Below are 71,039 nucleotides of genomic sequence, written 5' to 3'. Positions count from 1 at the left end.
GCCACGGAGACCCACTGGAGCTGGCCCCAAACACTGAGAAGGCCTTGCCAAGCCCTGTACCTGGATCCCATCACAGCGGTCTCAGGAGGTATACAGCAGTGAGAAACCCAGAGACAGCACGTGACTCCCCCAACATCACACAGCTACAGGAAACCAGCGGAAATAAACCCAGCTGGCAAATTCAAGGACACTCCATAGACCAGGGGCCCCTAGAATCTGTCTTGCCTCCCTCCCTCCCTCCCCTTTCTCCTTCCTTCCTACTCAAGAAACAAATTATGTGAACATCACTACAAGGCCGGCTGTGCCCTCAGAAATTCCTAACCCCTGAGCGTCTCCTCCTAGAGCCGGAGGCCCTCCGCCTTCAGAAGGCTCGTGGGTAGACTTGTGAGGAGCTATTTCTAAGGTAGGAAAAGAGAAAGTAGATCACAGAGCCCTGGGGAAGGACTGTGGTTGGCACAGAAAATAAGTGATACAGTCAGCAGGCAGGCGGGCTGGGGGCTCCTCCCCATGACTGGGATGGGGGCATTTCTGGGGCTCCAGGGAGGCAAGGCTTGTCCTGGGAATGCACTTCCTGAGTGCATGAGCTCAGACAGGCGCTACAGAGGGCCCAGGGTCTGCCTGTGGCCCGGGGACCACGCACACTAATCGAAATGGGCTATCTGTCTGTCTGTGGAGCCTTACTCATCCGGACCCTGAGTCACCTAATTTCAAAATGCTGCCCTTGTTCCCGGAACGGAGTCGAGCATCAGTGGGTGGGCCTGAGTCATTTCTGCCACTGGGACCTGCCTGCATCTTGAACCTGGTGAGGCACCAGGGGCCCAAATGGGTCAGCCTCAAGGGCTCGGAGAAGCCCTGGTGATTCAAGGGCTGTTTCAGCCTCTACAGAGGCCGAGTGTGGGTGATGCGGGTTGCAGAGGGAGGGGAGGGGGTGGAGTGCGAGGACATCCAGGGTGGGCACCAGAGGAGACACTCTGTTTCTGCTGGGTAGTGGCTGGATGAGCATGAGGGAGGAAGAGGAGAAGAAGCAGGTGAAGGAGGGGTGGGGCAGGGAAGGGGTGAATGGAGTGGATTGCCTGGCACTGGAGGGCCCAGCATAGTATGTACAGTTGTGGGGTCCTAAAGCTGCTGCCTGAAGGATCCCATCTCCGCCATTGCCCAAGACTGTGAGTTTGGGCAAGAGATGTGCCTCTTTGAGCCTCAGTTTCCACACCTGTGAAATGGGGTAATAATAGTCATATTGGCCTCATCAGGTTATGGTGAGAACCCAGTAAGATAATGCTGGTAAAGTGTGCAGCACAGAATCAATGCCCAGAAAGAGTTGTAGTTCTCATCAGCATTATCGTGTCACTGACATTGTAACCAGAAGACAAGGACGTGGGCCTGAGAAGCTCTCAGGAGAGAGCTCTGGGGTATGTGTGTAGGGAGTTGGTTGCCCTCACCCTGGGGACACACACACAGCAGGAGCTGGGAGGAGCTGGGGCTGCCTGAAATGAGTGTGGGAGGAAGGAGCAGGAGGGTTGAGGAGGGGATTCTGTTACCATTTTAGGCTCAGATAGATTGAAAAGACACCTGGGCAGGTTTCCTGCCCACCACCCCCAGCTCCAGGGCCATCCCTGGAGGGAGTCCAGAGCTGTTTGTTTTTTAAATTGTAAGAGCATTATGGAGGGGAAATTCACATACCATACATGTCACCTACTTAAAGTGAAGAAGACCTAGGGTTTCAGAGGTCCATCCTCTGAGTCAGTGGTTTTATTTTGATTTTTTTTCCTCTGTAAACTTATAACCTACTTTCCCCCATTTTAATTCCTGTGAGCTATGCCAATAAATTTTGCCATTATTTTTAAAAGGGTATGAAATCCAATGGTTTTTAGTAAACTCTTGGAGTTGTGTAGCCATCACCACCATTGATTTTAGGACATTTTCATCACCCCCAATCCTGTTCCAGTTATTCCTCTTTTCCCCCTACCCCCACCCCCAGCCCTGAGGCAACCACTAACCTCCTTTCTGTCTCTGGATTTACCTATCATGGACTGTTCACATAAATGAACGTGTGCAATATGTGGCCTTTTGCCGCTGACTTCTTTTGTTGAGCATAATGTTTTCAAGTTGCATCTATGTTGTAGTCTATATTACATCTATATTGTCAGAACTTCATTTTCTTTCTATAGCTGAATAACATTCATGGTGGGGATAAACCACATCTCCATCCATTAATTGGTTGATAGACACTTGGATCGTTTCCACTTTTTGACTCTCATGAAGAATGATGCTGTGAATATTTGTGTAGAAGCTTTTATGTGGACACATGTTTTCAGTTTTCTTAAGTGTATCCCCAGGAGTAAAGTTGCTAGGTCATATGGTAACTCTATGTTCAACTTTTTGAGGCCCTGCCAAACTGTTTTTGAAAATGGCCGCACCACTTACATGCCTACCAGCAAATCAGGATTCAATTTCTCTACCTCCTTGTCAATATGTGTTATTGTCTCTCTTTTTGATCACAGTTACACAGATGGACATGAAGTGGTACCTCACTGTGGTTCTGATTCGCATTTTCCTGATGGTTAGTAATGTTGAGCATCTTTTTAAAAAAATGTTTATTATTTTGTCTTATGTTTTGATTGCACTGGGTCTTTGAGCTGCGCTCTGGCTTTTTCTAGCTGCGATGAGCCAGGGCCACGTTCTCGTTGTGGGGCCTGCGGCTTCTCATGATGGGGGCTCAGGCTCTGGGTACGTGGGCTTCTGGGGTTGCAGCACATGGTCTCAGTAGTTGTGGCTTGAGGGCTGAGTTGTTCCAGCACATGTGGAATCGTCCCAGACCAGGAATCAAACCCATCTCCCCTGCAGGCAGATTCTTCTCCACTGTACCACCAGAGACATCCCGAAGTTGAGCATCTTTTCGAGTGTTTATTGATCATTTGTATATCTTCTTTGGAGACGTGTCAATTCTGATTCTTTGCCCTTTTTAAACTTGGATTATTTGTCTTTTTTATTATTGAAGTGTAAGGGTCTTTTATATATTCTGGGTGTAAGTTCCTTATAAGACCTGCTTTGCAAATATTTTCTCCCATTCTGTCCCCCTCCTGCCACTTTATTGATGGTGTTCTTGAAAGATGAAAGTTTTAAATTTGGATGAAATCCAATCTGTGTATTCTCTTGTTACTTGTGCTTTTACTATCATATCTAAGAATCCATTGCCTAGTTCAAGATTTATACTTACATTTTCCTTATCAGAGTTTTATAGCTTTAACTATAACATTTAGGTCTTTGGGTTGATTTTTGTATGTGATATAGGACAGGGGCCCAAGTTCATTCTTTTGCATATAGATAGCCAGACAATTAGCTCCAATGGTTGAAAGACTCTTCTCGAATTGAATTGTCTCAGCACCCTTTTCGAAAATCAGCTGTCCAGAATATAAGGATTTATTTCTGGACTGCCAGCTCTCTCTCTTTCTCTGCTGTATATGTTTATTCCTGCTCGAGAAACAAACTGTCTTGTTTATTGTTGCTTTGTGATAAGTTCTGAAATCCAGAAATGTTAAGTCCTCTAACTTTGTTTTGGTTTTTCTGATATCTATATGAATTTTAGGATCAACCTGTCATTTTCTGTAAAGAAGCCAGCTGGAATTTTGACGGGGACTGCATTGTATCTGTGGATCAATTTGGGGAGTGCTGTCAACTTAACAAAATATTAAGTCTTCTAATCCATGAATGTTGGATGTCTTTCTATTTGTTTAGATTGTCTCTTACTTCTTTTAATACATTTTTATAGTTTTCAGAGCATAAATTTTTTATTTCTTTTGCTACTTATTTACTTAAAATTACTTAAATAATTAATAATTAATTAATTAATTGTAAGTATTTTATTTTTTGATACTCTATTGTAAATCAAACTGGATTTTTATTTAAAATTTTTCTTAATTGCAACTGTTTATGTTATTTTTGGGTTGTTCCTCCCTTAGGATTTTCTATATAAAAGAGCATGTCATCTTCATATAGAGATAGCTTTATTTTTTCCTTCAAAGTTGGTGGCCTTTTATTTCATTCTTTTGCCCAAGTACCTTGGCTAGGCCCTTCAGGAGATCTGCTTTTGCCCAGAAAGAGGGTCCACCTGGGCCCACACACCCTCTGTCCCCACAGATCTGGGCTGCCCCAACCAGCCCCTAGGGTCCCCGGGGAGCTCCAGCTCTTCACCCTTCCCCTTTCCCTGGTCTCTGACATCATACTTCCCCTGCCCTCACCCCATTCCTTTGCATTTATTTTTTTGGTTGCACCACACAGAATGCAGGATCTTAGTTCCCCAACCAGGAATTGAGCCCACACGCCCACAATGGGATCATGGAGTCTTAAGCACTGGACCATGAGGGGAAAAAAAGTCCCTATTTTTTTTTAAACTTCAGGGCATGTACTAGCTCAGTGCTGACCTGCTATGTAAATATCCTGAAAGTCTCCAGGACCTCCCAAGCCTGGGTCATCCTGGGTTAAGGGAAGTTAGTAAGTTTCTTCCCTGCAGGACTTGTCAGAGCCTTCGTTGTATTATGTCCTCTGGGTGCTTTCAAGACGGGACTGATGCACTGTGTTTCTCCACTCAGCTGGACTAGGGGACCGTGTTCTTGTGGAGTCTCCACGGCCCAGAGATGCCCATGTCTCACCTTGGGAAACGCCAGCCTTATGGCAGGTCTCTGGGCTCAACGCTTACCTTCTAGCCTGGGAGAAGCTGTACCGGGGCGAGGATCAGCTCTGTCATCAGGAGATCTAACGGCTTGGAAAAGAGCAAGGAGTCAATAAAGTTTCCAACCAGGCATCAACCCTGGGGAAAGGCCAGTTTATTGGGGAAAAAGCGGAAAGGGCAGAAGGATGTGCTTGTGAGAGGGTGTAGCACGCACGCACACACGTGCACACACACGGAGTTCTGTGCTTCCTGTGGACACATGTTCACATATAAAAAGAATAATGATAACCAGCAAGGACCTACCGTGTAGCACAGGGAGCTCTATCCAATATCTTATACTAACCTATGTGGGAAATGGATCTGAAAAGCACACATATGTGCTTATAACTGAATCACTTTGCTGTACACCTAAAACTAACACAGCGTCGTAAATTAACTGTATTTCAGGAAAACTTTTTAAAAATACAAAGAAAGATTTAAAAAAAGAGTGAAAGAAGTCTGAATGGCTCCACTTCCAATGCCTACAGTTCTATCTGGGGCCGGAAGCTGAAGGGGCTCAGATGGGCTTGCTGTCTGAGGGGGTTATCTATGTCTAGTATGTTATCACAAGGAATGGACTCATAAATTTACTTGCAAAACATATAATTACCATGCAAAAGAATATTAAAGGAAAAGGAAAGTTTCCAGAGTCTGACAGGCAGAACCACTGCAATGACACATCAACCCCCGCCTTTAGGTTTAGAGCATCCAAACCCTTCCTGGGATCTGGTCCCTGCTGAGCCTGTGCTTGGCTAAGCCTGCATAGTCCCAGGGCAGCAGAGGAGTTCTTCATGGAAATAGAGACTTTCCCTTTGATATGGGGGGGAAAACTGGCTGCCCAGGGCAAGGGGGTGGCCAAGCCTGTTGGGGTGGGGGAAGCGTGGTTAAGGCTGGGAGGGAGAGTATCTAGTAACATTCGGCTTTAGAGGAGACATGTTGGGCCAGGTCCTGAAAGGTGAGCTGGAGTTATCTGGGTGAAGGAACAAAATTCTGAGTAGAGAGAACAGCAGAGAGAAAGGCTCAGTAATGTTAATAATGATAATAGCAAGTACATGTAGAGCTTACCAAGTGTCAGTCTCTGCTCCAAACTCTTTAAATACACTTCAGAGCAATACGATGTGGTAGGTCCTTTAGCGTCCCCGTTCACATACGAGAAAGCTGAAGCACAGAGCTTAAGCATTTTGCTGAAGGTCACACAGCAGGCAGTGAGCCCTGAGCTCTTATCACTGTGCTTCTTGCACAGCGGGGCTTGTGTGAGGAGGTCTGAGAGAGGTGCCGTTAGAATAGTGACAGGGGGCCCCAGATGGGACCAGAGGAGCGGACAGCCCCTCTGGGCCTGGAGGGGAGCTGTCGCTTCTCTGTGGGGGCTGCGTGTGCCCTGTCTACACGTACACTGTCCCCAGCTCAAAGTAGCTGGCTGGGGAGAGGGCCAGAAGTGAGGGAGGTGTCAGAGGGGTGGGGGGAAGTAAGGCCGCCTCACAAAGTGGCATGTGAAGCGGCAGGAAGCAGAGTCCCCGGGGGACACCTGTGGGTCCGGGGGCCACGTGGGACCATGGCGTGGAGAAAGGCCAGACTTGCCCAGTCAGAGCCCCTGGAAGGGGGAGCAGCCTCCCGCACAGAGCCTACGGCAGTCTCGTGACTCTGTGTCCCACTGGGCTGGCATCACTGCGCAGGGCCAGGGTGTCAGAGCAGAAGGCCCAGGGTCCTTCAGGGCCCCCGGGGGCCTGCTGGGAGAAGGAGGCAAACCCGGGCGGGCCCAGGCCTGTTTGCTCCTCTGTGAAATGGGAAGGAAAACCTCCAGCAAATCCTCGTGCAGGGCTGCTGCATGAGGCGTGCCAGGGCCGTGACCACACCTAGGAGCCCAGGAGAGCCGGGAGCCCCTAGAAGCTCAGAGGCTGGGGTCTGGGGCAGACAGGCCCTCGGGCCCCCGCAGGATGGGCAGTGGGGAGGCCCCTGCTTAGAAATCCTGTGCGGCTCTTCCACCGAAGTGAGGAGACAGCCAGCCCCGCACACTCGTCTCTGTCCCACTGAATCCCCACAGCAACCCTGCCAAGGTGGTCTTCTTGTCCGAAGCACTGAGGGGGGCAGTGACTCGCCTGTGGTCATCAGGCTTGGCGACCGGGCTTGGGTCCTGGAGCTGGGAGACCCCAGTGCTCCACAGGGGACCTTCCCTGGCCTCCCCGGGAGGGACGGGGAGGTCTTGGGGACACCCCACTCCTATCCAGGAGCTTCCTGGCAGGAGCTCCCACTCCCATGGGACAATCCTGAGGCTGAGGATGGGCTTGGGCTGATGGCCCTGTATTTTGGATGGCATCGTTCTCTTTGGCTGAGAGCTGGTTCCCCACCTAAGACACCCGCCCTCCAGGACCAACTGTGGCAAGCCGAGAATTTGGACGGTGCAAATGCCTGGGCCACTACTTCAGGAGCATCTTCTCCTAAAGGGGATGTCCCTCAGTGGTCCCCTCCCTGACTCAGCTCCCCGAGGAGAAATCACCCCCAAGTCCCTGGGCCCCTTGGGGAGCTGGCAAGGTGCCTGAGGAAGAGGCTGCCCTGGCTGCCTGCCCTCCCAGCCCTATCGCCTCCACAGATAACCCCTTATCGCTGTTGTGTCTTGCTGTTGACCAGGGGCTTCTCCGCCTCCCACTGCTGCTGGGTGCTGGCCAGGGCCGGCAATAGCTACCCTTTGCTCCAGCTCCTCATCGGGTTCCTCCACCCCCTCACCATCCTGCCCAACCCCAAGGCCTGGAGAACTTGCTCATACATCTCCTCGAGCACTGCCAAAGAGCCTGACACCACCTGGTCCCAGACCCCAGACTCGGTTGCTGCCTGGTAGAGAGGCCGGGGCAGGCTGGGTGTCCCTATGCATTGCCATTGGAAGCGTGGGCATTGGGGTTCTTCCCGTCAGGGTTGACGCGAAGGAATGAGTAGGTCCCCCAGCCCTGCCACTTCCCTCGTGGCTGGGCGGTTTTGGATGGCTTCAATGCCGGTTCCCACCCCTGCCCATCAGGGCCCCGTGAGCTCCAGACCCTTCCTGCAGCTCACAGAGATGATCGCGGTCAACAGACCCGGTACCTGGCTGGGTACCGCCTCTCTCTGGCCAGCCCTGTGTGGGGCAGTTCAGCCACTGCCCTGCTGTGTGATCTCAGGCAGAACCTCTACCCTTCAGGTGGCCCCTGCCTTACTGGCTTCAGTGGATTTTGAGAAATGAGTCCATCAGAGTAGGTGGCTTTTGGAGCCTCTTCTATGAGTTACGCGCCTGGCAATGACCATGACCCCTCCTCCCTGGAGGCCCGCCTCCCAGCTACACCTCCCTCCGTACCCACCCCTCACCCCACACTGTAGGCTGCAGGCCCCAGGGGGAAGGGCTGAGCTTCAGGCTCCCATCCAGAGAAACCAGGATGACAGAATCTCCAGGCTCAGGGACAGTCCTCCAGGTGGGCCTTTAAGGTGGGAGGGTTTTGCCTGGAGGGGTTGATGGAGCAGTGACTGAGCTCTGGACACTGGGCCCAGGTGACCCAAGTTTGGATCCAGGCTCAGCCTCTGGAGGGCTTATCCCCTCAAGGTGGAGCTGAGACACGTGCCAGATGGATAGAACCACAGAGGAGATGCTTTCCTGATGGGTGGGGGTCTCTGGTGCCGCTCCCACCAGGGTACCACAAAGGTGTCTCAGCCCTGGAAGGCCAGGTCTCGGTCTGGGTCTCAGTGACCGAGTCAGCCTCATCCTGGTGACCTTGGCGTTCCTCTGTCCTCTAACCTGCTCCACAGTGCTGCGACCCACCACCGCTCAGTCACCTGGTGGAGATGCCCTCCCTTCCTCCCCTGCCTCCAGGGCCTCTGCCCACCTGCCCTTCTCCCTTCACTGGCTTTACTAACTTAAAACATAAGCCAGCACCAAGAAATGGTCTGCTAGAGAGACTCATCCCACAGGTGGAGGTGCTCAGCCCAGAATGAGCAGTAAACGTGGGCCCCACTCTCACAGCCCCTGGTCTGGGGCTGCCTCCGGCATCTCGGGATTGACCTTGACCGCCAGCAAGCTCTTGCTGAGTGCCTGGCGCATACAGGGGGCTTGAGCTGCGTGTGGCCTGGCTCTTGTGAGCACACAGCAGCCTGAGCATGGAGGACTGTCACTGGTTTTACTTCCCAGCTAGGGAAATCGAGGCACTTTGTCTTAGATCACAGGTGGGTAGAGCCCGGATTGAAACGCAAGTCCTCTGGCCCCAGAGTCCAAGCTTTGAAGGAAGCTGATGCATCCTTGAGCCTCCCTGAGCCTCAGTTCCTTCATCTGTAAGATGGGGGCATGATGTGATGATGTCCCAATTACAGAAGGTCTGGCACAGTGCCTGGGCTGTGTGTTCCTTTCTCTTTCTGGTGTCTTTACCGCGTGTCACCTGCACAGGGGGCTTTCCAGGTGGTCCTTGTGGTCAAGAACCTGCCCGCCAATGCAGGAGACATGAGAGATGCAAGTTCTATCCCTGGATTGGGAAGATCCCCTGGAGGAGGACGTGGCAACCCATTCCAGTATTCTTGCCTGGAGGATCCCATGGACAGAGGAGCTTGGCAGGCTACAGTCGGTAGCGTGGCAAAGAGTCGGACAGGACTAAGGCGGTTTAGCACACACCTGCACCAGACCCTACGAAGGCTGGCTCACTGGTTGGGCCAGAGGTGTGAGGGGGCGGGCAGGCCCCACAGGATGCTCCGCCCCCTCCCTGCCCCCCTCGACCCCCCTCACCCCCCGTCAGGAGAGTCTGGCAGCTGCAGCCCCGCTCACACCCTCAGCAGCACCTCCTGAGTATGCTGGGTGGATGTGCTGCTCTGCAGGCTCCTCCCACCCCCGCCTCCCTCCCCCATCCTGCCCGTGTGGTCCGTGACCCTCTGCACCTACATCCCTGCCCAGCCCGGCCCCTGGCCCCCAGAGTGGAGAACACCTTGGTGTTTGGCTCCAGCTGCTTTGAGAATGGATGGGAAGAGCCAAGGGCGGGGTCGGGGAGTGGGGGAGAGATGAGGGGGCAGGAGTCCTTCACTCACCCTTCCCAAAGCCCACTTCATACCCCTCCATCTGTCTCCTCTCCTGCTGCAAGTGGGGAAGGGTCCCTCCTCTCCCAGGTCAACCCCTCCTCTTGGATGCCAGACCCCAGCTCCTCCTGCCTTTCAGGGAGCTTCATGCTTACATGGTCCCTCTTCTGGCCTATCCATCCCAGGACGTGATCTAGAAACCTCTAGCCAAGGATCCCCTCACTTTGTGCCACACCAAGGCCAAACTTTTCCAAATGGACCCACGTCCTCTCAAAGCTGACTTTTGACCCCAGTTCCCCCACCCCCTCCATTAAGTCAGACGTCCCGCTGCAGGGCTGCCAATTCCAGCGGCGTCTTCTTTGTCCTCATCTTGCTACATGTCCCTCCTCTGTAGCTCCTGTTTCCTTTTTCTAGCCTCCTCCAGGCAGGGTGGGCCCTGACCCTTGGCATATAGGCACGGGGAGGTGAGCCCCCCTGGCTCAGTGCCCCAGAGCCTAGCCTCCCACAGCCCCAGACAACCCCTCCCCGCTGTCCCCCAGGCACCAAAACGCAACAGGAACTACACAGATTTCTCCTTTGCCCCTCGACCCAGTCTTCCCTATCAGCATTCCCCACCCCCTGCCTCCGCCGCACGGGTGCCAGGAACCTGTGCCTCTCCTTGGCTCCCGGTGCCACCTGCCCCACACTTGGCCCACCAGCCGGGTCTGTGGTTTCTGCCTCCAGTCCCTGTCGTGTCTGTGCTCGCCCGCTTCCCGTGGCTCCAGCTGGCCCCTCGTTACAGGCCGCTGTCCTTGGGCCCCGGGGTCCCCTCGCTGGGCGCCCTCGTTTCCTGGTCCCCTGCAGCCAGCGCTCCTCCCTGGGGACAGAGGGACGCTGTAAACTGACGGCTGAATCACAGCACTCAGCCTTCAGAGGCTCCCATCCAACCAGATGCTGCCCTCCAGTCCTCCTCTGGTCACCCCAGATGTCTGATGCCACACGCTCGCTTCCTTCCAGCCCCAGGACCTTTGCCCAGCCAGTGCCTACCACGCCACACTCTCCACAGGGCACCTGGGGTTCTCCTGGCTGGCCTAACCCCACGTTTACTCTCTCACATCTTAGAGTAGGGGTCCTCAAACTCTGGGATCTAATGCCTGATGATCTGAGGTGGAGCTGATGTAAAAACAACAGAAGTAAAGTGCACAATAATGCCCTTGCATCATCCCCAAACCATCCCCCCTACCCGCCCTGCCCCGTGGAAAAACTGTCTTCTGTGAAACCAGTCCCTGGTGCCAAAAAGATTGAGGATCATTGACTTACAGGGTGAGCTTCACCCCATTTATAGGCAGGACACCGCAGCCTGTTCTTGTGTCCCCGGGGGGCTCCAGAGGCTGGGACAGCCCGGGGTCATTCCACCGGGCAGAGCCAGAGGGCTCTGCGCTGCGCTGGGTGATTTCCTTCAACCTGTTCTCCTCACGGTCTCACTCTGCAGGGAGAATACCAGGACCACCCTCCTTTGCTTTGGTTTGCCTCTGACCCTGCTGTGTCTGGTTGGGGACTCTTGTCCACTTACTCAAGCTCTCTGAGCCTCAGTTTCCTGGTCTGTAGGATGGGCTCATAACTACTCACACGTAGGACTGTTAAGGGTTAAGCGAGTCAGTTTTGTAAAGTGCCTGACTCACGGTAGGCAGCAATAAGCGACTGTTTTCATTATGACTGTGGAGCCGTACATCTGAGGAAACCAAGGCTCAGAAAGCGTAAGCGCCTTGCCCTAGGTCACACAGCTGCCCGCAGTTGTAGACTCCAGATTAGACTCTGGAAAGCAACAGAAATGTGAGCAGATTTTCCAGCTGGGGAAGGGCATGGAAAAGCAGCCAGAGGAGGGCAGGGGTGAGGGGGAAGATGGGCCGCAGGGGGCGTTTGGAGAGCCTGCATGGGCTAAAGGGAAGGGACGGATGGAGCATGTGGGGGTGGGGGAGAAACCTGGCCTCTGCACCCCCTGAGGGTCAGGTAACTGACTGCTTGGCTTTTGGCACCGCCAGCCCCAACGGGAACTCTGCTATTCCCTCCCTGCTCCCCTGCTCCCCACTTGAAGCTGGGAGGTGCTGGGCTGCGCCTCGGGGCCCCAGGCTGCCTTCTGGCCCAGACCCAGGGAATAAGGCCCGGGGCTGTGTACTGGCCTCCAGGCCTCCCATTTCTCAGCCTTTCTGGGGTGTGCGTGTGTGTGTGTGTGTGTCCTGCCATGGGCTGCACGCAGCTACATCCCCACCACGGGGCCCCAGAAGCCATCCATGTCTCAGGCAGTCCCCAAGTTCTCCGCCAAGCTTGTCCCAGGGGTGACTTCTGCCCTAGGCAGACCTGTGGTTTATTGAGCTTCGCCCAGGAGCTGGTTTGTAAACAGCATGGCCAGGCAGGACTGGTGGCTGCCCTGCCCCACCCAGATACAGCACTGAATCCTCAAAACACACGGGCACAAGGATGATGGGGTGTGTACACCAGGAGGGAGGCCAGCACTTCAGAGCAGAGGCCAGGCCCAGGATCCCCGCTGGCGTGGCAGCCCTGGGCATGGGGCGGCAAGGAACCAGGAAGGGCAGGTACCCTCAGGTCTCTGCCAGCGGAGCCATCCTCTGCAGGGATGCGTCCAGCCCTGAGCCGGAGCCTCCCTGAGAAGCTACTAGGGACGCACGTGGACACTTAGACACCAAGGTTAGGAGAGGGAGGCACCCAAGGAGACATCTGTGGGAAGAACCTGCCGCCCGATATGTTCGTATTTGCTACAGATGCTCACTGCGGGAAGCAGCCGTTCATTCATTCCAGGAACTTTTACTGAGCACTGACTATATACCAGTGCACGCCCAGCACGAGTGTTTCAGAAATAAAAAGTTGGAAGGAAAAAGCTCATGTCTTGATCTTCCTGCTCTGCACAGAACACGGGCCTTTATTACTGCTCCTCAGCAGCCCCTGTGCACTCATCCCTGTGGCTTGGCTCTGACTTTCCAGCCCGGAGGCCTCACCTCTGGGCAGCTTCCTTGCACGCCGCACTGAGGATTAAGTGTCTTGTTCCACATTCAGTCCCCAGGCCGGGGCCAGTCACAGGGAAGACCACTCAGGAGCTGATAAGGAAACAGGTTCAGAGAGGTTGTGTAACTTGCCCAGGGAAACTGACAGGTAAGTGGCCGAGCCTGGATTTATTCCTGGCCTGGGGAGATGCTGAAGACCCGGCAAACCAGAGCCCCACCCAGCTGACTCTCCATCTATTGGCCTGTTTGGCCAAGCAGGCTGGCATGACTTTTGGGGGGCTGCGCCCTGCAGCACCCCTGGGTTGACCCACCTCAGGTCCCCGCAGGCTTCCCAGGGTGCACTGACCCTGGCTGGGTGTGGGTCCCTCCTGTCTTGGCGCCAGGAGCACCCTCCAGAGCTCACGCAGGGAGAGCCATCCCATCTGCCTTCCCGTCGCACCCTGGTTTGCCCCCGTGGCTGGCAGCTGGGTTTAACGGTAATGTTTGTTTTGAACTTGACTGTGTTTGTTACAGGAAAACGCTTCAAGGAGAAGGGCAGGTGAGGCAGCGAGGCAGGGAATGGGTAGCCCGCCCAGCCCCACCTGCTTGCTCAGCAGCCCCTGCAGGGCTTTCTCAGCCTGGTGAGCCCCCCACACCCCCACCCTAGCCACGCACAGATCCCCGGCTGCAGGCACGGGAACAGGTGTCAGGAGCGCCTGGCAGGTGAACAAGCCCCGGAGGCAGGGAAGACTATCGGGGTATCAGCCAATTTCACTCTTGACTTGCTGGGCAGTCTTCGGGGTGAATCGCTTCGTCTCTAGTCCTCAGCCTTAAAAGCTAAAACAGGTGTCAAGTGCTTGTCATAGAGATTGGCCAACAGCCCCTTTTTGCCTAGGACGAGCTCAGGTTTAGTCCTGAAAGTCCTGGACCCCCCCTCCCCCGCCACCAGCACCCCCAAACTCCTCATTCCTGGGCAAACCGGGACAGTCGAGTGCATTACAAGTCTCCCTGCGTGTTATCCCCGAGGGCCCCAGGGTGCCATCAGGTGGATGAAGGCATGACTTCACAGGTGTGGAAGGCAAGGTGGGCAGAACCTCAGTTTTAGCGGGCGAGATGTCCTGGTGCTGCTGCCCTAAGAGCACAGACACCCACGCGGAAGCCAGGCCGGGCGCTGTGCTGCTCCCATCCTGGGGCCGCCTGAGGCAGGAGCAGGGACCCAGGAATGAGAGCGGGCCCCAGGCCGGCTGTGAGGGCAGACTCCGGGGACTTGCCTCCAGCACCTGGGGCCTGGCTGAGTCAGCAAGTCTCTGAGGATGAGAGACAGCTTCCATTCCGGCTCTGGGAGGCGGGGGCGGGGGTGCCGAGGAGTGCACTTGGACTGAGATCCGGAGGATGAGCAGGGGGCTGCCGGAAGCCCTGTGGGGTGGGGCCCACGCTGGTCGCTTATTATCTGTGTCCTCGCGTAAATCTCTTGGCCTCTCTGAGCCCTGGGTGCTGTCCCTGGAGATGGCACACATCTCCCAGGCTTCAGTGCGTCCTGGAGAAGCAGCTGGCTGAGGCAGGCTCTTCCTTGGAGGAGCAGCCACATTGAACTGACTTGTGTGCCTGGCTTAGGAAGCAGGGTGGGAGGGATCTGGTTGGGACACTCCCAACCCAGGATTCTGCCCGAGTGACTTCCACCCGAGAAGAGGCACCTGGCATCACTCCAGCCAACAACTGGGGCCTGGGGACAATTGCATTCCAGAGAGATAACCCTCAACAATTAACACACAATTATTAGAGCACAGCAATTAGGGAATCGTAGGGACTTAATTGTGTCCTCCTGCTCGGGGCCCACGGGGAACTCCCCAAAGCCATCCCCTCTGAGCCCTAGAGCCCAGGTTTTCCTCCTGCCAATGGGGCTCTGTGTGAATTTTTAAGTTTCAAGCTCTGCACAGAACACTGTGATTCTCAAAGTGTAGACCCCAGGTCAGCAGCATCACCTACATGGGGACTTTCACGAAAGCAGATCCTTGTGCAGTGGGGGTGCGGAGCCGTCCAGGTGATGTTGATGCCTGTGTAGGTTTGAGAACCACGGGGCTATAAGGCCTCAGACTTTCAAAGCTCCATTCCATCTTTATTACCAGTAATAGTCATAGTAATAGCAGGAGTCTGTGTGTAGAGTCTCCCATGTGCCACCTGGTTCTAAGCGCCCGACACGCACTGTCTCATAACAGCTCATGAGACTGACATGGTCATTACCCATTTCACAAATGACCATACTGGAATTTGGCAGGTCACACAGCTGGCAGAGTTGGACCCAGCCATTGGGGTCTGGGTTCACGGCTTGAACCTCCAGGCTACCCTGAGGCCAGAGTCATAGCTTGACCATCGGGACTTGGAGGTCACCATTCACCTCACATTTCAGCCAAGGGAAAATGACTTCACTGGCCTCAGTTTTCCCATCTGTAGAATGGGGCAAGAGCATCCCCTCCATGATAATGTGAGGGTTCCATGGAGGTGACCAAGGAAACAGCTGGTATTCAGGAGGTATACACGGAACTAGGGACTCCTCTTGCCTGGAGCTTGCAGAGGAAGAGGTAACTAGTCCACGCCTCAGTTTACCCATTCGCACCAAGGGCAGGAAGCCCTCTAAACCAGGGGCTCTCTCCCCACAGGATGGGTGAAGTGGGCGTTCTTGACCTGGTGATGCAGTGGGGTGTGGTGGAGTGTGCAGGTCTTGAGGCCAAGAGACTGGGCTTGTACGTGACTCTGCTAGTCACGCTGTGTAGCCCTTCGCAGGCCACTCAACCTCTCTGGCCTCAGTGTCCACATCAGTCTAAAAGGGCTGAGCCTAGGTCTCCCCACAAGGCCTGAGAGCCAGCAGGCATGTGGGCCAGCTAGACAGGCTTCAAGCCTCACCTGTGTCACCTGCCCCCACCCTCCCCCACACTCCCCATCCAACCGCCAAGAATCTTCCAGGCATGAAACAATCTCTCGACTTCTGCCTCCTCATCCAAAAAATGAGCATTATCATTGGATCTGGAATGTAGGCGAGCCTTGTGCAACGCCAGCCTCTGTCATGTCCTCAGCCTGAGGGGTCAGGAGGGCAGTCCGCTGGGACTTTCCAGGGCTGTCTCCGGAAATGGTGCCTCGTTCCCAGAACGGTTCCAGGGCCTTCACCAGCCCCGACTGGAAGATGACAAGATAGCCCGTAGCGATGACTCTCCCCTCGAAGACACAACAGGGGGCCCAGGAAGCCTGGGCTGAGGTGAGGGTTGAGGAAGCCACACTGACCTCACCATGTCTGCTGACCGATAAGGTGGCCGAGGCTCAGCAAGAATGTCTCTGCCTGCCCCGCGCTCCCCGCAGAGCAGCCGGCCTTGGCGCGGGGCAGTGGGAGGGATCCTCCGATAGGAACTGGGTCTGTGCCTCTCCTTCTCTTGGGGCCCTGGGGTCGGGCAGGGCTGGGGGCTCTCCTGACCTGTGTTCAAGTCCAGGCTGTCGCCTCCCAGTTGAGGACTGCGTCAGCCCTCTGCCCGGGGATTTTTCATGTGTAAAGTGGGGATGGGCCTGGAGGACCGCTGCCCCGCGGGATACCCTGCAGGGACGGACACTCAGCCACGGCAGGGTTGCAGGGGTTGGACCAGCGGGACTCATCCTCGGACTCCGTCCCTGCCCTGGGCCATCGGCTGTCCCACAGCCAGCCACTCTAGGGCACTGTTTTGAGGTGGCCAGCCCGTTTATGCTCCTGTAGGCTTCCTGGATGTCTGGGTTCTGCTGTCTGTCCACTCTGGGGGTCTGGGGCCTGTTCCCTGGGGGTTGCCAGGCCTCCCGATGGGGAGTGTGGCCTTGTAGGTCCCCCCCCCCAACCCTGCCGACTCCTAGCCCTGGGAAAAAGACTGAGGCCAGGAGGGCTCAGACCAGGGGAGGAGGCCACAGAGTCAAGGCCTCAGCCTCCTAGGCCTCCGCCAAATTGCGTGCAGGGGCTTGCGGTCCCTGGGCCTGGCCACGGAGGGAGTGTCTGGTTGGACTCCAGCAGACCCACCTTCTCACCTGGGGACAAGCCCTGCCAATGGCCAGGGGTCAGCAAACCTGACTTGGTACTTTGGGGTTTGGGGCTGTGTAGAGAGGGTGTGACCTTCTACAGGGGGATGAGGCTTAGAACCTGGTGCGTGGGAAGTAAGTGCAGGTTTTGGAAGGAGGCCTGAACCACGGTTTTCCAAGGAAGTCCCCCTCTCCCCGCCCAAATCGTTTTGCCAAGGTCCACAGGGCCAGGAACCACTCTGAGATTTGTGAAGCATTTCCGGCTCTGGGATGGGGCTTCCAGAGCCACTGGGAAATGTCAACTGGGAACCGCAGATGCTCGATCTGGGAGGAGCGGCTGGGCTGGGCTGGGGGCGGTGGGGGAAGAGAGTGGAGTCCTGGCAGAGAGAATGCAAATCAGTGTCATGAATTATGCATCAGCCCGGGCTTCTCACACATTGGGGCTGAATGAAATCATGTTTGCCTGGAGAAGGGGGAGGGGAAGATAGGACAAAGATGAGCAGGGCCTGGCCCCGAGCAGTTATCTTACTAGGCTTCAGGAAGGGCCTTGAAAAGGTGCCTGACCGGGGGTTGGGGGCATCTACCTGAGGTCTATGTTTTCGCTGTGTGACCTCAGGCCAATGTCTCACCCTTTCTGATCAGTGCGTTTCCTCTTGGACATAATCTGGTTGAGAACCTCAGCTCTGTCTCACCGTGAGTGTGAAACCCAGTTCATTTGTACAATTGAGAGTGATCTAGGGGAGAATTGTTATTATTTTACAAAAGTAACAATGATGATCGCTATGTGATTATTATTTACTTATTATTATTTATAGATGGCTTTGCACTTATTTTTCACATGATCCTCACAACCATCTTTATACCCAGGGGCTATTATCCTCCACATTTTACAAATGAGAGGCATGGGGCTCAGAGAAGTGAAATCGTTGCCTAAGGTCACACAGCTGGGTAAGGGGCAGGGCCAGCATTGGATTCCGTCCTCCTGGCTGCTGGGTTGGTCTGTCGTGGTCCAGGGCAGGGAGTGGCTTTCCTGGCCTGCATCAGGTCAGTCTGGCTTCAGAGGAGAAGTGGCCTCTCTGCTCCTGAGTGGTGAGAATCGGGTGGCTGGCTGGGGCCTTGTTGGGGCTGATCAGTGTTGTCCCCAGAATGCCTATAATGACCCTAAGCCTAGGAAAACCGCTGAGTTAGCACTCCCTGAAACGTGTGCTGATTTCAACCAAACAGAAAAGAAACCAGTGTTCATTGAGCAACTATTATATTCTGGGCCCTGTTTCAGGTGCTCCACAAGGGCTAATAGACCAGAATACTCTGGTGGTGGGGCAGAGGAGTGCGTGACCCTTCTCTAAGATGCAAAAGTCGTTTTCCTCCTCTCCACTTCTTGTAGAAGAGACAACTCTGCTCTGTTATTTCAAGTCGAGGTCCTGGACGTAATAAAAGGAAACAGGGCTTCCCTGAGAGCTCATTTGGTAAAGAATCTGCTTGCAATGCAGGAGACCCTGATTCAGTTTCTGGGTTGGGAAGATCCGCTGGAGAAGGGATAGGCTACCCGCTGCGGTATTCTTGGGCTTCTCTTGTGGCTCAGTTGATAAAGAATCTGCCTGCACTGCTGGAGACCCCGGGTTGATTCTGGGTTGGGAGGATTTCCCTGGAGAAGGGAAAGGCAACCCACTCCAGTATTCTGGCCTGGAGAATTCCACGGATAGTCCATGGGGTCGCAAAGAGTCAGACACGACTGAGAGACTTTTACATTTACTTTCATTGGTAGGATGCAGCGGAACCCTCTTTTCAGTAGTTACTAAACTGCTACAAGCTAGTCTGGGATTTTGAAAAAGTTCAATTTCCTTTTATCATTAGGATTCCATCCATCCATCCATGCACCTATCTGGGATGCATGCCCCGTCTGTCTTCCCAGGGGTCCATAGGAATTTATGACAACAAAATCAGAGCAAGTGATCCCTCAAGCCCCGGAGGACCAGCACTCTGAAGTGATGCCCTCGTGACTGGAAAGACAAAACCTGTGTGTCCTTGGAAGTGCCGGTCCTGCCTTTGCCAGGCTGCGAAGTCCTCAAGGGGTGGGGCCGGGGGCTGGGCCCAGCTGCGTGCCTGAGAACCGGAGGGCCTGCTCCGCTGCCGAGGCCTTATCGCTTCTGTTTGGTGTCCCTACTTATCTCCTCCGTGGGAGGCCCTTCTCGCCCTGCCAGCCTCCACTCCCTTCGCGCCTGCCTCTTGCCCTCCCGCTGCCCTCACGGCCACTGCCAAGGTCACTGATGACCTCCTAATTGCCAGATCTGACAGGCACTTGGAGGCTCTTATCGCGGTTGCCCTCTCCGCGGCATTTGATGGGGCTGACCCCGCCCGCCCGCCTCCTCCGTGCTGGCTCCCGCTGCCGTCTGCGCTCCTGACCTGTTCTGCTCCCGTCCCGGCGCCTCGCCTCCGCAGGCATCCGCGATGTTCCTGGGACTCTGACTGCAGGCTTTCCTGGGGGTGCACAGGCCCACGGCCCCTCCCCACCCTGCAGCCGGTTTCACTAGTTCCATTTTACACTAAGTGAGGTTCTGAGAATTAAAATACTTGCCTAAAGCCACTTAGGAAGAAAGGGGTCCAGTGGCGATGCAGACTCAGGCCTGTGGACTCGGGACCCACCCAAGTCCCGAGACTGCCTCCCTGAGGGAGAAAGGGCAAGGGACGCCGTATAAACACAGAAAATCTGCAAAGTCCTGGTACTCAGGTGGCTGGCTGGCAATGAGGATTTTATGTCTCCGTTTCACACTTGAGGACATAGAGGCAGGGTGAGTTAAAGGACTTGCCCAAGGTGATGTGACAGTCAGGATTCGGAGCAGAAGGCTTCGGAGTCTGGGCTCTGGGGCCAGGGACTTTACTGGATATCCTGGCTCTGACACTTCCGAGCTGTGTGACGGTGGGTAAGTTAATCACCCTCTCTGCTTCAGCTCCCTCTTGGGGATAAGGCTGACTTAATCCTCAAATGAGGATCAGGTTTGCGTGTCCTCATAGGTCATTGTGAGGATTAAATGATCTTAATCACTTGGAAGAGCCCCGACCCGTGGTGATATTCCGTGTCAACTATTACCCTTCCGGACTTCCTGCCACCCTGAAGGAGTTATGCTTTTTACCTTGTTTTGTTCTTCCTCATGCTGTTCTCTTGACCTGGAATGTTCTTCCTGCCTTATTCTTCTGGCAAATTCATGCTCATCTTTGAAAACTCTGCCCAAATATCTTTTCCCCCAGGCAGAAAAGTGGTCCTTTGATGATAACCCCATCAGACCACATCAGGGGGGTGTCTGCAGCTGCAAAGCACAGAAGCCCCCCCTCCCTTGGTGGGCTTACGCAGTGGGGTGCTCTGGGCCTCCCAGAATGACAGGTCTGGGAGCATAGGGCTCTGCAGGAGACTCAGAACCTGGTCTCCACAGTTCCCTCAACTTTGCCTCCTCGTGTGCTGGCAGCCCCTCTGGGCAAGAGTGAGACTTCCAAGTGGCTCTGGGCTTCCTTCTCTGCAGGACAGTGGCTGGAAGAGGATGAGAAGGTCCCTTATTTCTGGAAGAGAGAGGAGAAAGCGAAAGAAGCCAAGTGAACCCTTCCCTGAAACCTCCGTTCCAGCCTTCTCATGCCACATCTGGACTGATAACCAGCCAGGAATGGGGTGCTAGCACTCTTGGGGCATCAGTCAGCTGCCGCCCATCCCTGCCAGGCTGCTTGCAAGAAGGAAGACGGAGTGGCTGATGGGTGGTGGAATGTGGGTGCAGAGTCAGGGCAATGGTGGAAGGGAGGATGGGACCAGTGACAGGTGAGGAACGGGTGCAGGGTCTGCTATTGAATCGCTTTCTAATTTCTGCTGGGTGTGTCTTCCTCTCTCATTGAACCCTTGAACCCTTTGCCCAGGGACAGTGGGCAAGGCTGGTTCTTTTCCTCTCTGACTCCCCACCCTGCACAGGTGCTTGTTTGCATGGGCACCCTCTTACTAAGTACTTGTGGGAGAGATCAGCAGTGATCTTCTAGCCCATGGCTGTCAAACATTCATTCATTCATGTATTCATAGCTGGAGGCTTTTCTTCAAATTAAATACTTTTCAGGAGCCAAATACGAGGAACACACTTGTTGGAACAGCTTGGGGACCCCTGTTTGACACCCCTGGGGGAACTGACACAGAGTGTTCATTCCACAGGAGCAGGGCTCACGCCCTAGAATTCTTGGTTGCTCTTGCTTGCTCTGTCTGGCGTCCGCTAAGAGCACTGTGCCCCAGAGATGGCCATGGGAATCTGGCAGAAGAAGTGGGCTCCACTGGGTGTCTGGTCAATAGCCACTGAACGAAAAATGGGGCAAGCTTTGCTCTTCCTTGGGCTGGGGCGCGGACACCCTCTGGGAGCTGCCACTTGGCTCTGGCTCCCGTGGGTTTGCCTGGATGCTGATGCTGAGGCTGTGGTACCCAGGCCATCTGTGCCCCGCTCTGCGTCCAGCCCCTTGGCTAAATGGGGGCAAATCACTCTTAGGCAGGAAGTCATCCTGGGGGCCTGTGTGTCTGGGCCAGACCTGAGGGGCCTCATCTGCACCAGATGTTTTATCACCTTCTTCTGACATTAGCATTTCCCAAATGTTTATTTTTCTCACTAAACTGACTGATTGGAAAAGACCTTGATGCTGGGAAAGATTGAAGGCAGGAGGAGAAGGGGACGACAGAGGATGAGATGGTTGGATGGCTTCATCGACTTGATGGACATGAGTTGAGCAAGCTCTGGGAGTTGGTGATGGACAAGGAAGCCTGGTGTGCTGCAGTCCATGGGGTCAAAAAGAGTCGGACACAACTGAGCAACTGAACTGAACTGATTTTTTCTCTTTAGGGTCCTTGGAGGTCCTTTCTGGAGCCAGCGAAGCTTATGAGAGAGATGTGGGTGCAGCTGAAACTGGCCCACGTCTGGGGGTGGGAGCAGAGAGGATTTGTCCCCACATGGCGTGGCGCCGCCACTATGAATTCCTGCAGGCGATATCCAGATATGAGGCAGTCCTGCTTAGGGCTGGGGTCTCCGCCCAAGCTTTTCAGCCTGGGGTGGTGGGTGCTGCGGGGAGACTTGCTATGTGGGGGAGACCTCTCTGCGGGTGATTCGAGGACTGCCCTGAGTCCATAGGCTCTATTGGTGGGGTGGCAACTGATCATTCTTTGGGTACATGGGTGTTTATCTTCTTTAACAAAGGCACATATGCATTTAATACACACTTTTGTGTGCATAATATAATTTCACAAATAAAGTGATAGAAAAAAAAGTGATTTACTGCTCTCTAAGCAGTCCTCAGGCCTTTAGTTAAAATGCCAAGAAGGGGAGTGGCTTAACTCCTCCCTTCCCCTCTATCCCTCTTCCCCTTGCAGACGCTGCAAGTTTCATACTCAATATTCATTCTCTATATCTTCTTTTCTGATAGAAACTTGATTTATTCTGGGTGGCCAAGTTCCCAGCTCAAGGACCACATCTCCTGTCCCCCTTTACAGCTAGTGTTGACTAAGAAGACCTGAAAAGATTTGCTGGGGCCACTCAGCTGGAAGGCACGCTCTTTAGCATACTGCCTCTTCTGTCTACCCCAGTTTGTTCTGCCTCTTGCCTGGAATAAAGATTGATGGCTGAACTCCAAGAGCCTCTTGGAACACAAGGCAACCTTAGAGGTAGAAGCAACACTGAGGTGGCAGAGCAGAAGCTGGGAGAAGCCAGGAGTCCCCGAAGACTTTGAGGAGCTGCACTTACACTCCTGGATAGCCAGCGCAGGACTTCTTTCAATGAGAGAAAGACAAACGTCTGTCTTGTTTAAGTCATTTCCATGTGCTTTCTGTTTGTGGTAGAATGATTGTGAAAACGGCTGTCTTACCCACTCCTTTCCACACAATATGATGTGTCTTTCCAGTTCCTTGCTCAGGGGTGGAGTTGGCTTCCTCACCCTTGGAATCTGGGTGGGGCTTGTGGCTTGCTTTGGTCAACAGTATGTGGTGGGGGGGGACCATGAAACAGTTGTGAGCTTAGGTCTCGAGGCCTTACAAGCTTCTGCTCACCTTCTTGAAACCCTGCGCAGCTAGTTTTCTGGGAGATGAGAGACACATGGCTCAGTCCCCATCATTTTCCTAGCTGACCACCACCAGTCCCCGGATGACCCATTGCTCATACCTAACCACCTGCCAGGACCGACCTACAACCTGCAGAGACCAGAGGATCTCCCCACCAAGTCCACCCCACATTACTGACCTGCATGACCTTGGGCTAAATAAGCGGTTGCTATTTTAAGCCTCTGGGTTTGTTATACATCATTAGTTAAATGATGCAGTCATACCCACCACCTTTAACCATCAAAGATACAGTGAGACGTCCAAAAGGCAGCTTTGCCGTGTTTCTGTCACCACTAAGCCTCCAGGCTACCTCTCCCCCTGCTCCATTTCTGCTTTCCTTCTCTTCCTTATCTGTTCTTCTCTGCCTTTCATCTACTCATAGCATCACAGAATCTCAATGCGGAGAAGCTCCTTCTCATTTAGTTTGACTTTCTGTTTGCCCACAAGAGGGAACATCCCTAGCACATGTGATCACACCCCTTTCCATGTCTTCTATACCTGGGGGCCTATTGCAAGGCCAGGAAGCTTGGGGAAGAGTTGAAAAGAGGTCTGCTCACCTGAGAACCTCCCACCATCTGTGAGTTGGAGGGCACACGACCGGTAAGATCTGGCAAGATCCACTAGGATTGGCAAGATGAGCAGAGAAGCCGGAGGTGGGCGATAAGGAGGGGTGTGGACTGTGGTGAGCTGTGCTGGCTTCTCTATCGTGGATGGCTATTATGCACCTACAGCAGGTAAATGCCTTGGAGGACTGGGAGATTCTCAACAGTCACCTAATTCTGAAATGTCAGCAACTAGTACGACTTTTTAAACGTTATTTGTGGACCACAGTATATCGGACAAATCAAAGCTACCTAAGCCTTTAGGTCCAAAGTGTGTGACTCTGATCCAGCATCTGATCAGCCTCGACCTCCCCAAAGTACCAGTACCCCAGCCCCAGTGCCTCAACGGCCCTGATGGCTGACCTCAGCCCCCGAGCCCAGGACCCTGGGCTGAAAGGACTATAAACCCTCTGGGGGCCCACCCACAGGCCTGGCCCTTCTCTGTGACCTGCCTTGGTTAGAGCAGTCTTTGGGAAGAGGTGTCCCTGGCCATCCACTGCCTCCATGTTATCCTCCCTGCTTTCCTCTTGGGATGTAACCTGGACTTCAGAGCGTCTTACCTCTCCCTTCAGAGCCCGCATGAAACCTCCCCAAACCCAGAGCTCCCAAAGTTGTGGAGTCAGATAGACCTGGGTTCCGACTGCAACTCTGGGTCACCTCGGGACGTTGTGTAACCGTGGGGACTGAAATGCAGTCAGGGTGGTGAGCGGGACCCTTGAGCATTTGCCGAGTGGATGGCAGCTGTCTGGAGAGGTTCAGAAGGTGGGTGTGGGTGCCTGTCTGGTCACCTGTCCCAGTCCACGGGCATCCCCTGGGTTTGTCCATCAGAACCCTCCCCACATCCCAGCCTGCAGACCCTTCCATCTGCATGGAGTCAGTCTCACCGTGGATACCTGTGTGTGTGCATCTGTGTGTGTCTGTGTCTCTGTGTGTGTCTGTATGTGTGTATCTGTCTGTGTGTGCCCATGTCTCTGTGTGTGTGTATATCTCTGCGTGTGCCTATGTGTGCGTGTCTGTGTATGTGTGTATTTCTCTGTGTCTCTCTGTGTGTGTATGTGTGTGTGTATCCATGTATGTGTCTGTGTCTCTTTGTGCGTGTATGTATTTATATCTGTGTGTGTGTGTGTATGTGTGTGTGTATCTGTGTATGTGTGTGTGTGTATGTGTGTGTATCTCTGTGTGTGTGTATGTGTGTGTATCTCTGTGTGTGTATCTGTGTATGTGTGTGTGTGTGTGTATGTGTGTGTATCTCTGTGTGTGTGTCTGTGTATGTGTGTGTGTATATATGTCTGTGTCTGTGTGTGTGTGTATGTGTGTGTATCTCTGTATATGTATCTGTGTATGTGTGTGTATCTGTGTGTGTGTCTGTGTATGTGTGTGTGTGTGCGTGTGTGTGTATGTCTGTGTGTGTGCCCATCTGGCGACGACACAGCCCTGTCCATCTTTAGGTCTTACTGCTTTAGACAGCTTCAGGACTGCCACTGCTGAACTAAGAATCTAGAAGTTGTCTTCAGGGTGGACACCACAGTCCCAAAGTGAGGCTCCTTTCTCTCTCTCCTTTGGGCTCCCTTGTGGCCTCCTGGGGCCTCTGTTTCACTGAGGCCTGGCCTCTGGGCTCTCCTCTCGGTTTGATGGGAAGACCCAAGTCAGCTGGGCTGACATGCTGGTGTGGCCACTTCTCACCTGGGACCTGAGTGCCTCCCCCCACCTTCCTGAGTCTGGGTTTTCTTATCACAACCACAAGGGTGGTAAACGGAGAATCACTGCCCATCTTGCAGGGTGGTTGGGAGGATATAAGGGAAGGTGTATGGAGACCACTGTGGGGTCACTGTTGGGGTCCCCCCATCCTGATCTCAGCAGGAGCTTGGGAAGCCCCCGACAGGCAGGCTGAGGGGGGAGGGACGCTCCTGGGGGACAGGCCGCTTCCGGAGCCTTCAAACCATCCTCCAGAGCCAGCTGCCTGTGCAGAAGGCTGCCACGGATGCTGAGCCAAGAGCGGGGGGCTCTGAGCGAGCTCCAGAGACTCAGGCACCCACCCACCCACCCGCTCACTCACACACACACACGCACGCAGGGCACTTGGGGAGCACTGGTGGGGGTGGGGCTGCGTGTGCACATGGCTGTGAGTGTGTGTGAGTGTGAGTAGATGGGCGTGCTGGAGAATGAGGGTCGAATGCTAAGTGACTTGCCTGAGTTCATCCTGCGGTCGGCGCTGGTGCCAACACAAACCTGACTCCAAGGGATCCACCAGAACACAGGGCAGCTCCCCTTTCCTATGCTTCATTCTAGCTTCTCTAGGGTGGCACTGCCCCCACCATGGGGCACCCATGAGAGAACAGTGCTCCCTGTCCAGTGAGGCTATGGACCATCCTATCCAGCTGCTTTTTCTTTCCCCGGGAGTCAGTGAAGGGCGGGGGCTGGTTGTCTTGGAGGCCAGAAGCTCTGAAGCTGCTTTCAGCTCTGACACTGGCCTTGTGATGATGTCAGCCTCAGTTTCCCCACCTGTCAAATGGGGATGATGCTCCAGGCTGCTCATCTGGCAGGACAGCTGTGAGAAACAGGTTGGTCCCGCCCAGGGAGATGCCCACAAAAGGTGCTCCTGGGATGCAGAGATGGAAGGACTCTTCCCCAGGCTGGGTCAGGGGAGGTGGAGGTGACCTTGGGAATGACCTCTCCTGGTCCTGAGGCAGGCTGAAAGCTGACCCTGCAGCCACAGATGAGGCCTCGGTCATGCAGGCACTTGGCTCTGAACCCTTATCGGCAGACTGGACGCTGTCCCGGGGGGAGGGCCAGGGGCTGTGTGTGGGCTTCCCACAGGGCAAGGCTTCCCCTTGCCTCAGAGGGTTATGGCGGAAAGGGGTGCAGGTGCTCTAACCCTGCCTGGCTCTGTGGGCATAACTCACACAGAAACCTGGACAGCACTTTCATTGATTTACTCTTCAGACACGCCTTGGCCCCAAGAAGGATGTGAGGAAGGTTATCTGAACTGGAACTTACCCAGTGCTGGGCAATTCAACAAGTCCTCACTGAGATCTCTCTCCTGGGTCCCCAGTTTCAGAGGGACACGATATTTACTACTTCATTTGAGGACTGAGTCATCACCCGTGAGTTTATTTCTACCACAAAGGCAGCAGTGATCGCCAGTCCTGGTGAGGTGGTCACACTCCCCGGAGCCCCCTGGGGGCCTCTTTCTTGTGTACACCCCACTCTCTGCGGCTGCTGCTGCTGGCAGAGCTCATGGGGAGACTGGTCTGTGGATCCTTAGCGTCTGCACGGGCCGGTTCCCAGTTCAGAGCCTGGCTGAGGCTGGCAAGCAGCAAGGGGCAGGGAGAGTGGGTGGTGGACTCGGGGACAGGTGCACGGGTGCAGGGAGGCCCAACCAGCTTCACTGAAGCTGACCGCCAGGCACGACAGCTGCTCCTAACTAACTCAAGTTCAAGTGTGAAGGACTCGCTATGTCCTTCAGCCCAGTGGGCTTGCAGCATCCAGCGCAAAACTGAATTTGACAAGAACCTGGGATGGGGGTGTATGAGAAACCATGAGTTCCAGGTATACAAGCATCTCAGATGGTGGAATGTTCCCCAAGAGCAAGAGGACCCACCTCCCCCAAGACTTTCCAAGAGGAGAACCAAGCCAGGGTGGAGAAAATCCACATGTAAAATTACGTCCTTGCTCTGTTCCCTTCTGCCTGAGTGATTTTGGACAAGCCACCTAACCTCTCTGAGTCTTGGTTTCCCAACTGTAAAGTGGGGACCAGAGAAGCGCCTAGCCCTTAGTTTGCTGTGAAGTTGAAATGAGACGATACAGGAAAAGCAGTCAGACCGCACCCAGGGTGCAGTGAGGGAAAATTAGCAGTTCCTATCACTCATTCATTTGCTCCGTGAATATAAAGCCCTGACGATGTGGTAGGCCCTGGGAAGTAGCTGAAAATAAGCCTCCGCCCTGTGGAGGCTATAGATTCCACCACGAGATACGGACTGCACAGCTGCTCTGAGGGGATGTGAATTCTGGGGCATGAACCTGATTTCCAAGTTGCCGAGTGTTAATAATGATGAGACTCCCGAGAGACTGGATGGGAAGCAGGCCTCCTTCTCCCTGGGTGCCTCCCAGCAGCTGGCTGAGCGACAGACTCCACGTGGGAGGCAGGAGGCAGAAGCCCGTCTGTTGGGGCCACAGGTCGCCTGAAAGCAGAGTAAATCAATATGGCCAGGGAGGGCGTGGGTGCAGGCTGTGGGGGCGTTTGGGTTGTGAGAACAGGGATGCAGCCCGTCGAGGAAAAGGGGGAGACTGTGCTGACATGCAGCTGGGCCGCTAATGGGAGGCCATGCTCAGGCCCCAATACTTTTCCTCTGCGTCTGGGGCCACCATTCTGGAAATGTCTTGCTCTTTCTCCACAAGGCTCCACCCCCCACCACTCTGCATATGGGAACTCTTGATGGCAACTCAAGGCCTTTTCCGCTGGCTACCGCCAGCCCAGACCTTGGAGTGGGTCAGTCTAGCCTTTCTTCCAGGGGCTCTTGGACCCTGCCATCTGAGGGCTGCCTGTCCTCCCAGCTGGCCTGCAGCAGGGCCCCCTCCAGCCAAGCATGAGCCCCCCCAACAGCTCCTCACCTCCCCTGCCCCGCCAGGCCAGCTCCTGGAGGCAAGTCCAGGAGAGGACCGGCCGTGGTCTAAGTTCAACTCATTAAATCCTCCCAACCTCCCAGCATCTTCCCTCCCTGGGACCAGGGCAGGGTGAAATACTCTTCCCTTCCTTACTCAGTGATAGCGGCATGCTGTGGGTACACAGAGCCTGGACACCACCCTGGCCCTGCCTCAGGGAGCTTGGGGTCTCCCAAGAGGCTCAGAGGCCCTGAATGATGACCCGAGCTGGACTCTGTGACCCGGGAGGCCAGGCCAGCCTGGGGCCCTGGCACGGTGCACCCGCCCTCGGGGTGGGAGCCGAGCCAGCCCCTCCCGGAGTCCCTGCTCTCCCAGGCTGGGCCCAGGAGCAGGATCTGGGAAGCATTGTTTGGCCTGGTGTTTTTAAAAAGGAAACAATGGGATGTCTTAGGGAGGGCTCACCGCAACGCCAGCCAGGGAACGAACCCTGGGAGCTCTTGGCTTTCCTGCTTGGCTTTCATGTCCCCGACTGAGCAATCTCTCTCGCCCCCGCCCTTAGGTGAGGTCACATCTCCCCAGAGGCCTCGCCACCCGTCCTCCCTGCCAGCCACGTCCTAGATCAGAGGTTCCTCCAGGAGAAGTGAAACTGGGCTTGCTTCTCCGGCAGCGCCCCTCAGAGCCGAGCGTTCCCAGCTGTGCGTTCTGCTGGGTGAGAGGTTTAGGTGGTAACTGAAAGAGCCAGCGACAGTTCAGGGGAACTTGTGGAAAGGCATGGCACCAAGGAATGACGCAGGGCTATCATTGGGGGCCATAGCATAGTCTTCTGAATGTTCTTGTGATGACCTGCCAGTGGACGCTTCACTCCAAGCCTCTCCAAACGACCGACAACATGCCAGTCAGGGTGACATGCATTCTTTCGTTCACTGGAAAATATCTGTTGCCTACTGACCACGTGTCAGGCTCTGTGCTGGGCCCCAGAGCCCGCAGCCCCGAGGCTGGGGACAAACCCTCCTCCTCCGGCCCTGCTTGTGGTCAGACGACAGTGTCAGACGCAGGTGGGCAGGTCTGTGGGACTCTGAAGGCTGCCCATCCCCATAGAAAACAGGACAAGAGGACAGAGGTCCCTAGGTGCCTGCTGTGTCCGGGGAAGCGTCATTCCTGGACACTGCAGGCCAAGGAGGAAGGGATTTGGCCAGGAGTTAGCAGTGGGGGTCAGCAATGGGGTGAGATCATCAGAGGTGTGTGTGCTGCAAGCCTGACCTTCCAGGTCTGTCTGGGGAGGGAGGAGACTCAGGGGGAAGAGAAAGAAAGTCAAATGGCTGGGCCCGTTCAAATATCCTTCCTTTAGTCTAGGGTGGGGAGAGGTGGCAGGGGGCTCAGCAGGCCCCCCAATGGAGCGGTTTTTTCCTCCACTAGTAGACTTTCCAATTAACGTATAAACACTACTGTATATAAAATAGGTAACAGACGAGGACCTAGTATAAAGCGCAGGAAAAGTGAAAGCGTTGGTTGCCCAGTTGTGTCTGACTCTGCCACCCCGTGGACTTAGCTGGCCAGGCTCCTCTGTCCATGGAATTCTCCAGGCAAGAATACTAGCGTGGGTAACCTTTCCCTTCTCCATGGGATCTTCCCCACCAGGGATGGAACCTGGGTCTCCCACATTGTAGGCAGATTCTCTACCATCTGAGCCACCAGGGAAGTCTACTCAATATTCTTTAATAACCTATACGGGAACAGAACAGAAAAGAAGAATGCGTGTATGTATACACATAACTGAATCACTGCGCTTCACACTTGAAACTAACACAATATTGTAAATCACCTAGACGCAAATAAAATGTTTAAAAATCAAGTGACAATAAAAAGTGAAAGCTAAACAAAACACAAATAAGCTTCCCATCCTGTCTACCTAAATACAAATAGGGCAAAAATGCACTGAGTTCTTCATTTATGGGTACATGGATAACCATTCCTCATCTGTGCATTGAGCCTGGGTGCCAGGCACTGGGGATCCCGCAGGGAAGGTGGACAGAGTCCCTGCCCTCCTGAAATTCACATTTTGATGGGTGGGTGGGTGGGTACGGGCAGGATGAGCAGAGATGAAACCCAGATAAATCCGTGTGTGGTGGGTCAACGGCAGGGAGGGGAAGGAAGAGGAAGGGAGATGGACAGCTCCGGCACCAGCGCACCGACCCCTCCATGGCCACTGCATCCAGGTGCCTCACTCCAATAAGATGCAGGCCTCTCTCCTCCCCGCGACAGTCCTTGTCCGCACGTCCCCTTCCGCCTCCATCCAGCCTTCCCACGTTGCCCTCTGGACAGAAAGCCATTCTCCTGAAGGCTCACACTCAACTCCCTGGGCCTTCCTCCCGTGATGCAGAGGAAGTGGGCAACACCCGCCCAGTTTATAGCTCCCAGAAGGGGTTTGGGATACGGGGATCTCCTCCCCGCTCTTTTCTGCCAGTGATGGGGAGCCATGGTGGGCTGAAGAGGGAGGGGCGTCACCTGAACTGAGCTGGGCGGGTCTTGAGGGCAGAGCTGCTCAAAGGCCTGGCGATTGCGCCAGGAGGCAGGGGGAGGTGTGAGCCACAGGTGTGGGCTCGCCCCACTGCACGAGGAGGCCCAGAGAGGGAGCGGTGGACACAGCCCTGAGCTTCCAGTGGCCATCAAGACAGGGCTGGGCTGAACCGGGGTGCCAGGTGCGGTCTGGGGAGGCGGGAGGCTGGTGGCAGGTCTGGGGAAAGGCGGGCAGGTTTAGGGTAGCAGAGGAGGGGAACATCGCAGTGGAGGGCGTGTCCGGCTGTGGGGAACTCGGGGCAGGCCTCGGGAGAGAGGTCAAGGCATTTCAGGAAGATAAGGTCAGGTTTGGGCTATGTGTTGCCTCTGGGCTGACGCATCAGATGGGCTTATGTCCATAGATGGCAGAAACTTAGTGAATTTGCCGTGGGAGGGTGTGGATGGGGTGGCGGAACCAGGCAGAGTCAGGATCTGGGTGTTAGAAGCATCACCCCTGGGGCCCCCCAGGACCTGACAGACCCAAGGCTCCTGGCATGGGATAGATTCAGGGGCTGTGTCCTGGGCTCATGGAGCTCAGCGTCTGCAGGGAAGGCAGCCATGCGAACACAGGATTACCATGACAGCACAGGAAGGCCCTAGATTATGGGATGGTCCTCAGGGGGCGGAGTCAAGGAGGGCCTTTTGGAGGAGGTGATGCTTGGGACATATCTTGCCAATTTCTGGAATCTCCTATACCAGTATTTATGTAATATCTTTCTTTAGATTAATATACTAAAAAAAAAAAAAAAAACCCAAACCAGAAAACCAATTTATTTATTTTAAAGATTTTTTTATGTGGACCATTTTTAAAGTTGTTATTGAATTGTTACAATATTGTTTCTGTCTTTCTTTATGCTTTGCTCTTTGGCGGAGGCTTGTGGGGTCTTAGGCCCCCAACCAGGGATTGAACCCACAATCCCCTTCATTGGAAGGTGAGGTCTTAACCACTAGACAGCAAGGGAAGTTCCAAACCAATTTATTTGTGAAGGAAACAGTTCCATACCTCTGCCGTCAATAGAGAGCCCCATTACCTGCCATTTGCAGGAGACAATACAAGCAAACAGATAAAGAAGTCCACTAAACTTCATCTAGATGCAGCTGCCTGAAGGACCGCTCTGAACTTGAGATCTGGTGAATGAGTGTTAGAAAGATGTTCAAGTTGCCAGCCCCAAGCTCCTTGATAGACTGAGCAGTCGTTGAAAAAGAGCTTACTTAAGAGAAAGCACTTTTCTTCTGGTGGCACCAGCCTTAACAGAGCTACCAGCCTCACATCCTGGGCCAAAATGTCTGCTAGAGCAGGCTGAAATCTGCTAGCCTGCGTGCGAGTGTGTATGTATGTGACGATGTGTGCGCAGTGGCGAGTGTGAGTCTGCAGTGTGTGTGTGAGGGTGGGGGCACAGAACACAGAGCTGAGAAGGCCCCCGGGTGTGTTGAGGGAATGGGGCTCCTTGGAGGGATGTTTAGTGAGGATGCTGTGACTTGTGACTGGGATGAGGCTGTGTGTGGGACTGGACCCGGGAAACCCTGTGCGTTGCGGGAGGCCTGGGGAGCCAAGGCCCCTCCAGGTGACGAGCTGACCAAGATGGCCCCATGGGCTGGAGGCACAGGGGGCCTTGGGCAGGGCTGTGTGAGAAGGACCCTCTCCGGCCCACCACTTCCTCTCGAGGCCTCACCTGGAGCATGTGTGCTTGTGTATGTGTGTGCATCCCAGGCCTGCCTTTGGGAGTGTGTGCACCTGCCTCTTTGTCCTCGTGTACCCCTGCTTCCACACACACGTGTGTGCGCCCCGCACAGGGCGGCCTCACAGCAGCCTACACAGCTGAGCCCCAGGGAGAGGGGCCCGCTCCTGCTCAGGAAGCTTTCTGACTCACCGCCTCTCTGCGTCCACACTTGCAGACGTTGTGTGAGCTGCCTCTGGTCGCGTGGTATAGATGCCATGTCTTTTTCCAGGAGGTTTACTGGAAACTTTCTGGAATTTCAGGAATTTGGGGGGTTGTCTTCTGGTCAAAGGCAGAAAGGGCAAGGAGATAGGAAAATTGAGACAGAGACATTCCTTCTGAGTGACAGTCTCCCAAGGAGTGGCGTGGTGGGGATGGGAAGTGATGGGATTGGCGGTAAGGATCCCCCAGGCGCTGGCTCCTTCCCACGCCAGACCCAGGAAGAGCACAGAGTCCGGGTTATCAGACTCCTGAGTACGGAACCCAGCCTTGGATGGAGCATGGTGACTCCAGCTTTGAAGGGACAAAACCTCCTAAGCTCCCCAGAGCTCCAGTCCCCCATCTATTAAATGAGATGTGCTGGAAGAGTCTGTCCCTGAAGCTGGCGACGATTGGCTGGAATTAAGCGTGAAGTGAGTTAACACAGTGCCTGGCATCTAGTCAATCATGGATGAAAACACAGCCCAGAGAGGTTAAGAAACCTGGCGAGGGTCACCTTGCCCGGAGTGAGAGCTGGCCTTCAGTGTCAGCTTATCCCGGCTCCCTGCCGCCCCCTAGCCCACACCCCGGGGTGCTGGGGCAGGGGGTGGTTCTGAGAAGCACCTGCAGGGTGTGTTCTGGACTTGCCGTGGCCCCAGCCCCACCCCCAGCTCCTGCACCACGACAGAGCGCTCGCAGAGGGCCTCAGCGGGAGGGTCTGACTGCATGGCCAGTGCTCGGGGCCTTCTGGGGGAAACCTGGGGGCCAACTGCAGCCTCTCTGGTATCGGGCCTGCCTTCTGGGGAGAAAGGGCTCTTGGCAGCCATCAGATGCTCTGGGCAAGTGGGGCACTGTTAACACGCCCAGGCCAGTGTCCACTCGCCGCTAAGGCCAGCAGACCTCACTGATCCCGCTTTCCATCTTCTGGCCTGTCACACACCCCCACTGCCCAGGAGGACTTTCTGAGCCAGCAGCTACCAGTGGCCCCCACTGCCCGCTGGACGAAGTCTTCACGGCGTTCTCCGAGATCTCTCTGTCCACGTCCCCTTGGCCTCTGTGCTCCTTCATGGCACATAGATGGGGAAAATAAACACAGATTTTATTTTGGGGGGCTCCAAAATCACTGCGGATGGTAACTGTAGCCATGAAATGAAAGACGCTTGCTTCTTGGGAAAAGAGCTATGACAGACCTAAGAGAGCCTATGAAAAAGCAGAGACATCACTTTGCCCACAAAGGTCCATATAGTCAAAGCTATGGTTTCTCCAGTAATCATGTAAGGATATGAGTTCAGTTCAGTCCAGTCACTCAGTCGTGTCCGACTGCTTGCGACCCCATGAACCGCAGCACGCCAGGCTTCCTTTGTCCATCGCCAACTCCTGGAGCTTACTCAAACTCATGTCCATTGAGTCGGTGATGCCATCCAACCATTTCATCCTCTGTTGTCCCCTTCTCTTCCTGCCTTTAAGCATTCTCAGCGTCAGGGTCTTTTCTAAGGAGTCAGTTCTTTGCATCAGGTGGCCAAAGTATTGGAGTTTCAGCTTCAGCATCAGTCCTTCCAATGAATATTCAGGACAGATTTCCTTTAGGGTGGACTGGTTGGATATGAGAGTTGGACCATAAAAAAGGCTGAGTGCCAAAAAATTGATGCTTTTCAATTGTGGTGCTGGAGAAGTCTCTAGAGAGTCCCTTGGACTGCAAGGAGATCAAGTCAGTCAATCCTAAAGGAAATCAACCCTGAATGTTCATTGGAAGAACTGATACTGAAGCTGAAGCTCTAGTACTCTGGCCACCTGATGCAAAGAGCCAACTCATTGGAAAGGACCCTGATGCTAGGAAAGATTGAGGGCAGGAGAAGGGGACGACAGAGGATGAGATGGTTGGATGGCATCATCGACTCAATAAACTTGAATTTGAGCAAACTCCAGGAGACAGATGGAGAAGGAAACGGCAACCCACCCTGGTACTCTTGCTTAGAGAACACCATAGACAGAGAAGCCTGGTAGGCTACAGCCCATGGGGTCACTAAGAGTTGGACACGACTGAGCAACTTCATTTTCACTTTTCACTTTCATGCATTGGAGAAGGAAATGGCAACCCACTCCAGTGTTCTTGCCTGGAGAATCCCAGGGACAGAGGAGCCTGGTGGGCTGCTGTCTATGGGGTCGCAAAGAGTCAAACACGATTGAGCGACTAAACAGCAGAGAACTAGCTGGCATAGGCTGGTGCTCCAGGAGGTCCGCACCTCTACGCCTTCACCAAGCTGCTCCCACTGCCTGGGATGCCTTCTCCTGGTCACTATGGCAAAAGCTTTCTTACGTCTCAAGACACAGCTTGCCTGCCATTTCTGTTCTGCAGTTTTTTCCTGAAGCCCCCTCCAAACCCCTAGGTCCCCCAATACCAAGACACTTCAGGGCAGATCTTCATGGAGCATCTGCAGCTCCCAGACTCTGGCAGCCGTCTCCTTGGTGACCAGGGCAACTCCTGGCACATGGCAGGTGCTGGGGGCATGTGTGTAGCCCTTGGCTTGGCCAGGGCTGGGGTGAGCTGTGATGTGCAGGGTCTGGTGGGGCGCCTGTGTCAGGGACCAGCCTGTTTGTACCTGTTGTACCTGTTCTCACCTCTGGGTCACCGAGCCAGGCCAACCTGAGGGCCCCCACTTCTGTCCTCTCTGGCACAAAGCCTTGCGGCGATTCTCCACCCCCTCCGAAAACAGAGAGCTCCATTAAACGCAGAAGACAAAGCAGCCCAAACCAGCACACACCCGCTGGAGTGGGGCCATTCAGGGAGGGTGTTGCCAGGGGCACACCCCTCTTCAAACCTCCCATCCACCTGTCTTCTGGGCTCCCCAGAGAGAAGGCTGCTCACCAGCACGGGTGTCCTGGCTCCATGAAGGGGTGCTTGGGAGCTGTCCTCACCCATCATTGCCCCCAGAGTTCCATCTCTACCTAGCAGGCCAAACACCTGGGTACCTGTGTCTGGCTTCCAAGACACCAGCCCATGGCCAAGGGAGCCCTGGTCCCTCCTTCCCTTTATCATTCCTGTGGAGGGCGCGGGGCTGCAGGTGGAGGTTGGGAGAGGACTGGGATGGGCAACTGGGCTGGTGGGGTGTGGTGTGGACCCAAACAACTGTGACCATCATTAATGCTCTCGTCCCTCTTCCTGGAACATTCTTCCCAGCTCTTCTCTACTGGTTCCTCTTACTCATCGCCCAGCACTCCTTCACTCAAGTTGCTTCTTCCCTCGGAAGCTCCCCTCGGGCTGGGTTAGTCACCTTCGAGGTTAGAGGCTAGGCAGCCACACCTGGCCTGCAGGCTGTTTGCCCAGCATCCTGTTTCAGAAACATGTGAATTAGTTGCCAATGTTTCAAAAATGTGTGACTTCTCTGGAAAAATTGGGCCTTGGGGGTAGCTCGAGGCTTACAATCCCAAACACTAGTGAGGTGGGGCTGAACCTTCTAGAGAGGGCAGGTCTTGCAATCCACAGCTGCTGACGGATTTCTCCTACCTGCCTGGACCCTGTTTGCATTAGAGGTGGCCATCACAGGTTCCAGAATCCTCTGGGGAAGGTCTTGGGGTCCCACCCACCTCTGAATCGGGGTCAAGCACAAGAATAGCTCATGGGGATGCCCACTAAATATTTGCAGGATGTGTCTGAAGAATACCTGCCAAACACAGAGGAGGAACTGTTTTTATGAGAAAGGGAGGTTGAACTGGGTCCCGCAGGAGTGGCAGAAATAGGACCATCTGGAGAAGCGCCTTCCAATAAGAAGGAGTGGCCTGGGCCGAAGCTCAGAGGTGGGAGCTGGAGGTGGCAAGGCTTGGCTGCTGTCCAGGTGTCGGTGGCGATGTGGCGGTGGATGAGGTTGAAAGCACTGGAGCTGGATCTTGAAGGGTGAGTGGGTATTTATGAGGAGCTAGATAATCCAGTACTCTTGCCTGGAAAATCCCATGGACAGAGGAGCCTGGTAGGCTGTGGTTCGTGGGGTGGCTAAGATTCAGACATGACTGAGCGACTTCAGCTTCACTTTCACTTTCATGCATTGGAGAAGGAAATGGCAACCCACTCCGGTGTTCTTGCCTGGAGAATCCCAGGGACGGGGGGCCTGGTGGGCTGCCGTCTATGGGTTCACACAGAGTCGGACACGACTGAAGTGACTTAGCAGCAGCAGCAGCAGCAGATAAGCCTCAAGGGAGAATTTTGGAGGTAGGAGTCCCAGAGTGCAAACACAGTGAGAGGAAAGTGTCCCTCGGGCTTGCTCAAGGCAGGGAGTTCACAGTGACAGAGGGCAGAGCTGTGTGTCAGGGATGGGGTGGATGGAGAGAGATGAATCTCATGTGGGAGGTGAGTCAGGCCTGGGGAAGAGGGTCATTACAGAAGGCCAACTGAGGATTGCCCTTTTTTTCTCTTTCTTATCCAAAAGCACTGGGAGTGATTCAGTTGGATTTTTGTGTGAGAAAGTTTGCTTTGGTAAACCAACAATTGGAGTTGTCAGTGTCAACGCATACGTCTCAGAAACTGATTGATTAAGTGGACTTAAAAGGATAAACACCATTCATAGACTCAAGTTTCCATGAGCATATAAATGTTGCACAAGCAGAGAAGGTGAAGTTTATCCAGACACACATGGAGCCGTCACAGAAATCACCCTGGTGCTAGCCTCGTAGAAAGCCTCCATGGACTTAGCCAGCTTGACACCCACTGTGATCTCTGACTACCATGCAATAAAGTGAATCAAGGACCACAGGGTCAACACAAACATTCCAGGTGTCTGGGGATTAGGCAGCATCCCAGTCAATTACACCTGGATCAGAGAGGAAATCACCTGGGGAAATCATAAAATGCTTAGACCTGAATGACCTTAAAGGTGCTCTATACCCAAATTTTAAGACATAGCTAAAAAAAAAAAAAAAAAAGTACTCATAGGAAAATATATAGAATTAAATACATTTATCAGAAATAAGAAATAATGAAACAAATGAGCTAAGGATTCAACTCAATAAGTTACAGCAGAACATAAGAAAAGAGGGATGAAATAATGACACTAAAAATAGGGGACTAAAGAAATAGGGGACTTCCCTGGTGGTCCAGTAGTTAAAATAAGACTTTGCCTTCCAATGCAGGGGGTGTGGGTTCGACCCCAGGTCAGGGAGCTAAGATAGCACATGCCTCAAAAAACCAAAACATGTAAAACAGAAGCAATATTGTAACAAATTCAACAAAAGACTTAAAAAAATCAGAGAAGCAGAGCTAAAAAGGATAGACTATTGAGTGCAACAGTTGCTTCTTTGAATAAATTAATATGACTAATCAAGGAAAACAGAATAAATATGCAAATATGATGCATAAAAAAAGAAAAAGCTCAAAAGTAATATTCTGTGGATGTAAAAAGAATAAGAATCACCATAGGATAATACATTGATGAGCGTGTGGCCCGTTGGTTCAGTCGTGTTTGACTCTTTGCAACCCTATGGACTAGAGACTGCCAGACTCCTTAGTCCATGGGATTCTCCAGGCAAGAATACTGGAGTGGGTTGCCATGCCCTCCTCCAGGGGATCTTCTCAACCCAGGGATCAAACCCATGTCTCTTGTCTCCTGCATTGGCAGGTGGGTTCTTTACCACTAGCGCCACCTGGGAAGCCCAATAAATTAATAAACCTGAGCAGAATGAATAAATTCCTAGAAAACACAAAGCAATGAATAAACTCAAGAGGAAATACTTGAATAGATCAATAGTTGCTTTAAAAATTGAAATGATAATCATGATCTTTTTATAAAAAACTCTAGGGTCATACAGTCTAATAGGCTACTTTTGCCAAACTTTCAGGAAATAGGTAAGTGTTCTTTCACAACATTTGGTCCAGAATTAGACAAAGCAAGGAAGATATCAGTCCATTTAATAAGGCTGGTTAGCATAACCTGGATTCTGAAATGTGGTGAGGGCAGTACAGGTAATTATAGGTTTATTTCACTTATGAGGGTAGTGGACATAGGGTTTATATACGAATGCAAGGATAACTGAGCATCAGAAAAACCTATCAATGCAATTCTTTCCCAAATGAAAGAACAAAATCATTTCTTTATTTCAATAGCACTCAAGAAATGCCAACATCTACTTCTGATTGAAAACTTCTTAGTAAACCAAGAATAGAAGGGAATTTCTTTAACTTGATAAAAGCTGTATGCCAAAATCCTACAGAAAAATCATAATTAATGGAGAAAATTGAGACTCATTTTCATTAAGATTTAGAACAAAGAAACTCTACTCATACTATCAGTACAATATTTTTTTAAACATAGTATTACAGGCTGCAGCTCTGAGACAAGGAAAAGGATAAGAGGTGTAAGGATTTAGATGGAACAGATAAGACTGTCCTTTGTGGAAGCATTGGCCAACTACATGGAAATCCCAAGGAAATCAGCAAGAAAGTACTAGAATTGGTAAGAAAATCATCAGCTTTCAAGATGAAAGACCAGCTTAGAAAAATCAGTAGAATTTCTTTGTAGTAGTTGGTATTTTCCCTTCCTTTCCTCTCTACTTCTTTTCACTTTCTTTCCTTCAACAACTCTTTAAATGCATGAAGCAGTTTTTAGCTCATGGGTCACACAAAAACAAACCATAATCTGAATTTTACCTGCAGACCACAGCTTGCTGTTCCTTACTAAGTAACTGCAGTGCTAGCCAGACAGAGAATCAAAATAAGATGCTATTCACAATATCATAGGAACATGAATTATCTGGTCTCAACAAAAATGAACAAAAAATGAACAAGATTTTCTTGTCTTAAGAATAGCCTCTCTACCAAAGGAAATTTTTTAAAATTTGAAAAATGAAGAAATGTTCTATGTTCATAAATGTTAATAGCATCCAAAGGAATCTATAAATTAAGAATTAACCTCAATAAAAAGAGATTAGGTTTCTCAAAGAAATCAACACATTCATTCCAAAGCTTACTTAGGATAATAAAGGTTCATGGATGATAAGTCCGTTTGGGGAAAGAATAGCAAAAAAAAAATTTTTTTTAATTTTGTTGTTCATTAGCTCAGCTGAGTCCAACTCTTTGTGACCCCATGGACTGCAGCACGTCAGGCTTCTCTGTCCTTTGTTGATTTAGACCACTTTTTAAAAAGGTTTTATTGAATTTGTTACAATATTGCTTACGTTTTATGTTTTGATTATTTTGGCCACAAGGCATGCCGGGCTAGGTATTGAATCCACACTCCCTACCCTGGAAGGTAAAATCTTAACCACTGTACCACTGGGGAAGTCCCAAGAAGAGCAAAACTGAGTGTGAGGCGGACACTGCTTTCTAGACCTTCCATGTTTTCGATATGCCTTTTTCTTTTAGTAGAGAGCTCTCAAACTTTGGTCCAGGACGCGGTTGCCCAGAGACACACTCCCAGCATCCCATGTCGCCAGGGGTGGCTTGTCGCAGTTCAGGACGTGAGCGGAGGTGTGGGCGACTTCAGGGCTGTGTCCTTAGCAGGATATCGCTGTTAGAACAGTGAGTCTACCTGCCTCTGGCAGATGAGGATACCATTCAAGCGAAGAGAGGAGCCGCAGAACTGATGGGGCCTGGGATTTTGGGTGATGTGCCGCAGAGCGGCCTGCCAGCTCGGACATTCACACAAAAGAGACTTGACTCGCTAACCTTCTCGCCGTTTGATCTCCGTTAATACAGCCAGACCAATATCCTAGCTAATACACTGGGGTATTTGCTCTGTCAGATAATAAACCTCCTACAGGTTATAGTAGTAAAAGGGGGTGCTGAAGCAGGAACACATACACACAGACAATAGATCAGAGCACAGAGCCCGGGAAGAGTCCCATGAATATATAGGGACCAGATGGAGTGGTAAAGATGGAGATGCAGGATGATGGGAAAGAATGGGCTTTGGTAGATTGTATTGGGACAACCAGATCTCTCTATGGAGAAAGATCAAGTTCTATCGCTATTCCAAACCACATACAAAGGTGGATTCCAGATAAACTGAAGATCTAAATATGGATGGTAAATTCATAAGATTAGTTAATGAAAGTGTACAAAAATATTTTTGTGTGTCAGCTAGCATGGGAAGACACTACTGTATCTAAAAAAAATTTATACATACACAAAAGATGATGAGAACAGTATAGTGAACCCCCCTGTACTCAAGACATTATATCCAATAGTCAAAAACATTTTCCCGATTGTATTTCTGCTTCTCATGAAAAGAAGCAGAGGAAAATGTAATTAATATTCATGTACCCCAGGCATATATTCAAACAGTATGTCCTGGTTACTGAATTACTTTCATCTAGGTTGGTAAAGGGGTGCTGTTCTATGATCTCTGAACAATTTTGTTTCATCCACTTTGTTTTGTTGTTGTATTCTATTTTTGTTTGTTTTTCAAGGAATATTTAATAACAAGGTAGATAACATATGCTTATCTAATATTTTTATATCACTGAGGGTAAAGCAAAATGTCCTGTTTACTGGATAAGTATGACCTGCTATATGTGGACACTGCAGTGCAATTTTAAAAGTGCCATAATTATAATTTTAGAACTTCAGAATCTGAATAGGTACCAGTGTTCTCTCCTTTTTTAATATGGGAAAAGAAAATCCTTTGAAGATCATTTGAAGCTTGGACCAAAAATCCCTAGCTGTATTATTAGGATCACCCTGTAGTCTTCAGGATTCAGATACAAGGGAAGCTTCAATTCAACCTTTTAGAGAAGGCATTCCAGCTCTCATGATCTCATCAACCAGGAGAATGTTGGTGGAAATCACAGTGCAGGAGTGAAGAAGCTGTTTCTTTACACAATAGTTATCCCAAATGCTTGCTTCTGATGCTACCATTGGTTCACCAGTGTTCAAGTCCACACCCATAAGCTGACCGGATTCTGAATGTTCTGCTTGAACTTTAGTGTTTCCTGAAGGTCAAAACCAGAGTTCTGAGCAAGAACCTTGGGAATAATGAGCAACGCATCAGCAAATGCTTGAACTCCAAGCTGGGCCCTGCCCTTTCCACTGGGCTTGTATCTAACCAGGGCTTCTGCCATTGCCACTTCCATGGTGCCAGCACCTGGGACTACACAGCCATCATCAATAGCATTTTTAACAGCCCTGAAGCCATCTCGTACTGCATCTTTGATTTGAGTATGTGTGTCCTTTGATCAATAATGTGACAGAGTGAGGATTGTTACATTTCTCAATAAAGGTGAATTTCTCTTCTCCCAATGTATATTCACAGACAAGTCCTGCATGTCCCAAACAATCAGGATTTAGGTCATCAAGAGAATTTAGGACTACCCCACCACAAGCAAGAGTCAGCCTTTCCATGTTTCTCCTTTTAGCTCTGCGCAGAGCTGTTATGCCTTCTTTGGCACGAGCATCTAAGGAAAACGGATCAATTCCCTTTTGATTAATAACAACAAAACCTTTACCTGAATCACCACAGACTTTCTTTTTCAGGTCGATTATTTTTTTTTTAACTCGCTCTTCGATGAATTTCCTTTCAGCTTTCACTAATTTCTCTCTCTCTCTGCACTCTTGTAAAAAAACCCCAGAATTCACTTGTTTTTTCATATTCTAATGACACGTTGCACGTGAGGATGTATGCATCTTCTCTCTTCTTCATATCAGGATGCCGAGCCCCATGGTCAAAAACAAGACCTCTGTTTAAGCTTGTATCTGTTTCAGATTTATGTTTCATCTCCATGATCTCAACCATGAAGAGGTCAATAGGTTCATCTTGTTTTTTAGTGGCCAAAATGGAGTCCACTACAGCCTCTGTTAAGACTTCAGCAAGTTCAGCATGAACTTTAGTACGTAGAGATGTTCTGGCCACTTCTATAAGTGTTTCCCTGTCCATCTCTTTGCTTACTTTGACTTGTTCCAAAAACTGAAGTGCCTTTTCCTTTGCAGTTTCAAATCCTTCTGTAATTATTCTGGGATGAAGACCTTCAGAAATGTAGAGCTCCGCCTGCTTCAGCAGCTCTCCAATGATGAGGACCTTGGAGGTGGTCCCATCACCAGTTATGTCATCCTAGGCTGTTGCTACTTTGGCTATGAAGGAGGCTGTTGGGTGTTGAATTTGCATTTCATGAAGCAGCACATTTCCATCTTTAGCGAGTTTGATGTCTCCAGCACCAGAAACAAGCATCTTCACTGTGTGTTGGGCCCCAAGTTGGTCCTCAGCACGTCCTGCAGTCCCGGGCCGCGCTGATGCTGACCGCCAAAGCCGCCTGGGCTCGGGCCACCTCCACCTTGGGGTTCAGAGTCTTCACGGCTGCCACAGCTGACCCAGCAGAGGAAGATAAGGGGGCGTGGCGTGGCAAAAAGCCCTGAGCTGGTTCAGCGTGGCTGGGAGTTGTTGTATTTTAAAGCAAACCCAAGACATCATATTATTTCACCCATAAAGAAAGTGAAAATGCTTGCCGCTTAGTTGTGTCCGACTCTTAGCATCCCCACGGACTGTACACTGCCAGGCTCTTCTGTCCATGGAACTCTCTTGGCAAGAATACTGGAGTGGGTTGCTACTCCCTTCTCCTGGGATCTTTCTGACACAGAGATTGAAGCTGGGTCTTTAGCATTTCAGGCATATTCTTTACTATCTGAGCCTCCAGGGAAGCCCTTTCACCCCAAAAGTACTTAAATATTCATCTCTGACATATAGACTTAAAAAATTATAACCACAGTACCAGGGTCACACTGAACAAAATCCATAATTATTTCTTAATAATTTTATGTCATATTTAATTTGTGTTCAAATGATAAGGACTTTTAAAAACAAGACCTAAAAAGCACAAGCCACAGGCCAAAAGAGAAAAGATGACAATATCAAAATTCAAGATTTATATTCACAAAGTATATCAAAGGTACATGGGAGGTTAGGAAAATCAACACAGAATTCATATCTAGACTTGCTGTATTCAAAGTGTGTGCAGGTCTATAAGTGATGGACTTGCATCAGAGTATCAATCAATTATGGTCTCTAAGCATACTGCTTAGATTAGCTGAGATGTTTGTGTTTTATAGCAAGACTTTCTTTAAAAAAATTTTTATTGAATTATAGTTGATTTACGATGTGTTAATTTCCGCCTCATAGCAAAGTGGCTCAGTTATACATACATACATACGTGTATGCATGTATTATTTTTCATATTCTTCTCCATTATGGTTTATCACGGGATATTGAATACAGTTCCCTGTGCTATACAATAGGGCCTTGTTTATCCATCTTATATGTAACATTGCAGTTTGCATTTGCTAATCCCAAACTCCCAGTCCTTCCCTCCCTCACCCCCTGCGCCCTTGGCAACCGCAACTCTGTTCTCTATGTCTCGGGTGTGTTTCTGTTTTGTTTTGTAGATGGGTTCACTTGTGGCATATCCTAGAGTCCACACATAAGTGATAACATATGGCATTTGTCTTTCTCTTTCTGACTCACTTCACTGAGTATGATAATCTCTAGGTCTATCCACGTTGCTGCAAATGGCATTATTTCAGGCTTTTCATGACTGAGTAATATTCTGTTGTACATTTGTACCACACTTTCTTTATCCATTCGTCTGTCAATGGACATTTAGGCTGTTTCCATACCTTGACTATAGTAAATACTGCATAGCAAGAATTTTTTGATGAAAGAAGAGTACTTTGATTTTACCAACGTTTCTTAGGTAGGCAGTGGGTCCCCATTTTGAGTGGCGCTGATAGAGACTATTCAAATAATTCCAAATCAAAAAGATAAAGACAGAAAACCCAACAGAAAAATGGGCGAGGGCTATGAATAGGCAATCCTCAGAAGAGAATTCTCGAATGATTGAAGCAGATGTGAAGAGATGCTCCAGCTCACCGATAGTGGGTGAGATGAAAATCAACACAAGGAGTCATCATTCATGCCCATCAGAACGGCAGATTAGAGGTGTGGGTAATGAACGCCAGGTGTGGACAGGCTGTAGGGAGATACAGACTCTGTATACTGCTGAGTGTAGGATTTAACAGGTATAGCTAGTCTGGAAGATATTCTTTATTTTAGCTAAATAGGCACATGTTTTTTGGCTCAGGATTCCACTCCTGGGTTTGTATCCCAGAAGATGCTTCAAACAGTACCCTGAAGGAGAATGTTCACAGAGGTATTGGTTATGGAGGCTAAAAGTTGCCAGTGACCCAGCTGTGCATTCTGAGGGCCTGGGTACCATGCAAATGAATGTTTTCTTCAGAGTAATGGATAAGATGTATTTACAGAACAAGGAGGAGCCTTGAGTCATACGCCAAGCCCAAAAGAGCAGAGACAGAAGGAAATTGATCATGCTGTTCTAGCGATTCTCAAACTTTCATCTTAGGTTCTCTTAAAAAGCTTTGAAGATTCCAAAGAGTTTTTGTCTATATGTGTTATATCTACCTGCATTTATCATACAGAAACTTGAAATTTAAAACAATGTGTGGAGTCATTAAAAAACAAATGTCCGTGTCTGTAAATATTTCATGAAAAACAGTTTCATTTTCCAAAGTAAAAAATACAGTGAGGAGTGACATTGTTTAACATTGTTGCAAATCTTTTGAACACCCCACTGCATAAAAGACAGCTGGATTCTCATATCTGCTTCTGGATTCATTCTGTTGTGGTATAACACATCCTGTAAGCGCTGGGGAACTCCAGTGTACATTCAGGAGAGGGCGAGATGAAAAAGACCAAGAGTATCTTAGTATTGTCATGAAAAGTATGTCAACCGGAACCACACTTTGAGAATTTCTGTATTACAACATCCGTGTCTATGAACAACACATACAGACCCAGATAATTCCACTACGCATTTTACTTTTTAGGCACATTCAAGGCTGTACATCAAATCTATTGGGTCAATGCTTGTGGGGTACAAGAGGGGAGTGGGAGGGGCTTGGGAAAAAATGGGAAATAAGACAAAATGAAGTACATCCACATGAGCTTTACTGAGGGTTGAAATTAAACTCAGGTCTCCATACCCGCACCTGAAGAATAAAAATGATGAAAAACAAAATGAAATAAGAAGACACTCTGCTGTAGCTGCTAAGTGGAGCCTGAGTGGCCAGGGCTCTGTGAGGAGGCAGGGAGGCTGGTGTGTGTGTGTGTGTGTGTGTGTGTGTGTGTGTGTGCGCGCGCGCGTGCATGCATGGGGGTTAGAAGTGATGAGGTCTAATGGGAGCAGAGCCATGAATTCATCTGGACCCAAATCCAGGATATTCAGGGACAAGAGGGAGGAGATGAAGCTTCTGCCACATCCCTCTCCTCTCCCCAAACCCTCCAGGCCCCAGGTGAGGACCCTGGTCCCCTTAGATGAAGTCCTCCTCCTGGTTGGAGGCTGGACCGGTGTGGAGAGGCCTACAGTTGTGCCCACAGCTCACTGCTACGGCAGTACAGACCTGACTGCAGGGCTGAGGGGAGATGCTCTGGGTGACCCCCAAGGCCCTTCCAGACCTCCGGGCCTTGACATCAGGATCGTTTGGTGGCCACAGCTCTGAGCTACGCAGCTCTGAACTCCCACCTCCCGGCCTCTGCCCTGCCAGGTACAGCTCCGCAGGCGGGGGGCACTTTGTACCACGGTGTCAGCTGGGAGCATTGCCCTCCCCGAAGGACCTCCCCGCTTGCCTGAAAGCAGGGCCATGGGCTGCATCCGGTCCCCTTGAGGACATCCAGCCCCCTCCCCCTGCTAGGCACTCAGGAGTAGGAGGAATTCACCTGAAAGTCTCTGGCCAGTGCCAATCGGAGTCCACAGCCGGCCGGCCAGCTCACAGGCGGCTGGCTCTGCAGGTCCCTCCTATTTTAGATGGTAGGTGTCCCGGGGAGGCCTTCTGCGGACGCTCCTTTGTGCTCTGTTCGGCCTCTGCCCTGTCTTCACCAATCGCCCTGTGGGCTCTTTGTCCCTCTGACCAGGTGTCTGCCCACAGGTGTGTCGCCTGACTGCACTGTAGGCGATTGAGATCAGGGACGTTCTTCCGTCCCTTCCTGTGTTCCCAGGGCTGGGCACTCAGGACGGCCTTGGCGTTAAATGAATGAGCAGTAAAGTCCCGTGCAGGAGCGTGGCTGCAAGAGGCCAGAGGTGGGAGATGGGGTGGTTATGAAGGAGGGTGGATACAAAGGAGGGTGGTTACTTCTGGTCACATTCTCGCTTCTACTATGGCCAGGGGCCCTGCCTCTCCTCTCCTCCGCTCCCGTGATAGGCAGCTCTCTTCCTGCCTGTATCCTTTAATCAGAGGTATGTCGCCGTTGTGTGAGTGGTTCAGTCATGTCTGACTCTTTGCGATCCCATGGACTATAGATGACCACGCTTCTTTGTCCACGGAATTCTCCAGGCAAGAATTCTGGAGTGGGTAGCCATTCCCTTCTCCAGGGGATCTTCCCGACCCAGGGATCAAACCCGGGTTTCCCGCATTGCAGGCAGATTCTTTACCACTGAGCCACCGGGGAAGCCCCAAGTATGAAGCATTCCAAACAGGCAGAAAAGTTAGCAGTTGTCATGAATATAATTAACACTCATGGGTCCCAGGCTAGTATTCAGCTGAGGTGGCCCCGTTGTTAAAATATATTCAGACAGGTTGGGAAATGAGCTGTTCTCCTGAGTTCTCAAACTTGCTCCTTCCACCCGCCTCCCAAGATATCTCCACCACCAGCAATTAAAGGGTTAATGTGGGCCCAGCCCAGGGGTGGGGTGTGCAGAGCTGGGTGCCAGGATCCTAGCGGTTCTTACAGATCCCCAACATCTCCCTGGAGTTTCCACTTCTAAGCTTTGTCACAGGCGAACATATTTTCTTATTTATTTCAAATTTTCTTTTAAAGAAATAAAACAACAGGGAATCTGGAAGCTCCTGGTGGGCCCCTCCCCCTCCCATCTCCACCATAATGAATTTGTTGCTTTTCATTCCCTTGCATGTGGTCGTATTTTTGCTATAGAGATAAGTATCCGTCAACAAAATATTGTACTGTTTTGCATAACTTCGAGCTTTATATAAATGCTACCAAGCTGTCCACATCCTTCTGCAACATGCTTTTGCGCCCAATGTTGTTTTGAGAGGGCCCGCGTTGATGCACGTAGCTCTCTGCGTTCTTCCTCACTGCTGAAGTGCCGTCGTGCCATTGGACGTCTAGACTGTGACTTGGAAAATCTACTTCTTTCTTATGAGGATTTGGGTTGTTTCCAATGGTTTGCTTTAGGCAAACTGTGGTAGAATAAACATCCTCGTGCATATCTTTTGGTGCACACGTGCACAGATTTCCGTTGGATGTGGTTCCAGTTATCTGTGGCTGCAAAACAAACCCCCAAATGTAGTGACTTTACACGAACAACCGTTTCATCAGACGCGGTGTGTCAGGAATTCGGGGCAGGGCTGTGGGAGGCACTTCTGTTGCCCGTGCACTGATGGGGGTCACCCATGGGAGCCCTCTGTGTTGGCCTGGATGGTGGTTTGGCGGGGGACGGCTGGACAATGGAGCATCTCTCTGGTCTCTCCAGCGTGGAGGTCTTAGGGTCTTCAGAATACTTCCCTAGTGGCTCAGATTTTCAGGAATGAGTGTCTGGCCAGTAGGGCAGAAGCCGTGTGGCCTCTTGTGTCACCTAGCCTCACCTCCACTGAACTCATTGACTGCCGTGGCCCCGGAGCCACCTAGACTTCAGGGGATGACGCTACCTGTGGGCAAGAGGCATGGCAAGCGATTTTCAGCCATTCAGGGGCAGAGCTACGTGCTGGGGGTCTATGTGCCTTTAACTAACTGCACTGGGCTTTGCCAAGCTACCCTCCCAGGTGGGGGCACAGCCTGGCGTGGGAGTTCCTAGTTCTCTGCATGCTCGTCAAGACTTCCTAGTGTCAGACTTCTTATTTTTTGAGACATGATACCATACTATGGTTTCAATTGATTTCTTTAACTAATCATAGGATAACATGATTAGTAATGACACCGAATACCTCTTCATACGTTTATTAGCCACTCAGGTTTTCTTTTCTCCAAAATGCCTGTTCTTGTCACTTGCATGTTTTTTTGCTTGGGGAGTCTGTTTTCCTCCAATGTATTTGTAGGCATTCTTTTTGGGGGCAGTACCACGCAGCATGTGGAACTTCCCTGACCAGGGGTCGAACCCGTGTCCCCTGTACTGGAAGCATAGAGTCTTAACCATTGGACCACCAGGGAAGGCCTTGTAAGCATTCTTGAGAGTACTTAGATACCAATCATTCGGCAGACACAGGCATGCATATCTCTCTGTGGCTTATCTGCCCGCTTTTAAAAATGTCATTTTTTTGATAGACAACCTTTTCATTGTAATGTAGTTAAATGGGTCATTCTTTTCCTTTACGGCGTGTGCCTTGCGTGTCTCAGCAAGCCAGGCATACTCTGTGCTTACACCTCAATTGCCTGAGCTCTGGCCTGGCTGGATTCTGTCTGTCCCTCCACCAAGCCCGTCTGACCCTCACATCTTCCTTCCTCTCCTCCTGCCACCAACCAGGGTTCCTGGCTTTCCTTAATCAGTCAATCTCTAATTGCTCAGAGGCCAGGAAAGAAACTCAGGCAAGGCTTTACTGGGGCCCCTGCTACAGCAGGGGGGAGTGAGAACAAATAACAGGTTCCCTTCCTTGCTCGCTGAGGGAGGGTGAGCTGGTTCCTCATATGGGGTGAGGATAGGAGTGTGTCCGAGGGTCGGGCCAAAGGAGTGGCTTAGGGAGTTAGTCCATCCCTCTGGTTGGTGCTGAATGCAGGGGGCATGCTCACGGGCAGTAACCTGCTTTTTACTCCTGACCCCCTGTTTTTGCTTCAGGCTCCTCAGAGTAGCAGTTGGTTTTGTTTGCTTGTTTGGTCTTTTTTGTCCATTATTTGCCTGAACTGTGCACACAGCTACTTCTAGTCCATCATAGTTTCTTTGTGATTTGTTGCTGGGAGAGACTTGTGTTCAGGTACAAGCCCTGAAGCAAAGGGTCCCAGGGCCCAGGGCCCAGGGCCCAGTCTGTATCTCCCCAAGTGGGCCCTGAGCACCCTCCCTGCCCATGAAAGTCCCTCCAGGCCCTGTCCCTCTCGGCACTTCCCCGGGGGCTTCCTCTGTCCCTCCTTCCGTGCCCTACTCCCAGGCCCCAGGTGCCTGTTTTAGCTTTTCATTTCCTGCACCTCTGCACTGATCTGCATTTATAAGGAGTTTTAGGCGTGGGGTTTCCCGCTCAGCATTGACTTGCACCCAGGAAAGGTGGTTCCTGAGTCTGAATGCAGAGGCCTAGGGTTCTATGTTCCCCAAATGCCATCAACAGAAACACCAAACTTTTAACAAGGTTCACAAAACACACTGTTAGAACAGTGAAACAAAATTATTTCATACAATATTAAAATAATAGCACAACTTATTAGTAATCACCCTGAGACACACCAGTGAGAAAGGGATATTACACTTAAATAAAAACGCCAAATCACATCCAGCCTCCTTTGACACTGAACTCCGGGATGATTAACTGAACCTTGGCGTTTCTTCTCATTTAGAGGGGAGGTATGCCCCTTTGAGCTTCTGGGGGTAATGCCGGGGCCCTTCTTCACAACTCCCCACCGTGGGGCAGCTCTGGACATTTCTGGCCACGCCAGGAGCAGCTGGCTCCCTGGGTGCAGATGCAGCATCATGCTCTCGCATGATCAGTCACTCCTAGCCCTGTTCCGGGCGCTTAGCCGCATCTGGATCCACACTTTCCTGAGCACTGCACCACGTCCACATCATCTTTGAGGGGAGATGGTGGCCACAGAAGAAGGTGAGGATGTGCTGACCTCTCCTTGGAGGCTGGGGGGCAGGGAGTGAGGGACAGGGTAGCCGCCACTGGGCAGGGATACGGGGGTGGGAAGTGGAGAGTGTTTTCAGAGGTCCATGGAATAACCAGGGGTCAGGGAGAAGCAGACGTTGGTGCTGCTAGGCAGGAAGCGCAGGAGGAGAGAAGCGAGGATGAAGCAGACTCAGCTGGCCCTGCAGGAGGACTTCGAGAAGGGCTGGGCAGGCTGTCAGTGTCCAGAAAGAGGTCTATCCTCCCCGCGTCAAGGCTCTGGTACTTCTGTGCCCATGATGCCTCACCTAAAAAACAGGAGAAGGAAAATGTGATCTCTTCCTAAGGTTTTATGAAAAGTAAGCTCATTTTACTTAAATATGAGTGATTAGAACAATGACCACCAATTTAAATGAGGTGTTTCCCCCCCCCCATTAAAAACAAATACCAATTACTCGAGAGAGATAGATGGGGCAGGTTATGTTCCTTATTTGATAGATGGGGAAACTGAGCCTCAGGGACTCGAGGGCGCCCTTCAGGGAGACTGGAAGCCGTTCTCGGGGCTGGCCTGGGGAACTTTCCCACGAGGCAGGGTGGGAAAGCATTCTTGCCCGAAGTGGATGCCAAGCAGGGGTGAGTTTCCATGTGACTCCTGCCGTGATAACACAGTGTGACACCCGGCTTCTGGCAGCAGAAAAGCTGAGAGCAGAGGGAGGGGCTGCAAGCCAGTTGGTTCCCAGCAAGGCTGGCTGTTTCCATTCCCCAATCTCCACAGGAAGGATGAGGCTGGCCTTGAGATGGCAGAGCTGGGGAGGGGAGACACCCACATCCTCCCAGCTCAAGGGGCTTCCCCTGACACCCCCTTCCCATCGCCATCTTCCCCCTGCAGCAGGGGGGTGGTGGTCATCTGATGCAGTTACTCCCACAGGCTATTCAGACGGCAGAGAGGCTCTTCCCACGGGATCTGAGATTTAAAAGTGGGTTGGATGAGGGCAGTGCTCACCCTGAAGAATGAACTGGGAACTGTGGAATTTCAGGCAGCAGCAGGAGGCCTAAAGGGCAGGGGGTGAGGTGAGATTGGGGATGGGTTTCTGGTTACCTGTCAACATCATTCAAATTCCTGATTCCTGCCCTCCTGGCAGACACCAGGGGGAAAATGAGCTATTATTAATAGCTTCCGGCACCAGCTCATTTTCTGCAGCCGCCTATACCAACACATTCACCCGTTTATTATTTTTTTCATTCTACATCCATCCATCCATCCTCTCACCTGTCTGTTCAATCCGTGTTCTTTGAGGGGCAGCCTGAGTTTGCAGTCCCCGGGCCCCGCACTTACAGGTTGGATGCCCTTGTGTAGATCACTGCACTTCTCTGTCCTCAATTTCTGCGAGTGTACACAAGAATGATAATTGTACCTACCTCATAGCACCTTCTGCGAGACTCAAGTGAAATGCAAACCCAGCACACACACACACATTATTTCATGTGTTACCTGGAGAAGGAAATGGCAACCCCCTCCAGTATTCTTGCCTGGAGAACCCCATGGACGGAGGAGCCTGGTAGGCTGCAGTCCATGGGGTCGCAAAGAGTCGGACAGGACTGAGTGACTTCACTTTCACTTTAGCATTTTTTTAAAAAATCGTTTTTCAATTCACTCATTTATTCAATTTCTCTATTTACTCATTCGTTTATTCATAATCACTGCCCTAGTCGCAGGAAATGAACTTGATTTTCTTCTTAGTTTTTCTTTTTCATAGCTTCTCATTTCTGCCCTTTGGTTGGAGGATGGGGGCTCTTCTCAGAAAACAGATCCTAGAAGCTGATCCTGGACACTAGGTGTTTTTGTTTTTAATTTATCAAAGCATAATTGATTCACAATGCTGTGTTAGTTTCTGCTGTAAAACTGAGTAATTCAGTTAATACACACACACACATTCTTTTTCATATTCCTCTCCATCAATGATATTCCATGTACTATACGGTAGGACCTTGTTGCTTAGCCATCCTATATATTGGATATTGGAAGTCATATTTTAAGAGAGACCAGAAGAGGGGAGGACCCTCCCAGCAAACTCCCAGAGTCCTTCCCATCAGCCTTACTTGCTGATCAGCTTGAGGCTTCTCCTGGGTTCCCACCTTGTCCAGTCCTTTCCAATGGACAGAGATCTGAAGGCAAGAAGGACCAGAGAGGGAGCCTCTTCTCTTTTCCTAGACCTTCTCTGATTTAATATTCCTTATAGCCGTTAGAAGTATAGGACTATTTCCATTTTGTGATAAGAAAACCGAAGCTCAGAGAGGTGAAAAGACTTGCCCCAGGTGGCGCAGCAAACAAATAGCAGAGTTGGGACGCTCACCTGGGCTTAGCAGGTTGCAAACTCAATGCCCTCCCTTAACCGCAAAGCCCTAAATTCTCCAGTTGGAGGACAGGTGCTCAGAGTTCAGTGTCTTGGCTGTGGCTCCTCTATTTTCACCCTGTCAACCCCTCAGTTCCCTGGCTGCTGAGTCTACACATCCCCCTTGACTGGCCCTCGCCTGAAGTCCCACGAGCTGCTGGAAATCTGCAACAGTTTCAACTGGAGTGGGAGGGCACCTGACTCTGGACACTCCTGGGAGAGCGAGGGCGCTGTGGTTCTCACCAGGGGGGTGAGGGCGGCCGGCTGGACTGGGACGCCAGCTCAGGGTCTGGAGACGTGGTCTCCCTGTTTCCCCGGCCAGTCCAGGGTGTGAGGACCTTCTCCCAACCTCCCGACTGTAGCAAACACAGATACAGAGTCTGCCCTGTCCTTGCCAGAGTGGAACCTGGCCTCAGGCCCGGGCAGATCCACGACTCTGGGAGCTCAGGACTCACTCTCTCATCATCCTCCAGCCTGGGGCAGCATCTCTGTGTCAGCTCAACTCAGTTCCACCCATTCCACTTGTATTTCTGGAGCTCCACTCACACGCCAGCCCTCTGCCAGGTACAGATGCCATCTGGCCCTCGGGGGATTGACTTCATCTCTGTGCCCACAGGAGGCCCCAGCTTATCCACTGTGTGGCCAAGAGCAGGGCTGCCCAAGGGGCGGCTGTCCAGAGAGTTGCAGGGAGCACCAAGTGGAGCGTCCAGGACGAGGTCGGGCTTGCCTCATTCACTGCACGGGGCATTTCAGCGCCCACGGCTGCAAGGTGACAGGCTGGGGGTGCAGTGGGGTTGAGGCTCTGCCTCCAGGCTGGAAGATTGAAGCTGGGGTCACAGACAACTCCATGGCAACGAGTAAAAAGCCACCCCCAACATGCGCGCATGCGCACACACACACGCCTCTGCATGCATCTTGCTTCCAAAATAATCTGCTTCAGTGTGACAACAAATATGGCACCAACACCCCAAATACCCATCATTAGGAGAGTGAGTGATACCATGCACATGATGGAATACTACCAAGCAGTCAAAAAGAACAAACTATTGCTACATAGAGCATCAGGAGGGAATCTCACAGCCATCACCATGGGCCACAGCCCAGATACACGCACCCGCTGTTCTGATTCTATATATACAAATTCGAGAACAGATAACCAGGATGTGATGATGGAGGTGGGAAGAGTGGGTGTCTTTGAGGGCGATGTCTGAACTGGGAAGGCACATGATGGGGAACTTTCTGGCTACTTGGGTGTAATCGTATGAAAAACACTGTGTACTTCACAGTATGCACGTTAATGTAAACTGTTCTTCTTCAGTCATTAACTCGTGTCCATCTCTTTGTGACCCCATGGACTGCAGCATGCAGTCCTTCACTATTTCCCGAGTTTGCTCAGACTCATGTCCATTAAATCAATGATGCCATCCAACCATCTCTTCCTCTATTGCCCTTTTCTCCTCCTGCTCTCAATTTTTCCAAGCATCAAGGTCGTTTCCAATGAATTGGCTCTTCCCATCAGGTGGCCAATGTATTGGAGCTTCAGCTTCAGCATCAGTCCTTCCAGTGGATATTCAGGATTGATTTCCTTTAGGATTGGCTGGTTTGATCTCCTAGGTAACGTATGCTATTATATCTTAATTAAAAAGCAAAAACACCCACCCCCACCCCTGCCAAGCAACCTAGTAGAAAGTGACAGTGGATCCTTGCTATTTCAGCTTCTCAGAATCCCTGTTCTAATCACCAGGCCTGCAATGTTCTTTGGGGAACACCTACCCCACCCCCACCCCCAGTGGGCTCAACCTCGCGCAGCCACGTGACTGTTTGTTGCCAACTGGACAGCCCCTCTTGGAATGTGCGTTTGGGGCGGAGGAAGGAGAAAGACCCAATGGTAGGAGTTCTCTGGCTGCAGAGACTGTCAGGTGGTCCTGCTCTTGGACACCCGTGGAGGCTGCAGGTGGGTCTGCTGGACACCCAGCCTTCTCTCCGTCCCGGGGGCCCCAGGATCTTCCAACCAGCTATACATGGTGGAGGCCAGTCTTAGAGAACTTGTCCCAGTGGTACCTGCACCAGCTTTACAGAAGCACCAAGCCTCGGGGGCCTGGGATAAAGATGGGGCCCCAACTCGGTTCTGTAGCCTTTGGGTCACTGTTCACTGAGGAAGGGAATCAGGGCCCTTCTGAGATGCTCACCCAGGATCTCACCTAACCTTCAAGGGTCTACAGCATGAGTGAGAAAGAAGTCTTTGCTATTGAAAAGGCCCCTGTGGGGCCCTGGGCGTGGAAGCCTTCCTGTATCCCAGTTTCTTATGTACAAGGAACAGACCCCAGACTTCATCACAGTCCCTGAGTCACGAAGGGCATGTTAGGACAGTTACTAATCAGGGAAGGGATGCAGGGACATGGGAAGAACAGCCGAGAAGAGAGTGCAACCTGGGGACTGGATCCTGGCTCTTCCTCGAGGAACACTCGTAACAATAACTTTGAGCTCTCTTACAAAGCTAAAACCCCTGACAAAAGGAAGATGTTGGCATTCTCCATTCCAGAGAGAAGGCCACAGTTTGAGAGCCTCAAGAACCACGGAAGCTTATCAGGAGAGCACATGAGGTCTCCAGATGAAAGAAGTGCAGGCCCTGTACACACCCTGATCCTTATTAGCACCTCTGCCCTTGAACCATTTCTATAAAACTCCTCACCAAATCCTCCCAGGGCTGGGATATAGTTTTTGAGGGTACAAGTCCACTGTGTCTGCTTTTGCCCGGCAAAGCAATGAAGGTCTTCTTTTCTGCTTTACCCCAAACTCTGCCTCTGAGATTCAATTCAGCACTGATGCACAGAGGCCAAGTTTCCGGCTTCACTGTTACAAGCATCTTAGATCTGTGGGTGGTTTGCTACATGGCTGGTCTGACTGTGCCAACAGCCACAACTTGGGATCTCCAGCCCAGACCTCTTTTCTGGATCCCACGGCAATTCCCAAAAGAGCATCTCCATGTTGAGGCCCTCCTGCTCTCCTCCTTTGGCCTGCACTTCAAGCGCTGCTCAGCCATCCAGGTGAAGGACACATAGCCGCCCTTCCTTTTCAGCCAGAATCCTTGCACCATCCTCACACCTCCGACCTCCTCAACCCTGCTGGCCTGTCCCGCCTAAGGCAATGTGGGTCCCGAGCAGCCCTGGCCCCCTTCCACTCTCAATCCTCACTATCCGGCCCCCTCATACCTACCGTCTCTCATTTCAACGGCTGCCACTTCTCTCGGCCCAGCTCATTGCCCACATCCACACTCTTCCTCTCAGCCAGAGCGGGCTTTGGAAAATTAAAATCTAATTATGCCCCTGCCTGTCTAGTTCCCCTCAGAGGGCACCCTTTGCTTCCAAGGTCCTCTTGGCTCATGCAGGTGTCTCCAGCCACCCTCGGGCCACATAGGTCCTCTTTTGGTTCTGTCTCCTGGCCCAGGAGCACCCATATGAACTGTGTCATTTATATTTGGATGTTTTGAAATCTGGGGCCTTGCCAGCCCTAGAAGGACTGCCCCTCTCAGGATAATTCCGAAGGATGGTAAACAAAAGCAAGTGTACTTTTCAGATACAAGCCAACAATCTTCTATGGGCCACTGTTCTCCCACCTTGATCACCCCAGGGCCAGGTACCAGGGAACCAGGGCCAGCTCCTGTGCCCCGAGCCCACTGAAAGCGTTCAAACTAGCCAGTCCTAAGTCTGCTGACCCTGCCCCATCCCTTCCACTGCATGGAAACCACAGTCGAGATTCTTGTTCACATTCTCCCCTGTTCCCGCTGTGTCCTGACCAAAAGCAGCGGTCCTGGGACACAAGGTACCCACTGCCTTGGGATCTGTGAGTATAACCTGTTATTTTCAATCTACTGGCCTTCCCACACTGAAATCCTAATAAAAGCCGATCCAGAACAGCATGCTTGCCCCTCTGCTCCTGGGCAGCTCCTTCACATCCTCCAGCCTGTCTTAGGTGTCCTGCCTCTGCGGGCCCCTCCTGCTCTTTCCCCTGAGGCCTCCTACTCCAACACACTGTACTATCATTGGTGGTTTCTTCTCCTTCTTCTTTAAAAATATTTATTTATTTGGCCATGCTGGGTCTTAGTTGCAGCACATGGGATCTTCAATTTCCATTGCAGCATGCGGGATCTTTAATTGTAGTATGCAGATGCTTAGTGGGGCATGTGGGATCTACTTCCCTGCCCAGGGATTGAACCTGGGCCCCTTGCATTGGGAGTGCACAGTCTTAGCCACTGGATCGCGAGGGAAGTCCCTCATTGGTGTTTTCAAAGCTGTCTTCCCAGAGTGGCTCTAACCTCCTGTGGAACAGCAATGACTGTCTTCTAGCATATATGTCTTCCTGGCATATAGTAAGTGCTCAATAAATATCAGCATTTGAATGGCTGAATGAACAAGTAGGTGCTGCTCATAAGCTGCCTTATTACAGAGCTCAGCTACCCTTCCAGCCAAGAAGGGACAGGAATAAAACTGCCTGCAAAGTCTTTGCCACTTTCCTCACTGAGAGCATGGGTCAATTTCCCCTCCCCTTGGACATGGGCTGTCTCTGACCCACAGAAGGTACCGGAAGTGACATCGCAGCTCTAAGCCCAGTCTTAGTCCCTAAGAGGTCTGCCAACTCTTCTTCTCCATCTTGAAACATTCCTCCTTGGAACCCAGCAGCCACATGGAGCATCCCGTAAGTACAAATGACATGCTCAGCTTACAGCGCAAGCTGGGTTCCCCGAGGAACCTGCCTGCCATGTGAGTGAAACCAAGGAGGGCCCTGTGGAGCTCCTGGGCATTAAAGCCTTTTGATCCCCCATTTCTTTTAGGTGAGACCCCCGGCCTCCATGACCTTCCCTGAGTTCCAAAGGGCAGATGTGAACAGTTGCTAAGCAAGGGAGAAGCACCCAAGAAACCACCTGAAGCAAGATTAAAGGGACCAGAGAAGCTCACCAAGATTAGGAAGCTGACCACCTGAGACCCTCTGCTGTTGCTAAGTCGTGTCCGACTCTGCCAGCCCATGGGCTGCAGCACGCCAGGCTCTCTGTCCTTCACTGTATCCCAGAGTTTGCTCAAGCTCATGTCCATCGAGTCAATGATGCCATCCAACCATCTCATCCTCTGTCGCCCCCTTCTCCTCCTGCCCTCAATCTTTCCCAGCATCAGGGTCTTTTCCAATGAGTCGAATTTTCACATCAGGTGGACAAAGTATTGGAGCTTCATCTTCAGCATTAGTCCTTATAATGAATATTCAGGGTTGATTTCCTTTAGGATTGACTGGTTGGATCTCCTTGCAGTCCAAGGGACTCTCAAGAGTCTTCTTTAACACCACAGTTTGAAAGCATCAATTTCTTCAGGGCTCAGCATTCTTTATGGTCCAACTCTCACATCCATACATAACTACTAGAAAAACCATAGCTTGGATTATACAGACCTGAGACTCTGCTCACACCCTGATCTTGTCAGCAATCCCACCCCTGAAGTACTGTTATAAAAGTTAAAGTGTTAGTTGCTCAGTCATGTCCAACTCTTTGCAACCCCATGTACTGTAGACTGCCAGGCTCCTCTGTTCATGGAATTTTCCAGGCAAGAACACTGAAGTAGGTAGCCATTCCCTTTTCCAGGGGATCTTCCTGATCCAGGGATTGAACCTGGGTCTCCTGCACTGCAGGCAGATTCTTTACCATCTGAGCCACCAAGGAAGCCCCAATTGTTATAAAACTCCTCATCAAATCCTCCTGGATTGGGACACAGAGTTTTTGAAGGCAGAAGCCAGCTGTGTCCCCCTTTGCCTGGCAAAGCAATCAAGCTATTCTTTTCTACTTCACCCAAAATGGAGATTTGATTTGGCACTGGTGTACAGAGAAGCTGAGCCTTCGGCATCATGAGTGGGGCCATTCCGGACCTTTCAGCTCAGAAACCAGCTGAAGCAGGCGCACAACACCCCCCCCCCACCCCGCCCCCCGTATGCTGCAAGGAGCAAGACTTCTTATCAAGCGCTGCCAAAGTTCCTGGCCCACATACATCATGAGCAAATAAAATAGCTGCTGTTCCAGCCACTCAGCTCTGTGGTAGAGGGTTAGGCAGTGATGGCCCCAGGGGGGGAAAGATCCCACTGCATGTCAGGTCATGGTTTCGAACCATTTATGAAGCTCAGAACAGCCCTGCCAGGAAGGTACGATCCCCATTGTGCAGAAGGAGACGAAGGACCAGGGATGAGATCATTTGTTAATGTCACAAAGGTGGAGAAAGTGACAGCAGGATTTTGTCTGGATTCTTCCTTCCATCCACAGCCCTCCATGTGGAAGAGAAATGACTTGAGACTCGATGGATGGACCTAGGGGTGGGCTTGGGGCTAGAACCCAAGAGCCTCCTTGGTGGGCAGAGGAGGGGAGGCAGTGCTGAGGAGATACCCCATGACCAGCCAACCCCACATGGCCCCAACACTGGATGGCATGAATGCCTGGCTGCGGGCCTGGGTGTGAAATCACATTTTCTCCACCAGGCCGATGCTTGGTTGCAGGGTACCCCTGGCCTCACATTGCCCTGCTGGCCTCGGCTTTGCCTGGGAACAGATGCTGTCAGCAGCGAGGGGACACCCCGAGGCCTGGCTACGCTTGTCGGGAGGCATTAGAGGGAAGCTTTGAAGTGGGGACCTGCGGGCCTCGCTCACAGTCTCTTTGCAGGACTTTCCCAATCCTTTCCTTCCCACGGGGGTGGGGGCATCCAGGGCCAGCGTGGGCACACTCGGCTCTGAGGTTTTCCTCTTGGGCACTTGGCTGCCTGGCTCCCTCAGTCCTGGTAGAATGTTTGAGGGCTTGGCTGGGCATCACCACCATAGGCTGCCGGCCAGCACCAGTGTCTCCTCCATCTCTGACCACAACAACAGTAATAGGTGTGGACTGTCAGACGTGGCCCCAGCGGAGAAGACAGAAAAGCTGGACGATGAATTACGGTGTGGATTTGGGATCTGAACTCAAGTAGGCTGCTCCTGAGGATGCTGTTCTATCTCAGGTATTATTGTGCTAAATAGGCACCTGGTACTTACTTTCAAGGTAAAGACCAGAGGGATTATAGAATTTATAGTTACATATCTCTTTCCTTTTCGCTTATTCGTTATTTGCTATTCGTTACTATTGAAACAAGCCAAACCTTGATAGCATACCTAAAGCTATTAGAATAACACAGAATGTGCAAAGGAAAAAATTGCTGATTCACAGATTGGATTCCAGACTCCAGAGAGGTTAGTTAAGCCGCCCAGGATCACACAGCAGAAGGAGCAGAACTGGGGTTTGCATCTTATAGTCTTGCCCCCTGCCTTAGGCGTGCACAAAGCGATCTGCTTCGGTTCGACCCCTCCCTCAGGGTTCTCATCCGCCTCAGTGGCCCCTATTACCTCCCTCCTGGGGTATGTCCAGCTCACCTGTGAACTCACGGAGCACCGCGCAGCCCTTGGTACTTGCTGGGCCCTCGGCACTACTTTCTGAAATGAACGGGGCCCACGGAGGACGGAAGCAGAGGCACAGAGAGGCCAGGGGCTCATCTCAGGTCATCGCAGCACAGGGACCAGATCCCATGGAGGACCCTGGAGGCCAGAGCAACACTCTTACACCTTGGATAAAATCCAGGGGAGGGGTCAGCGGTTCGGTCAGCAAAGGTCTTGTGTGTTCAGAGAGTACCAGCTGGGTAGGGCTCTGGCAGGCAGATGGGTGGGGAGGCTGGTGCCAGAGGCCTGGAAGTAGAGGGGCTTCGGGAGCCCAGAGGAGGGCGGGGAGAATGGAATGGCCCCTTTATCCTCTTTTTTTTTCCCACCTTGGCCTTGGGGCTAAGGTTGGCAGATAACATACAGAGTACCCAGTTAAATCTGAATTTCAAACAAGCAACAAACACTTTTAGTGTATATGTATATCCCAAATATTACATGGAATAGAATTATACTAAAAATGTCCTCATTGCTTACCTGCAGCTAAGATTAAACTGGGTGTCTTATATTTTATTTGCTAAACCTGGCAGCCCTGCCTGCAGCTGACGGCCCGGGCTGGTGAACGGGCATCCGGGCGGGGCAGGGCCTGGGTTGTCCGCTGGCCGTGGTGTCCCACTTCCTTGGCTATGTGACCTCAGGCAGATCCTCTCCCTGAATCCTCACTGCACAAGAGAAGTCTGACCCAGACCCTGGCCTGGGCTCCAGCCCCTTCCTTCCTACACTCACCTGACTTGCTTTTCTTCACCCTTCACGGCAAGCATCACTCTTTGCAGTCAACTGTGTCTATTTCGTCGTGCTGTTTCACTGCCCTCCCCCGACTGAAAGCACCATGAAGACAGGGCTTAGATTCGTATCTGCATCTTTCATTCATCTGTGCACATGTGTGCCCTCAGAGCGCATAGTAGGGCTCATACGCACTGTCAACAGAAGCAGCGAGGAAACAGAGAAAGGCAGAGGCGCTTGTCAGCAATCGCACACCGCAGCTGGGGGTGTCGGAGCCCTGGGGACACATGCTGATGATTTAAACTGTGCTTGAAGATTTCCACATCTGACGCTGGAGGAGAGAGCTTCCCGTCTCAGTGGCAGGGTGGTGGGGGATGCGGGGGAAGGCCCGGCAGGATGCTCTCCAGTCCCTCCCAACTCCCCACTCTGGGAGCATCTGCAACTGATTGGCCAGCCGATGGCTGACCCCCAACCTCCTAGACGGTGGGAAGGAAGAGGGGAGCTGAGGGGCTTCGCGGGAAGCTTTGCCTGGGGCTGTCTAGACAGCAGCCGTCTGTGTGGACCCAGCAGCCTCAGCAGCAGTGGGAGAGCCAGGCGGCCCTGCCGGGGAAACAGCCTCCGTGGGGCTGTCACCCGAGGACTGATGGCAGGAAGGCGAGTCAGGATATTGCCAAAGCCTGTCTTCTTCCCTCCTCCCAGGTCTCCTGAGGCACCCCTGGAGGTCCAGTGGGTGATGAACTGCACTCCTCAACCCTGGGAGGAAGCACTGGCCTGAGCACACCCATCATACAGCATCCTTGTCTTGAGGTGCGGGGGGTCGGGGGTGGAGGGGGGGGTTGCCTGGCCTGGGCTGTGGATCTGCCCACACACCGCACTCAGACCAGCTACAGAAAAAGTGAACCGTTTCCCTGCTGGCTGGTACAGTGCCTTTGTCTACAATAGCGATCCCTTGAGTCACTGAGCGGCCTTGTCAGCGGCCACTGCAGGGGAGTCACAGACCTGGAGGGCTCTGTGGCTGCCGGGGGGGCTGAGGGCCAGGCTGGCTTGCAGGGATGCGGGCTCTCCCCGTGGAGCCGGCGGGAGGTCGGGCAGCCTGAATGCTGGGTCATCCACGAGGTCCAGAGCAGGCTCTCCCGTGTGCAGGTGTGCTGACCAGCTGGTCTCTGATGGCTCTTGGCCTGATGAAGACAGCGGTAGAGGCTTCAGACGTGGGCTCCAGAGTCAGATTGGTGCTCAGATCTGGGCGCTCTTTGGCGATAGCTGCAGTCAAACCGAGCCTGGGCAGCCGGCGAAGGGAACAGCAGATGATGGGGAGCGATCTGGTTGTAAGTTGCATCACTTGGGAAGCACTCTAGCTAGTAGGCAGAGTGCATGTGGCAGATAGAAGGGAAAATACCTTAAAACCTTACGTGGGTATTTTCACTTAGCAGCCCCAGGTGTTACATACCCTGACTATCACAACTGCCATGACTAGGCTTTTCGGTGGAGGCCGTGGGCAGTGTCCAGGGTATAGCGGTGCCCAGTGAGTACCGACCAGCCTGAGGGCAGGCAGGTCCCCGCTCTGGCACATCCCTGGGGCCCAGCAGTAGCTCAAGAGGCCTCTGGGAGTCCAGGAGTGAACTGTGGACCCCAGTTCCCAGCATCGGGTTCTGGCAGAGGAGCTAGCAGGGCCTGGACCCCCTTGATCCCCCAAACCCTCTAATGGGGGCCTGGCTCCTGTCCCATCTGTGTCCCATGTGCAGGAGGGGACAACGGCCAGTCTGAGCTTCCTGGCTGACAGCCCCCTCCCTGGACTGCTGTCCTGGTGATTTCCTGGACCCACCCCTTATGCCCCAGCTCCCAGCTTGGGAAGAGGCAGCTCTGAGGTACAGTCTTGGGGCTCAGGTTCATGACCTTAGGAAAGTGACAATGTTTTGGAACCTTGGTTTCCCCACCTGGAAAGGAGATGGATCCAAACCACAGGAACAGCCTCTCAGGATGGTTTTAGGATCAGAGCTGAAGCTGACTCTGAGCAAGAGCTCCATCAGAGCACACAGTGGTGTCCAAGGTTCCCTCTGCGGGTCTTGGCATGACTTCATCCCTCCCTAGGGTACAGTCTCAGGTTCCGAAGTGGTCTGCATGGCCCGGCCTGACATACCCAGGGGCCCCTCCACTCTCTTCTCTCCAGGCTCCCTCATGCTAGCTCTGCTCCGGCCACCCAGGTCCCCTCCTTGCTGGTCTTCAAATCCACTTCAAACCCACTCCTCTGCCTCAGGACCTTTGCACATGCTCTTCCCTCTGCCTGGAACTCCCACCTCCCAGATCCCCCATTCCCCCCACCCCCTTCAGTCCTCTGCCCTCCTGATGCTACGTGCCCACCCGCCTCATGCCCTTGCCCCTAACTGTGTGCGGTTCCCTGTGCTCACTCGTCCTCTGGGGCATGTGTCTGCCTCACCTGTCCCCCAGGAAGGGGGAGCCACAGCACTCAGCAGGTGTGAGGGACACAGAGGCTCACCCATGTAGCAGGAGGAGGTGGCAGCCCCAGGGTCCCCGGGAAGCTGGGCAGGCCTGCACCCCAGTGTGAAGCCTGCTGAGGAAGCCAGTGCTCTGACCCAGGGCTCTGGAAGGAAGAGGTTGGCTGTGAATCTGGAACCCTCAGAGTCGGGGCCAGGTGCAACAGGCCATGCTGAGCATGCCGCTCAGCGGTGCCCGGAGCCTGGGGACGGGGTGGGGGGCGCGACTGGGGAGCAGAGACCAGCAATGGGAGAGCGTGCGATGCAGGACTGGGCCAGGGCTTCCTTGCCCTGCAGGCCGCCTTTCCAGCCTGCTGCCCGCCCTGGGGCATCTGGCCTGAAGCACCGCCACCTTCATCCGGCCTGCGGCTGCCGGCAGGACCAGAGGCCCTGAGCACTGCTTGCCAAGGTCACTGCCTTCTGTGGTCACTGTGACCTGGGCCCCATGGCCCAGCTTTCCCTGCCCACCTCCCTCCCCCTGCCATCGGCTCAAGGACCAAATAACATGTGGGTGGGGTGGGGGGGGATTAGGGGGTGGGTGAGGAGCAGATTTCAAAATTTCATGGAGATACAAACACTGCCTAGAAAACATGAGCCTGGGGTAGTCAGGTGCTTGCTGTCGTCCAAAGCGTGCTGGCCTGGGGAGGAGGGCATCCGAGGTGGCACTTGTGCCCCTGAGCCCCAGGCGAGGGGCACACACACTCCCTGGGGAGGATTCCGCTCTCTGGGCCTGAGGGTGGTCCCTAGTGAGAAGGGGAGCCGAGACCCCGCCTCAGGATGCGGGCTGGGAGGGGCGCCCTCGGATCTGGATCCCACCCTGGACAGGACACTTTCCTGTCACAGTGGGCTTGGGGGTTCAGGCCAGAGGGAGAAAGAAGCCGCGGTCCCCAGCAGCAGGGTTGGATAGGACCGGAGTCTGCGCCAAATCCAAGCTTCAGCCAGGCTCCTCCGGGGCCTCCTTGAAGCTGGCCGAGCCCTCCTCCCTCACCACACAGAGCACGAAGCGGAGGTCCAGGGGCCCCAGTCACCTGCTCGGGGCCGCTGCAAAGGAGGGGTGGGCCAGCCTGACTGCCGCAGCTCCTGTCTCGTGGACGTCACAGGGAGGGGAGCCCAGACACCTCTCTCTGCTCCCTTGCCAGCCCCTACTGGACCGTCCGGAGACCATACCTTGGAGGCTGTCAGGGAAGACCTGGTTATCCCCTTCATCTTGCAGGTGAGGAAACTGAGGCCCAGAGAGGTCAGGCTCCTCATAAAGGGTCACACAGCCAGTCAGCTGCCTTGCGCCTGGGCCTCTTCTGCCTTGTGACTGCGGTTAAAAATAAGATCCTTGGATGGAAACCTGGGTTCTTCGTTCTGACTCCTCTCTGCGCACTTGGGCAAGTTACTTAGGCTCAGGTCTCCCTTTTCGGAATGGGAAGAGCGATGCTAGTGGCAGGTGCTGGGACCCTGCTCTGCATGGCACTTAGAAGTGACCCCAGGAGCAATGGACATTATTGCTCCCTGAGGTGGCCGCCGGCTCTGTCTGACCCAATTCTTCCCCAGCCTCGGAATCCAGGCCCCCTGAGGTCTGGGGCTCCCTATGCTGGGGAGGTGGTGGACAGCGCTGCTCCCCTCTCCCGGGAGCGGGAGCACAAAGTGTTGGGCCTCTTGGGGGCCTGCCTTTGTTTTCTTCCGCCCCAATCTGTTTTGAATAAACCACGTTTTCATCATCTTAAGCTGTAATCCCCAGCATCAGAGGAGTATTGTGAAATGTCAGCCCTTTCTGGAGGAATCTCAGCAACATGTTTTTTAATGTTCAGCATCACATATGGGGACAATAAATACCGAAAATATGTGGAACAGAACAAGGATGGGAGCGTGCTTGGCGCTCAGCTCTGCTTCCCGCTGCCCTGGAGCCTGATTTCTGCATCACAATAAATTAGCCCCAGAGGCTCCCCCGGGAGCCCCTGATCCTGGGAACCAAGTTTCGGGTCCCTAACCCTCTGCACCAGGTGCTCCCGGGGACCACAGCGGGTCCCTGACTGGGCAGTGCCTTGTGAATCTCATCTGGGTCTATGCTGGACACACTTGCTGAGCCAAAGCCATCTCCCCACCTAGTAGCCAAGGACATTGACACAGAATGTAGACCCGGCTCACCCCAGATTAGCCTTCTGGAGAGGCACACAACGGGGGGCTCCAGCCTGGCTTTGAAGACACTGTGCCACGTTCTTTCCATGTGAGGGTCACAGACCTCTGGCTGTCAGAGCCAGGAGGCTTCAAAGACAAAGTCACATTGCCCACTTTCCCCCTCCCAGAGACAAGGAGACGGCGGACTCTTGTCAGGGCAGACAGCACATCCCCCCGCTCCCCCACTTCCCTCCTCACCCACAGGGCCTCTGTTTGAATCAAGTTCAGCCTCTTCTGAGATGTCTGACTTATACAAGGCGTTTAACCACTCTGAAACTCAGTGTCCTAATCTGTAAAATGGGGGCAGAGTACTTCCTCTTTGGAGTGACTGGGAGGATGAAGGGAATCACTCACAAGAGGTGTGTAGAACTGAGTCCCGCTCCAGGAAATCTGGGTCCTTTCTATTTCTCCCCTGGCACTCCTGTCTGTAACAGATGCTTACCTGGCCTGCCCCACTGGGAAGTGGAGACCAGAGATGAACGGGCCTCGTAAATGATCACACGTTGGTCTCTTATAATTGAACATCTGCGTTATTATCGGCTCACCGGGCTGCCCACTTCTGGACAGCTGGACAGACCGGTGGCGAGCACAGATGGCCCTTGGGGGTGCCCAGCTCAGGCGGCTCCTTTTTCTGCTGACTGCAGCCTGCGCTGGAATCAGAAGATCACTCTGGGAGCATCTGCTCTTCTTCTGAAAGGCCAGGAAGCTGAGGTTCAGAGTGAGAAAGATACTTGTCGCTGGATGACCAGAAGGAATGCTATCTCCGACCAGAGCCCCCAACCCTCAGAGGCCAGGCTTCCCTCCCCCTGGGCCCAACTGGCTACTCTCTGCTAGCTCAACTCCTGCAGGTGTCCGGGGAGCTGCCCCACCTGCCCTCTTTCCTCCAAGCCTTGCGACCTGTGGACTGGCATCTCCCCGGGGTCTCCTTAAAAGTGCATGTCTAGGTGACTCAGAGGAATGGCCCCTGAAAAACAAGGACCCGAGTGGTCCTGGACTCTGCCCTTTGCAGCTGGGAGATCTCAGGCGGTTATCTACTCCTGCTCCTCACTCCTGCAAAGTGAGGTTAAGCTCCTCCCTAGGGTTGCTGGGGACCAGGACTGGTTTAGGGCATCTCTGGGTCCTGCTAGGAGCCATAGTAGATGCTCAGTAAATGAGTCACTGCTGCTCTCTGGGACGAATCCCCAGGCTCTTCTCCATCCACTCTGGCCCCATCTGGGCAGGGCCCGTGTTGACCCTCCCCTGGCTCCCCAGGGTGCCCCCCTCCCCAGCGTGACTGTGCTCCCGTCTCCAGCAGCCCCCTCTGGCCGGCTCCCCGCCAGCAGCAGCTGGCTCACCAAGGCCGCACACACGAGTGAGTCATCTGTTTTGGTCTGGGTCCTGCCGGGAGCACAGCCGCTGTCGGCCCCAGGTCAAGTGACCCGAGTCTGTGCCAACAAGTAAGGGAGCGGCTCACCACCCCACCCCACCCCCACCCCAGTCCCCAGCCTCTTACTCACCCACCCACCACTCACCGAGTGCCCTGGCCCCAGTTCTGCATTCATCCTTAAGTTCAGTCTCTCAGTTCCCACTTACTCACATGGCCAACTCTTCGTCCATTCAGTCCCTTTATCCATTCAGTCTCTTCATCCATTCAGCACGGACCTAGCACACAGGAGGTACCCCAAAAACATCTGTGGACTGGTCAGGTCACTCACTTATTCCTCAACTCCCTCATCCAATCTTTCATTCCAAAAACTGAGCCTACCTCTTGATCTCTTGGTGGACTTGCAGGGGGAGCCCTGCGTTAAGAGGCAGAGAAGGATGGAAGAAAGGGTCCCAGAGGCAGGAGACAAGTGGGAGCTGATCCAAGGTGTTGGCTGGGATTCTGGGAGAAGATTCAGCCGAGCAGCAGGGTCAGGAAGACTCTGGAGGAAATGGGGACTGGCAGGGGCAGATGACTTAGGGCTAGGGACCCCTGGACCTTGCTGGCTGGGGTGGGTAGAGCCCAGAGACTGGGAAATGAAAACACAGCAGAGGCTGGAAGATGCTCGGGCAGCGGAGGCCTGGAGTTCCCGTGCCCATGAGGATGGAGACCCACCACGCTCTCTTCTGGGGCAGGGGTGCTGGTTGTAGGGGAGGCCCGCTGAATCCAAGGCTTGCTCAGTGGTTAAGGATGAAGTGACTCTGAGGGGGAGCCACCTGGTGGCACCGTACCCAAATTACTAAGTCCTCAGACCAAACCCAGGAAGCTAGACTTCCTCTGAAAGGCCAAAGGGGCCAGGCTTGCACAACTCCCTCAGGCTCTTATCCCTCTTGGTCCTGAGGGTGTGAAGGGGCAAAGGGGGTGATGGCCAGAATCGCGGGGTTCCAGGAGTGTCCCGATGAGCCTGTCTGGTGCCAAGGGTCTTCCCCACACTGCTGAATGACCATCACTCAGCCTCCCACTTATGGAGCTTCTGTGACCTGGGTGGGTTCCAGGGCGACCACCGGGTGAGTCCCCTGTGAAGGGCTGCCCTGCTCCCGACACTCAGGGGCAGCGAGGGGTCAGCACCACGCCCTCGACCCCATGCGGGGCAGGGTCTCTGCCAGGGCAGGGACCGTGGGGGGCAGAACTGCCCAAACAAGTCGGGCTGCTGTCTCCACTCTCCAGAAACAACGTGCCCTGTGGCTCCCTGACCGCTGGCCTGGTCCTGCTCTGGGTCTCTGGATGGGCCTTGGAGACAAGGAATAAACTCCTCAGGCTGCAGAAGAATGAGACTTGGCAGTGCAGGCCAGGAAAACCCTCCTGGGGCCCCTGTCCCCACCCAGCCACCCCCACAGTCAGCCAAGGCGGAAGCCTCTCTGGGCTCATTCACCCTGTCTCAGAAATGATGTTAATAACAATAGCATCAACTCTGGTCTCCTGGCTTCAAGACTCTGCTCTGAATCCTTCACTATTCAGATTCATGTAATCCTCACAACAACCCCAGGAGGTTGGTGCTATCGTATGTCCCTTTTTATAGGTGAAGAAATGGAGGCAGAGAGAAGTAATTTGCCCGAGGCCACATTATGTAAATAAGCCCTGAAACTCGGGATCTAGCCCTCTCCAAACGTGCTGTAGCTGGGAATGCAGAGCGAAAGCCAGGACTGTCGCCCCCGCAATTTCATTTCCACACATTCAGTAGAAGCAGCAGGGTTGGGGTGAGGATCTGACCCCTCCTTGGTCCAGGATCTGTGAGCAGGAGGTGTCCTTGACCCTCCAAAGGTTCATCCCAGCTCCCAGCCCCACCCTCCCGGTCATGCTCGATGCCCTGATGGCTGCCGAGCCCCACCGCCCCGTTTAGGGTCGGACACTTGTCTTCCTCAGTCCTTGACAGACTTCAAACCTGGCTTTGTCACAATCCTGCCAGGAAGCTGTTTCACAAGCAGCCTCACTATTCCCAGCCTGTGTCTGCCCCCACCCCTATCTGCTTCTGCCCAGCCTGACCAAGCCTCTTGCCTGGAGACCTCTTGGGGTTCTCCCAGATCCCAGACCTAAAGGCTCTCCTTCATGGTTCCCCCTGCAGAATGATGAAGCAGATCCTTGCCATTCAAACCCCACTGTGGTCAGACCCCAACCATCACTCAACCGTCCTTGCTTCCCACAGGGGACCAGCCCTGCACATCCTCCACCCCATCTCCATGCCAGAACCAATGCTGTTCCCACCACCCAGAAACTCTGCTCTGTTCTCCACCTGGATTCACTGACACCCTGCCCATCCCTGGAGACCCATCCCAGATGCCCCTTCCTCCATAAAGACTTTCCTGACCTCTCCTCCATGGTGGAGTCTGAACCCTGCTGGGCAGCATGTGTCTGGGTGGTGGGTATGCAGTCTCACTGGAGACAGTGGGACAAGCCTTCAGCTCCCAGTTCCGCTCTCTTCTGGCTAAGTCATTGGGCGCATTATTCAACTTCTACGCATGTGTGTGTGCTTCCTGTCACCTCAGTCATGCCTGAATCTCTGCGGCCCTTTGGATTATGACCTGCCAGGCACCTCTGCCCAGGGGATCCTTCAGGCAAGAATACTGGAGTGGGTTGCCATGCCCTTCTCATTCAACTTCTATGGGGGGGGGGGGTCTAATAAATACTAAGTGAGGGACAGGATGGGTGTCTCCAACTGATGTTCTGCTGAAAGGTGACGCTGTGAGACCTTGTTTGTGAGCTGAGGGTCCCTCTAATTTCTTCATCCTCACAGGGGGCTTATGTGGTATGTGGTTGGATGGGGGGAAAAATGGGGAGCACTTTGGGGCTCTCAGTTTTAGGGGTCCCTGGACACATCTGTGGCTCCAGGGACTCGAGAAGGGAGTGGGCAAAGTCCCTTTCCCTACTCCACAACCCCAGTGGGTGGAAACCTAGAAGGCAGTTCTGCCCAAGTGGGTGGTCCAAACAAGAGAGAGATTGGAGGAGCCTGATGCTCTGCAGTCTGCCCAATAAGGCAGGCGACGGGGTGATGGCAAAGGGTGGAGTGGAGTGGAGCGGGCAGGGCCACATCTCCTGCTTCCCGGAACCCTCTCCCCCCAGAGTCATTGGTGAAGCACATGTGGGTTTCAACTCTACCCTGTCCCATTGCTGTGGGAGGAAGTCCCACATCTGGCTGAGGTCTCTCTACCCGACTCCTCCTCCCTAGAGCTGCCAGAGGTCTGAGCCTTGAAGTGTGCAGAAGCACCCAGAGCCCCATCCACCAGCTCCAGGCTCTGCAACGCCGTCCCCAGCACCTTGGGCTGGAGAGTGGTAGCTGTGGCTGTGAGCTGGCGGGACAGTAACCCCTACCCGGAGCTAGGGCTCAGTGATTACTCTCACTTCTTCCTCCCAGGGCTGCTCTGAAGAACACAGAGGGGGTTGACAGGACAGGGAGACTAACAAAAAGCAGCAGGGGGATGTCCAGAAAGGGACCCACAGCTCCCTGAGCCGCGAACTGTGTGCTCTGAGGTTGGAACTTGAAGCCACCTTCCCACTGGCTCTTGATCACCCTAATAGCTTTGACCGCTACTTATTTTCTTCCTGTAGAATTGGATTCCCTCTTGCAGTCCTGCTTCCCTTCCTCACCCGTCTCCATCCCAATCAGGCCTGCATTACTACCAGCCATGCTCTGTCCTGCCGGGGGTGGCGGTGGGGATGGAAAGTGACATGCACACAGGGGCGTGTGGGTGATGAAACATTTTCCGTGTATTTTACTGCAGTAGGAAGTGAGGGCAGGCTTCCTGGAGGAGGTTACGGGGCTTCATGCAAATGGCAGGCTGGAAGGATCAGGAAGGTTTCTCCAGGGAGCACAAAATGCAGAGTGAGCCAAAGGGGCCAGTTCCAGGTCTGGTCTCCTGCGAAGCACAGGGAGTCTTGAGGTTCCGATCTTCCCATGCTGGTGGGATCAAGTTGGCAGATCCATGTCCCCCTGACTTGGCTGTGATCTGGGAGCCCACAAGGGGTGCCCAGGAGCGCTGCCCACCTACAGAAGTTTGCAATTGGGGGTCACACCATGGGAGTATCAGGTCAACACAGGTGACACAGGTGCAACTTGCTTCAAACAGGGATACAGGAAGA

The 71,039-nt window shown here is 52.7% G+C and overlaps 1 pseudogene; it reads right to left on the bottom strand.

The window, feature by feature from the left end:
- Window positions 1–40,921: 40,921 nt before the first annotated feature.
- Window positions 40,922–63,022, bottom strand: LOC136164216 (T-complex protein 1 subunit zeta-like; annotated as a pseudogene).
- Window positions 63,023–71,039: the final 8,017 nt, after the last annotated feature.

This window comes from Muntiacus reevesi, chromosome 3, assembly GCF_963930625.1.
Source record: "Muntiacus reevesi chromosome 3, mMunRee1.1, whole genome shotgun sequence".
Taxonomy (NCBI): Eukaryota; Metazoa; Chordata; class Mammalia; order Artiodactyla; family Cervidae; genus Muntiacus; species Muntiacus reevesi.
Note: the sequence above shows the minus strand (reverse complement) of the source record. Positions and strands in the feature narration are given on the sequence as shown.